Source organism: Apium graveolens, chromosome 3, assembly GCF_009905375.1.
Source record: "Apium graveolens cultivar Ventura chromosome 3, ASM990537v1, whole genome shotgun sequence".
Classification (NCBI taxonomy): Eukaryota; Viridiplantae; Streptophyta; class Magnoliopsida; order Apiales; family Apiaceae; genus Apium; species Apium graveolens.
In genome coordinates this window covers 110791796-110863884 of record NC_133649.1, presented here as the reverse complement: position 1 = coordinate 110863884, position 72089 = coordinate 110791796, and the positions used below count along the sequence as shown (strand labels likewise).

The following is a 72089-nucleotide window of genomic DNA, read 5'->3' as shown; positions in this document are numbered from 1 at the left end:
TTAATGCAAAGTAAATATGAAATGAGCATGATGGGAGAGCTAACTTACTTTCTTGGTTTACAAGTTAAACAAGTTAGTGGTGGAATTTTCATTAGTCAAACTAAATATATTTATGATATTTTAAAGAAGTTTGACTTAATGGATTGTTCACCTGCAAAAACTCTCATGGCCACTGCCACTAAGCTTGAATTAAACAAGGCTGAAAAGTCTGTGGATATTACAAGTTATAGAGGCATGGTTGGCTCACTGTTATATTTAAGTGCTAGTAGACCTGATATAATGTTTTCTACATGTCTCTGTGCTAGATTTCAAGCTGACCCTAAAGAATCTCACTTAGTGGCCATTAAAAGAATTTTCAGATATCTCAAGGGGACTCCAAATCTAGGAATTTGGTACCCTAGAGAGTCTGGTTTTGATCTAATTGGCTACTCAGATGCAGATTATGCAGGTTGCAAAATAGACAGGAAAAGCACAACAGGCACCTGTCAATTTCTAGGGAACAAGCTTGTATCATGGTTCAGCAAGAAGCAGAATTCTGTTTCCACATCAACAACTGAAGCTGAGTACATTGCTGCTGGTAGTTGCTGTGCACAGATACTATGGATGAGGAATCAACTATTTGACTATGGTCCGACTGTTGACAAAATTCTAATATTCTATGACAACACAAGTGCCATTGCCATTACTGAAAATCCAGTGTAGCACTCAAGAACCAAGCACATTGATATCAAGTACCACTTCATTAGGGAACATGTGATGAAAGGTACAGTGGAACTTCATTTTGTTCCAAGTGAAAAACAGATTGTAGACATATTTACCAAGCCACTTGATGAATCAACATTCACAAGATTAGTAAGTGAGTTAGGTATGCTTAATTATTCATAAACTATGTCATCTATATAATATGTCTTGAAGCCTGAAATGAAATTTGCTGCAAGAACAAAGTTGGCTTTAATTATGACTTATCCTATCAACGGATATTCTCTATCCATTGAAAGCCAAAATTGTTCTATCAACGGATGTTCATTATCCGTTGAAAGACAAATACATTTCTGGTAATTTTATCCTTCAACGGATAAAATGGTGATTGTTCATCAACGGATAACTATTTCCCTTATCCGTTGAAGTGTCACGTCAGTTACTAAGTGAGTCTCAGCCGTTGATTCTTTTACTCGACCGTTGATACAGATATACAGTGTTGTATGTAATTGTATTTAAGGTAGTTTTCAGAATTTCTACAGTTTTATTTATTCTCGAACGGCTGTAACTTACTTAAAATTATCATTCAATCATTTTATTTACGTTTTAATTCAAGAAAGTATAAAAGCCCAATTGAACTCTTATTCTCACTTTACGCTTTCTTGCAATTTTTATTCTCTTTCTCTCTAAATTCTCAAGTTTTTCTCTGCAACCTCTACTCACAACAATGGCACCAGTAGTCAAAATTATGTCTCAAACAGGATTTGTTTATGAAAAGAATAATTTCATAGCCTTGGTTGAAAAGAATGAAGCCCATTCTGATTATCACAAGATGATAGACTTCATCAAAAACTGCAAACTAAGCTATGCAATGCTGGAAGCCCCAACCATCTACTGTGAGGTGATTGAGGAGATTTGGACAACTGCAGAGTTCAACTCCACAGATATGACTATTGCCTTCTCTCTCAAAGGTAAGGACTATTGCATTAATTGTGATGATATACAATCTTGCTTTAAGTTGCCTGAGAATAATGCCATGACACCACACACTGATAAAGATGTCTCTGCTATGCTAGATTCCATAGGTTATGCTTTTGATTCTGCTAGTTTAGGAAGTATTAGAAGGAAAGGCCTTAGGAAAGAATGGAGTTTTCTTGGAGATGCCTTTATTAAGGTTTTCTCTGGGAAGATTAGCAATTTTGATGCTATCACTTCATCTCTTGTGAATATGCTCTATATGCTAGTTTCTGATAGGTACTTTAATTTTAGCAACTGTGTTATGCTAGAATTAGGTTCCAGATTAGGTAGCATAGCTAATAGACCACATAACATCTACTATGCTAGATTCTTTATGTTATTGGCTAACCATGTTGCTGAAGGTTTGGTTATATCCAATGAGAATAAGGGTCCTTGCAGACCTTTTGAGAATGAACCTCAACAGCCAGGTGCCATTAGTATACTTGCCAATCATGAATGCACCACAGGTAAGTGAGGTAAATATTTCTATAACTCCTACTATTTCCAACCCCAATGTTTCTTTGCTTTCTAGTGTGGCTATGGAACCTGTATCTTTGTCCAAACAGGCTCCTACCAAAGCCACCAAATCTAAAGTTTCCAAAGTCAAGTCAAAGAAACCTACCTCTGTTGTTTCTCAAAAGACAACAGTTGTAACAACTACCATAAACCCTGAAGGGAGTGAACAGGGTGTGAGTGGTGAGGGGAGGGGTGAACATCAAAAAGCCCCCCAGGATAAGGTGGGAGAGGTGAGTGGTACCCAAACCAGCCAAGCCACAGTCTCTCAAAAGACTGTGGTGGTTCAAAAGGAATCCAGCACATCCCTAGTTGCATCCTCCCAAAAGGATGTAACTATTGAAAATAGTCCCCAACCAGGGACACAGAACAAAAGAGGGAGGGACACTGAAGCCACACATTCACCATTTAAAGCCTTTTCAAGGAAGAAGAAGGCCAAAACCCTAGTTTCCACACAAGGGACACACACAGCACAGATACATCCACCAGTATCTGTGTCTTCTCAAATTCAGCTTGATGTGATTCCAGCAAATGTGGAATCACAGCCCCATTCTCTCAATATAGAAACACACCATTCATCAAACTCTCCAACACCCTCTCTGGATGTGGATATGATATTCACATCAATTCCTGATTCTCCCTCATTAAAACTCAGGGAGGAGCCCCACTCAAAACCTGATGATCATCATCTTTAAGATGATTTGTTGGATCATCAGCCAATTCTTTCAGATGTAGTTGAAGAATCTGTGTTACCTCACTTAAAATCAATCCACACAGATTCAACAATTATGTCACTTTCTATATCTACATCTTTTCCTTCCTCAACGAATATCTCTCATCCGTTGACAAGTGGTTGTTCTTCAACGGATAAGCTTAACAGCAGTTATCCGTTGATACCATCAGTTTCTACTTCAACGGATACTCCCTATCCGTTGATGGTCTCTACACACTTAACAGAAACAATTCCAACTGTAGAGGACATGACAACTGTACAATCACTTTTAGGTTTGAGGGAAGGGAGTGATCTTTTGAGTGAGAGGCTGGGTTGCTCCCAGGCAAAAGGAGAGGTTGAGAGTCACCAAATGCATGCTATTTCTTCCAGCACGGCAACAATGAGTGAGAGGAGTGCCACCTTAGAAGGTGAAGGTGAGGGTGTGAGGGTGTGTGTGAGCCAGAGGGAGCCCCTGATGCAAGAATAGAGAGAAATTGAGAGAAAGGCAGGTACAGAAGCTATAAGGGTGGATCCAGCCATTGCTAGTGAGTTAATGAAAGTGGATGATGCAGACAAGGGAAGACAATTTCAGCAACTTTACAAAGCTGTCATTGATAACATTTCCTTGGATGCTGACACTTTTACTCACCCTGTTTCAGCCTATCAATTATTGGCTGCACAGGGCAATGTGGAGGCAGAACAGACACTACACATTGTACACACTTCAGAATCTCTTCTCAGAGACAAAGCTGCTGTCAACAGGCTGCCTTCTCAAGCTGGTGAGCCATCTGAAGAATTTGGAGTAAATTCTAATGATGATGACTCTAATTCTTTGAATGAGAGCATGAACTTAGGGGGAGTAGCAGGCCCAAGTTCTGTTCCTGATCTTCCTGCATGGGCATGGGCAAAACCATCAACACCAGGAGAGTTTGGTGTCACTTTGGTCAGACAAGTCATGACAATTCAGCAGGCCCTTCAGGAGACTCAGGATGCTGGTACCAAGGCAATTCTTCAAGCTCATCTGGAATCTCTGCATCTCTTGCAGTTGCAGCACTACCAGCAAAATCTAAGTGTGGATGAGCTCAAGCTGGACATTGCTGATCTGAAATCCTACAATGCTGAGAAATTGGATTCACTTATACCCTATGGTACTATGCAAGATTTGTTGGGGAGACTGAGGAAAGCATCTGATGCTGACAAGAGGCTGGCCAGATTGGAAGATAGGGTTCAAATCATTGAAGACTCTATGGTCACCATCCTTCAGAATCAACAAACTCAAACAAATCTACTCATGCAGCTGGCACAAGCACAAGGCTTGACCCCTACCCTTGATGATAACAAAAAGGGGGAGAATAAAGGGGAAGGGGAAGGAGAGCCATCTACAGAAGGAGAGCCATCTACAAAAGGAGAGCCATCTACAACAGTTCAAATTTCTCAAGTGCTAGTTCCTGTCATCACAACTTCTCCAACTATTCAAGTCAAAGGAAAGCTAGATGGAATTGATCTAATCCAGATAGCAACAGCTGAATTGCAAGTCAAAGAGCAAAGGAAGAAGATTGATGAAAAGATGCAACTAATATTTGGTTCTACAACTTCTCAATCACAATCTGTGAAGCATAGCACAAAAATGGAATCAATTATTGTGGAACTCAAGCCAGTAGGGAGGCATAAGGATAGAGAAAATTCTTCCAAAGATTTGCAACCTATGGTTCTCAAGCCCAACAACAGATCCAATAAGGACTCTACAAAGAATCCTCTAAAAGAGGTGGATTTTCCTCTTCCAAAAGCTGATGAGGACAAGCTTTTAGGTAGAAGTATTGCATATCTCAAAGAGACCATGGATGAGGCTGTAAGGAGAAACATGGCTATTATCTTCAGAGAGGGAAAGAGCATATGTGTGATGCAAGGACATCCCAAATTCTCAATAGCCAAGAGGGAAGAAACCAAAAGGTTGAAGGAAGAAGCCAAACAGCTAAAGGCTGACAAAAGAGCACAAGCAAAGCTTGAAAAACAGCTAAAGTCAAGTCAGGCTGAAGAACAGAAAGAAATTGAAGACAAAGGTGAAGATGAAGCTATGAGGGACATGGTTGGTACTGAGATGGAGGAAAGAAGTAAGGAAGAATGGCAGAAAGGGAAAAGAAAGAAGTTCAATGCAAAGAGAAAGAAGGTAGATAAGACTGAAGAAACCCAATCAATATCCAAACCACTACCCTCTATTCCTGAACCAATTGTACCTGACCCCTTCATGAACATTCATGGTGAAACAATCATTCCCAAGGAGGAACCAATTGATTGGGACACCATCAAATTTCCCACCTTCCTAACCTCTTCTCCACCATCAAAGAAGCAGAAAAGAAGAATCAAATCAACACCCTCTAAAGCCTCAATCAAATTCACACAGAAGCCTAAGCCTAAACCTCAAACCTCTAAAGATGATTATGTTCACATCTGTGACATAAAAGAATTTTCAGACATTGAACTCTATCTGGATGAGCTGGAGGAAGTAAGGGGAATAGCTGCCTACAGACAGCTACCAGAAAGACTAGTGTTCAAATACAAAGGAGCTGGGGAAAGAACATGGCCTCTTCACAGAATTCTGAATGAAGGCTACTCTACCTTGATTAGAGTCTACTCATCCATATAAAGGGATTCTGGCTTTACCAGGACTGCCAAGACTGAGATTCTCAACAAGATTACCAACATAAGGAAAACTTGGAGGGAGCCCAATGCTTTGCCTAGAACTTTACTCATTCAAGAAAGAGGAATTACAATTCACAAATCACCTCATTGGTTGATGGAGTTCAGAGACAATAAATGAGTCAGAAGATTTTTCAGAATTGAAGATCAGCTAAAGATTGCAAGTAATGAAACTCTCAAGGATATGCAATCTAAGTTAGATATCAATGAAGAAGATGAAGCTGAATTCTACAGACAACTTCAACTTCAAATAGAGGAGAATGACAGGAGGCTAGGAAAGAAAACCAGGGATCAAAGGAAAAGAAAGTAATTTGCTCAGGCTAAAGGAGCACCCTTAGACACAATGTAATTCTTCAATTCCATCTCAGCATATACATTTTTGTAGCACTTTTGAATTTCTATTTTGTTACAGTTTATATATTTGTTAAGTGTTTTGTTATCATCAAGCTAAACCCAAAATTATGCCTACAGTTCTAGTAGACATAAATAGGGGGAGATTGTTAGGAATATGTGTATTAGTTTGATGATAAGTTAAGCAAAACACTTAAGTAGAAATCTAGTGTTTGTAGCCTCAACGGATAAGACCATCTTGGCTATCCGTTGAAGGAGTAGCTTTACTTAGCAATAAGTTTAGTATTGTAGCACATTTCACTCTCTGGTTTCAAGCTGTAATTCTTAGATGTTGTTAGGAAATAATCAGTCATGTTGACTACTAATGGATGTACAAATAGGAGGGCTAATTGTAAATATTTCATGCCTTGTAATTTTGTATAAGTGAAGAAGTGTCAACGGATATTGAAGACCTTCAACGGATAAGAAACAAAGCTTCAACGGATGTTTCTATTGCTTCAACGGATAATATCCATCAACGGATAAGTGCTTCAACGGATAAAGACTTCAACTGATAATATCCATCAACGGATAAGTGCTTCAACGGATAAAGACTTCAACTGATAATGCATCAACGGATAAAGCTTCAACGGATAAAGCCTCAACGGATAAGGCATCAACGGATGAAAGCTTCAACGGATGCTTAGTTCATTAGCAGTTGATAGTGACAATTCACAAGCTAACAGAGGCACATGGGTTGACAGAGACATACTGGAATGTGGAAGCCTCTAGGAGGAATCAAGAAAATGCAGCATTTCCATTCTGATGCAAACAAGGAAGTATTCAAAGATTTACAGATTATCCTAGATTGCACTGGATAGAGAAATGAAGAAGAAACATGTGAAGAATCTTTTCAATTGTATTTTACAGTTTGTCTTCACTTGTAACTTGGTGATATATAAACCAAGTAGCAGCTAGTAATTAGATATGAATTTTCCTGAGCTGTTTAGAAATATCAAAAGAAAAAATCATCTAGTTTGTACTAGGAAGCAGTTGTGATTTAATTCTTTGAATCATAGATTTTCTGAAATAACACATCTCTGGTGGAACAACAAATCCACCAGAAAAGTTTTTAAGTTCTTTGTGCTCACTACATTTGTGTTTGAATATATATCTGTCTGCATCAGCTTCAAGCAATTCACACACATTTGATCACTCAAACACTTAGCCTTAGAAACTGCTCAAAACTTGAAAAAGTTTTGAGATTTACATTCAACCCCCCTTCTGTAAATCTCATTGTTAGTCCACTGGGAATAACAGTTTGCAAGTTGAGAGAATTCCTATTTTCTGTGATAACACAAGTGCAATTTCCATCATTGAAAATCCAGCGCAACATTCAAGGACAAAGTACATAGATATCAAGTACCATTTCATAAGGGAATATGTAATAAATGGTACTGTGGAACTACATTTTGTTCCAAGTGAGAAGCAACTTGCAGATATCTTTACCAAGCCACTGGATGAATCTACCTTTTCGAGGTTGGTAAGTGAGTTAGGTATGCTTAATTACTCTTAAATTTATCTGAGTTATTTTGCAAGTTGAAATGCAGCCAGACAGTTAATTGATTTTTCTATCCTGGATGAAATTTTTAGCTAAGTCAAAATTTACATCTCGACGGATGACCCTTATCCATCGAGTTTGGTCATCCGTCGACACACCATTTGCTAATAAAAATCAATCACTTTTCTGGAATATCTTATGTATCGACGGATAACAGTTTATCCTCATCCGTTGAATTGTCTTAATCTGAGCCGTTAATTCCCCGTACATTATCCATCGAGTATACTTACAGTTTGTAAGCATTACACGACGGATAATGGGTGGAATTTTTTACAGTTTATTTTTAAACGGCTATTTTAGGCAATTTCTATTGGTTAATTTATTTTACTTTATTATTTTTATCAGTTATTTTTGAGATAGTATAAAAGCTTATTTCATTGCAATTATTTTCTTTTATCATTCTCAAATTCAACTGCTCTAATTTCAAATCTCTCTCAAGCACCTACTCTACTTCTCCTCAAGCTTTTATTCTCTAAACCATGGCACATGTAGTAAAGATTATGTCTCAAACTGGGTTCATTTATGAGAAGAACAATTTCACTGCATTGGTCAATAAGGGTATTCAGCAATCAGAGGACTACCATAAGATGATGGACTTTGTGAAGAATTGCAAGCTCAATTATGCCATACTGGAATCACCCACAATCTTCTGTGAAGTTGTTGAAGAGATGTGGACCACTGCTATCTACAACTCTACTGACAAGACCATCACTCTAACCATCAAAGGTAATGAATTATGTATCAATAGTGATGTGATAAAAGCATGTTTCAAAATTCCTGATAACAATGTGACTTCACCACACAATGACACTGATATTATCAATATGCTTAATTCCATGCATTATGCACTTCCTACTTCTAAACTGAGTGATATTAGGAGAATGGGTCTTAGGAAGGAGTGGAGCTTCATGTGTGATGTTGTTACTAAGGTTTTCTCTGGAAAAATCATTAATTTTGATTCAGTGAATATTTTCATGCTTAACATGCTATACATGCTAGTTACAGATAAATTTTACAATTTCAGTGACCTTGTCCTATTTGATTTAGGTTTTAAATTGGGTGAGTTAGCTAAAAGAGGTAAAAATGTGTATTATGCTAGATTTTTCATGTTATTGGCTAACCACCTCTGTGAAGAGATTGTGCTTGAGAACCCTAACAACAAACTGGATTGTTGGGTTCAAGAGAGAAGACTCATTGCAGATTTGAATAGGGTTAATCATCACAAGGATGTGCCAATGTTCTACTTTCTTGTAACGCAGGCACCTCAGATAAGTGAGGTAAGTTCATCCATCCCTACAACTATTCCAACCACCATTATTTCTTTGAATTCAGGAGTAGCTATGGCAACTGTGCCAATGACCAAACAGTTGCCTACAAAAGCCTCCAAACCTACTACTATTTCCAAAACCAAATCAAAGAAAACCCCCTCTGGTATCTCTCAAAAGATACCAGTTGAAAAATCCACCAAAACCAAAGAGGGGAGTGTGAAGGAGGGTAAGTTAGGTGAGGGAAGGGGTGAACATCAAAGAAACCCCAAGAATAAGGTTGGAGAGTTGAGTGAATCCCAGCCTAGTCACACTGTAGTTTCCCAACAAAATGTAGTGCTCAAAAAGGACAAAAGTTCACTTCTAGCTGCATCCTCCCAAAAGGATGTGGTTATTGAACAAAGCTCTCAGCCAAGAGCACATGCCAAAAGGGTTAGGGACACAAGCTCACCCCAAACTTATACAAGAAAGAAGAAATCTAAAACCTCTGGGGATGCACAGGGCACACACACAGTGCAAACTGGTGCTAAAGACACAGTCCCTGCACTCTCTCAAATTCAGTTTGATGTGGCTCCAATAAATGTGGAGTCACAGCCAAAATCTCTAATTATAGAAGCACCTCATACACCATACTCACCAACAAACTCTCTGGATGTGGATATGATACACACATCAATTCCTGATTCCCCTTCTTTAACTCGGTTGGGGAAGCCAAAATCTAGTACAAGTGAGCATCATCTTTTAGATGATTTGTTGGTTCACTTGCCAATTCTTTCAGAAACTATTGTGACATCTGTGCCCCAAATATCTTCAATCAGCACAGAATCAACAATAGTTTCTCTTCCCAACTCATTCATTTCTACTCTCTCGACAGATATTGCTCATCCGTCGAGTAGTGATTGTATCCCGACGGATAAGCCTAATAGCAGTTATCCGTCGGATAGCATTACCACTCACTCGATGGATATCACTCATCCGTCGAGTATCTCTGCACAACTTCAAACTTCAATTATTTCAAGTGCAGAAGATTTAGTGGTTGTACAGTCACTCTTAGGACTGCTAGAGGAGAGTGTCTTGAGTGAGAGGCTGGGTTGCTCCCAGGCAAAAGGAGAGGAAATGAGTGAAAATCAGCAATCCATTTATTCAGGATTGGCAAAAGGGAGTGAGAGGAGTCCCACCTTAGTAGGTGAAGGTGAGGGTGTAAGGGTGGGGAGCCAGGGTGAGACCCTGATGCAACAAAAGAGAGAATATGAGAGAAAAGCAGGTACGGAGGGTATAAGGGTGGATCCAGCCATTGCTCATGAGTTAATGATTGTGGATGATGCTAAAAAGGAAAGACAATTTCAGCAACATTACAAAGCTGTAATTGATAACATTTCCTTGAATGCTGACACTTTTACTCATTCTGTGTCAGCCTATCAATTATTGGCTGCTCAGGGCAATGAGGAGGCAGAAAAGACTTTGAATCTGGTACATACTTCAGAATTTCTACAAAGGGATAAAGTTGCTGTCAATTTAATGCCTCCTACAGCTGGTGAGCCATCTGAGGAATTTGGAGTAAATTCTAATGATGATGACTCTATTTCATTTGATGGAAACATGAACTTAGGGGGAGATGAAGGCCCAAGTTCTATTCCAGATTTACCTGAATGGGCCTTGACAAAGGAGTCCACACTAGGACAATTTAATGTATCCTTGGTCAAACAAATCATGTCTATCCAGAAGGCCATTCAGAGGAGCTCAAATGCTGGTACCAAGGCTATTCTTCAAGCTCACCTAGATTCTCTACATCTCATGAAGCTACAGCAGTTAAGACAGAATCTGAGTGTGGATGAACTCAAAAAAGATATAGCTGACTTGAAGACCTACAATTCTGTGAAGCTGGATTCAGTCATGCCATATGGTACCATGCAGGATCTATTAATGAGACTGAAAAGAGAATCAGATGCTGAAAAGAAGCTGGCCAAGTTGGAAGACAGAGTTCAAGTTATTGAAAATTCTGTGGCCACCATTATTCAAAATCAACAGTCTCAGACCAATCTTCTAATGCAACTGGCTAAAGCACAAGGCCTGACTCCTCAACTTGATGATAATAAAAAGGGGGAGAAAGGACCAAGTGAGGGGGAGAAGCTTCAGATACAAATCACTAAGGTAATTGTGCCGTCAATTACTGTCTCAAAGCCACCAGTTGCAGATGGTATAGATCTGATTCAGGCAGCAGCAGCAAACTTGAAAGTTGCTGAGAAAGAAAAGTTGAGTTTGATCAACTGGGAGAAGATTGATGAGGAGATACAGAAGAAGTTCTAACTTGTCAAGGAGCCAGTTAAGTCAGCCATCCATCACTCTCAAGTCAAGCAAATCAGTGTGAATGAGATGAGCATGAACTATCTGGAAAGAGGACAATCTTCCTGCATCAAGTTTCCAAAGGCTGAAATGATTCTTAAACCAAGGGCAAACTATTCAAAATCATCCCTGAAGAACCCCTTGGATACTGTGTATGAGACACCCAAGCCTGATGAGAAGAAACTTCTGTCAAGATCAATTATTTTCTACAAAGATCCAACTGATTCAGCTTCAAAAAGGAGAATTGCTAAGATATTCAGAAATAGAAAGGAAATTTGTGTGGTAGATGGACATCCTCAATTTGCTCAAGCAAAGAGAGAAGAAAAAGCCAGATTGAAGCAGGAAAAAAAGCAAGCTATTCTAGATGCAAAGAAGGCTAAATAAAAGAAAGAGCAGATTGCTATCTTAGCCAAGCTACAGGCTGTGAGTTCATCCCAACAAATTCCCTCTCAACCATCTGAAGCTACTGAATCAAGGGAGCAAGTTGAAGAACATAAGAAATCTCCAAGGAAGAAAAAATTGGCTAAAAGAACAAAAAGGAAACTGGATATTGTTGACAAGGAATTGGGAGATCAATTTCCTAAGGAACCCACACCAGCTACAACTCAAGCATCAAAGCCCTCTGTAGTATTTGAAGATATAAGGGTGGTGGATCCCTATAGGAATATTCATGGTGAACCTATTGTGCCCAAGGATGAGCCAATAGAATGGGATAACATACCAATTCCTGACTTCAGTCTATCAATCCTTAGCAAGCCAAAAAGGACAAAGTCAAGGGCAGTCAAGAAAGTGAAGCTGTCACCCCTCAAATCCAAATCTGTAGTCAAAGCTCAGCCCAAAGTCAACAAGGGAGACTACTTGTACTTGTGTCACATCAAAGAATTTTTTGATCTAAACCTCTATCTGGATGAACTAGATGAAGTGAGGGGAATTGATGCATACAGAAACCTACCTGAAAGGTTAGTGTTCAAGTACAAAGGAGGAAGGGAGATACATTGGTCACTTCACAGGATTCTTCAAGAGAGCCAAGCTGTACTGATTAAAGTTTATTCATCCTTCAAGAAGAACTTTGGGTTCAATGTCACTGCAAGAAGACTAGTATTGAAGAAGATTGAAGAACTAAGGAGTGTTAGAGCTAAAGATGCACTCCCAAATACTCTTATCATCCCATACACAGGGAGAAGAGTGCATCTAAGGCCCTACTGGCTGATGGAGTTCATGGATGACAAAGGTGTGAGAAGATTCTTCAGATTAGAAGACCAACTGAGCATCTCCAGCAATGAGACTCTCTTGGAAATGCAAGAAAAGCTAAATCTCTCAGAATCTGATGAACTGGAATTCCACAGGCAGCTCCAAAATCATATTGATGAAAACAACAGAAAGCTTGGAAGAAGATCCAGACCTTCAAGGAACTAGAAAAATCTGCTCAGGCTAGAGGAGCATCTTGAAATGACTGTGAGCCAAACTTTGTACATTTTGATTAATTGAAGCACTTTCAGTATATTCTACTTTTCTTTAAAGCTGTATGTTTAGGATGTTTTGTTATCATCAAGTATCTCTTAATTTATGGCTACAATTCCAGTAGACATAAACTGGGGGAGATTGTTGTGCATATGTTGTGTACTTGATGATTTCACAAACAAAACACCTAAGTAGATTTTACTTAGTGAAATAATGTAGCACTCGACGGATAAGAATTTTAGTCCCGACGGATAAATCTATAGTCCCGACGGATAATGATTTATTATCCATCGAGTGAGTAGCTTATGTAATAATGAGTCTGTAGCACATTTCTGCATACACCTTTGTATATAGTCTGTAGTAGCATATAAGTCATGTTGACTTTAACTACATATGCAGAATAGGTTGATTAATTGTACATAGATGATGTCTTGTAATTCTGCATAAATGAATTGAAGTCAAGTGTCAAAATAGTTACCGACGGATGATTAACAAAGCCATCGACGGATGATCAAATGGCTATCAACGGATGTTTTTATAGCAATCGACAGATGATCAATGAAGCCATCAACGGATGTTCATAAAGTCGACGGATGATCATGTACCCAACGGATAAAGAATTCAAACATCAGTTGATAGTGACAAGTGGTCACATGCGTCGGGATGTATGCAAATGGAATGAGGAAGCCTATTAACTGGGTAATAGAGAACAAAATAGCAAAGCATAAAAACTGATAGTTTTTATAATGATTCTATCTTTTGACTTTGTAATCTTGGTAATATATAAACCAAGAAGTTGCAAATAGAAACTAAGATCTGAGATACAAAAAGTGAGAAACATTTGTAAGCAGTATTATTAGCATTTCTCTATATTCTCAGTAGTTAAAATTTGTAAGCAGCTGTGAGCATTCTTGCACACAGAGTTCTCTCGATATAATATATATCTCTGGTGGAATTGTTTAAATCCACCAGAAAGTTTTTAAAGACTCTTATTTTTAATTACTTATGTTTTGATTCACTTAAGTTTTTATTCCGCATTGTGCTAATCAAAACACTTATATTTGTATTCGAGTTTGAACATTTTTATTTTAAGAAAAAGGTTCAAGAATTTCATTCAACCCCCCTTCTGTAATTCTTGCTATATTGTTAAGGGACTAACAGGAGCCTCCAAAGCCGTGAAACGCCGCCAACGGCGGTGGTTTCCGGTGAGCTTGAAACCCGAATCCGGCGAGTGCGATTCAGCATCAAAACAGAGCCGTTTGATTCGATTCAACCCTCCATTCCATTCAAAATCACACCAGCAATTCAACCATATCATTATCCAATCCTAACAATATCTATATCAAATTCTCCGGCCAAAATCAAATATTTTCCGACCAAATTCACAAATAACCATTTCGTAAATATCTCAAAATAAAGCTTATCACTTGTATAATCTAACCCCTATCATTATATTAATCTCAAATTCTTGTAAGTTCAAAAACGAATTAAAATCAAAATAGTATAAACTTAAATATAAGAACTAGCACTTAGAACCTTACTTTGATGAGTTGAATAGCATAAATCAATTGTAAAGAAGTATATGAAACTATACCAAGTATCAAATTCAACCCAGAACCCCACAATCAAAAACCCCCAATTTCAGTACATAACCCTAAAATATGAAATGAAAATCGAGGCAACAAAACATGAAATTGATGATATGAATAGATTGTAGAGATCAAGAGGATCATTTTGATTACTCACATGAAGGATTTGAGCAACAGAATCAGTGTCAAATCTGAGGTTGAATTCTCTGATTGTTCTTCACCAACACTAATTATTTTTGATTTTCTGATTTTTTTTATAATAATTAACTAATTAATTAACAGTAAATCAACTATTTATATTTACCAAAATGATACCCCTAAATAAAATTAAGGGTCCAATTACACATCTAATAAAAATATTTGGCCCCAATTTTTATAATTTTTGGGTATTAATTATGAATTTTTAAATATCCAATAAATATAAAATATATACCAAAAATTCCCAAAAATTGTGAATAATGCAAAAATGCAAAGAAAATTGATGTTTGATAATTTCATGATCATATAAAAATAAAAATGTGATTTTTGTGGGGTTTTTGATTCCCGAAAGGGTCCGACAAAGTCATTTTTCGTGAAAGAGGTAAATTTGTAAAACGTCTAGATGTTTAGAATAACGATGTGGTATAGGCCATTTTTGGCAAAATAGGGCTAATGATTTTGTTTGAAATACGGGCTTTTAAAACACTGGTTGAGCTGTACAGATTTTAATATAAAACCTATAACTTATATTAAAACACTCAATAAATACTCGAAACACATTCCGATCAAAACAGAAAACACATAGCATATAACAGTTAGGGTTTACGACTCAACACATTTAATCACATATAATAAATATAAATTATTTTTATTAGAATATAATACAAGCGTAATTTTTCGGTCGTTACAACCTACGTAGATTTATAATTCGAAATGCCATCTTTCTGAAAAAAAAATTCTTAATTTCCGTAGATTTCTATTCAAGTTGGTCAAAATTGTACAGGGACCCAGGAAATGTTAATTTTGCCTAAACTAAAAGCTATGTTACTATTGGGCTGCATTTTTAATCCATATCATGGTTGGGCCTACATAACCCGTAGAATTGTTGTTTCACATTTTGGCATATACTTGAGGCTTTAATAATATTAGTTTATAGTCCGTGCTATGTACACGATAATCTCAAAAATTATTTAATAAAATAAATAAATAAATTATAATTCAAATTGAATAATATGATTATGAAAGATTAAATTATCTATATAATAAGTGTATTGCATTTACATATTATGATAAATTTATTTAAGAATTACTTTCGTTACATATGTTATTTTTATGTTATATATTTTATGAGATTATTTCTATAAATAGATATATTAAAATTTAAACTTTACTTCAAATTTGTATTAAAAACTTATCATAAGGAACACAATTCATATTTAAAATTATATTGCAAAGTTTCTATAATTAAAATGGGTCATTATAAGTACATGGATCTTTTATAAACTTAATATGGATACCAAAACTAAAAATGGATAGTACACTGGGTCAAATTAAAGTTAAAAATTATATTCGAATAGTAAATAAGAAAAGGTTATTCAGCCATTTATTATATATAAATATAAATAAAAAGACTAATGTCAAGTAGTTAAGGTTTAGCAGACATATAATGTTATTTTTTTAATAACCAAAAAGCTTAAAAACTTGCAAAGAGAAACTTGAAAAATAATTACAAATCCTCCGTCGTTTGTTTCAGACCAACAAGAGAGCTCTATCTATATCAAACGAATTTGCGGTAAGCACAAACACACACACCTTTACATATACATACATACACACATATGTGTGATTCTATAAATTCACACATACTGCTTTAACACAACTTCTAGGGTTTAAATTGACGCCATTTATTATAATTCTAGGGTTCAATTGCTGTTTTATGAACTTGCTGTATATATGTTTTAGGGTTTATTGATGTTAATGAATCGTGAGAATTAAGTTATTACAGCTCAGATTGAATATGTAATGTAACTAATAACATTTGATAGCTTGTAGTTTTGGGTTACAATGGATGCCAATAGGAAGGCGTATCGCGATAAAATGAATGCGAGAAAGCAGGAGAAGCGAATTAATTCGCCTCTCGTAAGGTAATTCTTTTTCCTGCCGGGGTCGTTTTTTGTCAATTTTATGAAATTGGATAAGTTATTGCGATATACAGTTTTTTAGGTTTTGAATTTAATTTGGGCTAAATGTATGTGTGAATGTACTACATTCTGGTGTTTTATTGGTTTGGTATTTTTTGTGTAGGTATAATGAAAATGATCAGCCTGTTTGTCGGGTTTGTGATGTTGTGTTGAAATCTGAATCTAATTGGCGTGCACATGAGGTTTCTAGTAGGCATCGTGAGGTAATAATATATGATTCCGCATGCTAACAGAACATTTAAAATCACAGTCAATCTACATTTGGAAGTGGAAGATAACTAAATATATTGGTTGTTTGTACTTATAAAGCTATCTTCAGTGATGGGAGAGATCGTCGGTGGAAGATGAGTGAAGAACTTGTGTGAGTGTAGGTCACAAAGTTGAATTTAAAAGATAACTAATGGTTAACCTGAATTTGTCCATAAAGTACCTGGATATAGCCTTACTATCTAGTTTAATGCACAAGAGCTTGCTTGCTCAAGCACACACATATGTTGACCCAAATTTAGGCTTTAGAATCTGAAATTTAATCACGAAACCAGTTTTTGCATGCATGAAAGGCTCACATTATATCGTAGACTTGCACAGTACTAGGATGTTCACAAGTTGGTTGATTTGCTGTAATATAGTCCTCTAGCTTTTAGTTATACAATATAGATACATGCATATAATTTTTATAAACTAATTAATTGTACCATCATATGTTGGTGGCCTCTTTTTGAGTCATATATGCTTATGTGGTTGCCTCATTTCATGTTCTAAACAACACATAAGTTTTCTTTTTGCCTTTTTGTATGCCTGTATATTTGGAACTTTGGACATGATTTTTTAAGATATCAACGGAAGTGTCTAGTGGTGGCCTATATTGTAATGAGTAACGACATTGCTCTGGTAGTTGAGATGATGATGAAGCAATAGGTGGGTTCAGAGTTAGAGCATGTGTTAGAAACCACAAGACTGAATATCCGTGGCACAACTTCTCTGGGATAGAATAAATAATGGGAGCACAGGGCTAATAACGTGTTTTAAAAAAATGTTCAAAAATTTTACTTTTTCAAAAACTTTATTATATTTTTTCTCAAATTCCGGGGTCTTCATGGACATAGCCATCTACTCCTGGAAGTCGGGGTAAGGTATGCGTATGTCTAACCTTTGGCAGATCCTACTTTTGGACAGGACACTGAGTATTTTTGGTTCAGTTGTGTTTTAAAGTTTTTGTATATTGAGGTGATAATTTGTAATATTTTGTGTGAACTATGATCTATTTAAAGTGTCTCTAGCAATAATATTGGTTGGATAGTTTCTGTTTTCCTAAGAGAACACCATCAGATTACAGTCAGTAGGTTATTATTGTGTTGCTAAACAAGACTTACTGTTCAACAGGCAGTGAACAATGTTAGAGCTAGAGCAGCTGCAAATATACAGCCTAGCAATGTAAAGCAAAAGTCATCTGCAGAGTTGATAAAGCTAAATGATAAGTCTGAAGAAGCCTTAGTGTCACATGATGATAAGCGTGAAACCTCTACGGTATTGCAAAAATCTCGTCAAGCATCTCAACTGCCTTCAGATTTTTTCGATAATCATGATTCAAAGAGGCCAAAAGAAGGTAAAAACTTCAAACTGAAGATATTGTTGGTTTTCATTGTTGCTTTATCTGGTTACTTGTACACATTTATTATTATGAAGATAATATTTATGAACTCAATTCTTTTTCATGAAAAATAAAGGGAGAATTGGAGAGAATTTGGGGAACAGACCTATGAACTTTGAACATGTTGATTTTGGAGGGAGAAAGATATTGAGATTGACTGAAACCTGTTACATCCTTGTATTTGTTCTGCCTATCAAATTATTTCATCCTAGTAATATAATTTATAGACAATTAGGGGAAAAAAGGAAAAGACATGCAAGTCCTCTAGGCTCACACTAACTTCTTCCCCTTTAACAAACCCAATTTTGTTTTTGAAATGACATATCTAATAGCAATTTAAGTACTATTTTAATGCCACTGGTTTGACATTGATTTCCCATCAATTTCCCGTCTGTATTCATGGTATAATCTTTTCATTGGTGGTTTTGCGAATCCTAGTGTATGTTGGCCAAGATAGTAAAACTTGCGAAATTTTTGCTGTGCAACCAATATTGTAAATTGTTAAAATTAGAGAAAGTTGATCTTACTCGGCTCTAGGTTGTGATTTCCATAAACTTATGCTTTTACTTTGGTCTATATGTAGCCACTGTCGTTGCTTAAGATCTAGCTTTATCTTTTTACTCCAATTTAAATATACGTCGGCTATTCATTTATATTGGCGAGCTCTTTCACTAGAGTTGACCATTAGAAATTAAGATATCTTTAGCAACGAACTAGACTTCAGCTCTTTCTTGGAAGCATCGGTATGTAATTTATAATATATGATGAAGTAGCTGATAAGCTGGAAAGATCACCTTGATTGCTCCTATCCAAAATATTTTGTCAGTCAAAGAACGGAGTTGATTAATACTCCATGCAATTAGCTCTCGAGGATAACTCCATTCCAGAAAAAGAAAATTTTAAACCACACCAAAGGTAACCAGCATGTCCCACCCGTTCACGAATAGGGTCCGGAAATGACAAAGTGTACAAATGCTTTACCCCTGCTTTAAGGAGGAGAGAGATAGTTTCTGTGAAGATTAGGTTGGAGAAGTTCTTAGTAGGCTTCCTTTTTGTCTATATCATTATGAATTAGGCTGACGAATTCATATTATTTTTTCTTTAATCAAGCATGGGTTCGAGTTTTTGCTCAACCAGTGGCACATAGAGTTTCCTCGATGTCTTTCTAGGCAATTGAACCATGTAGCTTGCGAGTTCCTTATTTGTAGTTTGCATTGTGCAAGCCTACCCTTTGTATAACCATGCTGCTGCATTCAGTTTCATGCAAAGACCGCCTTTCATTTTTTCAGTTTAAGGTACGATGAAAATCTTATCATTAAACATCATACTCCCTCCATTTCCTTTTTAAGTGTCGTTTTTTGACCATGCACACTTGTTAAGGATTGTAGTTCATAGGCTTTTTTAGCATTAATGTAGTTTTATTTTCCATCTTTATACTTCATCTACCCTTACTACTATTAATATTAATACTTGGAGGATGGTATACATTTAACACTAAATAAGGTTATTTAGGTGAAAATTTAATGTAGCTGTCTTGAAAATATAAAAATGACACTTAAATCGAACTTCAAAGTTAATCAAAAATGACGCTTAAAATGAAATGGAGAGAGTATCTGCTTTCAAACTAGTTCCCATCATTCATTCATTTGTTTTGTCCTTGTATAGGTAAGCAAGTCCTATAATAACGTGTATCTGTACATGGGCGAGAGGCTTTTCTGGGTACTTACAAGATTCTCCTGCAGCTAATTAAATTAAAGTATGCAGCGTAGGAGTTAAATCTGCAATGTAATTGAAAACCTATCATTTAGTCGAGGCATAGTAAAAGCTATGACAAGTTTGCTGTATGGTAATTTACTTAAATAACTGCAAATTCTCCCACTCACGGTTATCACGTCGGAAAGTCGAGTTGAGTCGATAGAGGTCCAGCTTGTCGACTAGTCACTAGTCGCTGATTAGTCGACAAAATAATAGTAATTAATTAAAAAATATATAGTAATATATATCTTATATATGCGGTTTCCCACAACAAAGGTCTAACGTTTCCATACTTATATGCATATCAAAATAGATATATTAATTATTTTTCCCATTCCATGTACACACAAAGATACGCCGACTATACATATATATAGACTGATTGTCCTGCATTTATATTCAGTTTTAATCAATCAATACATCCATAAATACACATGCTGAGATTAGCATGTTGATTTTTGCTGACAGAGAATAGGTTTTTAATATTTTTTGATTCTTTTTCATTTTAAATTTTGATTGGATTTTGCAATAGTGAACCGGCTAGTCGATAAGTCACCTAAGTCACCGACTAGTGGAGAAGTCGACCGATTAGTTGATAATTCGCAAGTTGACCGCTCCAGTCGACTTCCTCAAACCGACTATTCTCGACTAGTCGAGCACCGTGACAACAATGGTCTGTCCCACTGTTTTTATTTTTTTGGTTTACAATGTGCATCTAATGTTGTGGTAGGTTTGAATTGTCAATTCTCCATATACCTAAGATTCTGTTGTTCTTTGTAGATCCTATAGTACATCCATCACCTAAATTTTTAGTATGTATTGTACTTCTACTGATCTAATTTATGACTTGTGTGATTGTATTTAATCTAGGAACTGAACAGATGGAGTCTACAGTGGCAAGAGGTAATTCTGTGCAGCCCCAGAGGGAGAATGCAAATACAAAACTCAGTGTATCAGAAAATCGGCAGGTTAAAAGATCCCTTCCTGAAGGTTTCTTTGACAACAAAGATGCTGATCAACGTGCACGTGGTATTACACCTGTAAAGCTAGATATCAAGTAAGTTCTTGGATTGATCTTAAAGCTCTTATAAACCATTTGTTATGTAAGCTCTGAAGAAGTAACTGTTAACATTCTGTTTATAATCACCTTTGTTGTGAGGACAAGTGCTTCAAACTAAATTACTTATTACCGTGTCTCGTACACTCAGACCTCCTCCCTTCTATTTAAAACAATTTTTTGTCGGAACTCGGAAATGGATTGACCATGAAAGACTTTAATAAATATTTTACATCTGCAGAAGCCTGAAGAACCAAGGCTAAGGTGTTCTGTTGTACTTAATCTTAAAATTTGTTCAAGGTAAAGGTCTCCATGCTTTAGCAAATGGTCGATACTTGATCAAACTTCTATTCATAAATCTGTTGGATGTGAATGGAACTTCGTATAAAATTTCTTGCACGTCGTGGATTTAGAACTACAATACGTAGTGGAACGAGTTAATGACCGGGTCTATGCGGTTTATTAATCTATTGAAGTTTTTCTCTAGATTCAAAATGAGTACAATTCTTTTGTTGGAACGGAGAATGTAGTACAAGCCTTAAGCTACATACATGATATTACCTAACAGATGCTCAGCAAGTCCAGACTCCAGGGTGATGCTTAAAATTAAATTATATATTAATAAAAAAAAGTAGGTAATAGGTTAGAGATTGTATAAGGTATTTTTAAAAGGACAGTCCTTCCCTAAATGTAGTAGAAGACATAGAGTATAGTTCCAGTCTTACTTTAAATTAATTTCTAAATTTGGTTGGATAAATTAAAGATAATTAAGAAAAATGCAACTAGTATTGAGATGTAAGGTTAGTTTATACGGCCCACTTATAGTAGAAATTCTTGTACTCAGCTTAACAGTTACTGTTCTTGAGGTTGTTTTCTCCTCCTTAATGTTGACGGGATTAATTCTGTATTCAGCTAAGAGCTGTGTGCTCTATGTCTTCAGGTTTTTGCAATGTTAGGCCCAGCATTGATAGTTTTTATTGGTTGCAAATTTATAGCTTGGACGGACATCAGTCAGGGAGTTGGGGATTAGCTATAAGAACCACAGTCATAACGATAACCAACATCAGATAGATGCAAAAGACTTGACTGTATTTTGTTCCTGGGTTACGGGATGGATGGTTTACACGCGTCTTATATTCAGAAAATTAATGTAATGCATAATAATAATTCATGGCTATTTTTTAATACCTAATTTATATGAAAGACTGGGGACCATGATAAGATTTTTTTTAATCAATGATGAAGCAGATGAAAAATTAACCATACCTCTCTCTCTCTCTCTCACACACACACACACACATGCAGACATCCCTTGTTTTTATAATTATATAAATCTCTTCTCTAAACACTATTTTCTGACAAAATCATGATCAGGGATGAGTACAAGGAATTTGAAAAGTTGATTCAAGAAGACTTGCAGCAAGTTGACAACCGCTTGGAAGAAGAGGAGGTCAGGACTAATTATAACTATCGTCCTTACTGAGTTTTACATCATAAAGACTAATTGAGCTCATAAGATGGCTAAACTTGTTTTAAATTGTTCTTTGCAGTATGATGCAGCTGACACGATAGAAGTGGCCGAGTCTGTCGAACAACGGTAAGTGTTCAATGCTCTGATTGTAATAGTCTTTTGTTATAGGTATACTATTTGCCCAGTATCCATATTCAGTATTTTCTCATTGTTTTAATTTCCCTTTTTATTGTGAGCACAGGGTTTATAGGGAGAGGGTGGAGATTTTGAAGAGAAAGAAAATGGAGCTTAAAGCTGCCAAGTCTACCATGCATAGTAGAAGTTCTCAACTTGTTAACAAGGATTCTAGTGACCAAGATTCATCTAGTGATGATGACAGTGATGATGCCGTTGATTGGAGAGCTAAGCACCTGTGATGAGTTTGCATTGGCTGGTATACTTTCTCTAGTTCGCTCGTTTAGTGTAGCTATTAAAAATACCTTCTCATTGAGACGTCAAGTAGATCAAATATGAGAACCCTCCCACAAACACTATATTTTGTGCGTGCAAGCTCTCATGTGCTTCATTGCAGCCATTCAATGAATCGTGAAGGCCAAAGGTAATATTTGTCTCAAACAACACAAAGAACACGAAGGCTGCTTTCTTAGTACTGTTAGATTGAATATCTTACATGATTAAGTAATAATGCTATAAGTATTTTTTTGGTGGTTGGAGCTTTGATTTTGCTGAGACTTGTGGGCCAAATGAATGCAGAATGAGACCCATTCATTCCCTTGCATGTTTCTGTACCATTGTGCTATAAAATGGAATGAGTTTTAATGCCCCAAAGTCGACTTGTTTCAGCAATTTAACTTTGTAATATTTGTCAGGTTATCTTGAACAAGCAATTTAACTAGATCCATTCACTAAAGCTGTAAAGCAGAAGCTCTGCGTATAATAACCTTTCGTACTACTCCCCACACATGGCTGCTCAAGTTTTTATAGACATGTTACTGTGTTTGAACGAACTTAGCCTTCATAAGGAAATTGTTTCCATTTAATATATGCTAGTATCAATATAGACCTGTCACTATTATGAAACTAATATTGGTTAAAATAATCTGAAACGACTACTCAAGCCCCCTCTTGGTTCAAGCCCCCTGTTGGTTGGTGTGAATGTGATGTTTTTTTTGTGCGACAGAAATAAGGATTTTGCTTTCTTTATTTGATTCTTTTCTTAATCTTTGTGTTGATATATTAGTCTAGTTAAGCAATCATCTGAACGTATTTTTTTTTTCTTTTTTGATGGACGCCTTACAAGTTGCATTTGAAAGTGAAATCGTTAATTTACCAGATGAGAAGGGTCTTAGGAAAGAATAAAATAGTTTAGATGGAGATTTTACATTTGTAATTCAATTAATAGTTTCAATAGCTTGAAAAATATAATATGAGGTCATTTTATGTGTTACATTCAAATGAGCAGAAGCTGGTAGTCAGAAACAAAGTATGACTGCTCAGTTAGAATATAATCTTTTATTTATAGCACAAGTTTAGCTATCTGTACAGGGATCAGTTTCCGTACTCGGCATTGCATCAAAAATCAAAGTGCATATCTAACTCCATACGATCAAAATGCATACAAATACAAGGCTAGTGCAACCATTGATCTGTGGTCGTAGATCAGTATATCAGATATGTATCTGTGGCAGCACTGGTATGTTTTACATATGGTGATCATGGTATTTTAATGTGTTGAAGCTGCTGAAAATGCCTTTGTGCTGCAACCAAATTAGTGGCATCATATTTAGAAGTCCCAGTGTGAACATCTTGTGAGGTGGAAGTTTGGTCATCGAAATCCAAATTATCATCAGGAGCAGAGAGGAGAAGAAAGAAAGTATCCAAAACACAGCCCAGAAGAGGAACAGATGCATAATACTTTACTTTAGCTTTCCGTAGAGACATAGCTACTAAGAATTAATGAAGTGCTGCTCACTATTACCAAAAAACAGAAGAGATAAGTTATTAGAAGTGTTGGGAGGATAGGTAGAATTTATAAGCTACAAACTACGCTATATTTCGTAATTGCCAAGCAAAGTTTGATTGGTTGCTGAATCTAAGCTTGTGAATTGAATTGACACTTGGACTTTTCAGTGGATTGAAGTTTGCGGGACAAGAAAATGTGTGGAAAAATTAAGGATCAACTAGACAACTACCCACTATATGGACATGGACCAAGTGCAAGTTTCTAAGCAATTTCTTGATGATCAAGCCGGACAGAATTGATATTTTTAAAAGTGATGAATGTCCTTTTTTAATGGTTGTTTTCCAAGTAAAATTTACGATCAGGAGATTAACAAAATTGAATAATTTATGACGAAGCTCCACATGTTATAAATAAAAGTTATTTTAATTGATGCAAACAATACCCAAGTAATAATTTAAACGTGATTAGCTAGCCAATTTCAAATAGTTCACGATCTTGTTGTCCAGGTTCAGGATTTCGATTTCGATAAACTGAATTGTAATTATAAGACATATAAATCTAATCGGTAAAAAAATAATTTGAAAACTCGGATTACAGAACACAAATTGTTTTAGATGTTGCTAAATAAAAAGTTTTAAGAATAGCTAGAGAATGAAAGTGTATACATTCGCATATTTCATGTCTAGAATTACAAAAGTCATATTCTATATTCTTTTGTTTTGACGAACTCGACACTCCGTTCTTAGAGGTAAGTTGATAAATTAGAATCATTTTTTTTGAAATGATTAAAATTTAGGAACAAATAAATCTTTTAAATTCTTAATATTAATAGTAAAATAGTTATTTGAAACATTGTAATCACACATTTTAAATAGCAAAAAATTGAAAAAACAATATAAATGATATATTTGAAATGTAATATAACATACAAAATAGGATTTGAAAATATTAATTTAGATAGGATTTAAACGATTTACGGGTAATTAACAGGCCATGGGCCAATTTCCTAATCATGATTTGAGGTTGGAACTGGAAGTTAGTCGTGTAGTATATACAACAAAGAAATTTAATACTGGTCTCGTCCTTGGCAAAAATTAAAAAGGAAAAGATAAAAAAAGTAAACACTCCAATTGAAAAACATTAACAAGGAGGAAGCCTCCAGAAATTATAAAAGAACGGAAGATTTTCGGGGATGTTTAATTATGTGGCGGCTCAAAAAAGCATACACACAACTGAAAGTTTACAAGTAACCTTCAAAGCTCCGAGCTTAGATACACACCAAACAGTTGTAAGTGATTGAATTGCCTCAAGAAAGTTATTTGTTTAATCATTATATACACACACTGTTGATATTTGTTAGTTAGTTCTGCATCCACTTATATCGTGTAATAAGCCCTCTTTCTTTAAGGCATCATTTATGTATTGTTTACAGCAAATGCCAAGTACTGGTGGTGATATTGAGAATGAGGAGTCTTGGAAAATCCTTCACATTCCGGATAAGCCACCTGTTCCACCACTTTTGCAACCCACAGGTAAACTTGGGCATGACTTGTAATTTATATCTACTACTTTTCTCTTCTGTGTCTTCTGTGTATTAACTTAACTGTCCAATTTATTGTCATAATGCCTTTTTATTTGTATTGCTACAGTTAATGTCTATGCTTCAGTAATTAATCCCAAACATGCTAACACGCTTATAAGGTACGTGTACATAATTTTGGTCCTTACTGGTTTTGTTTGCTTGCTCTAATCATATCACAAATATAGTAACATTTCAAAGATCAATTTTTCAACTATTACCACTTTTAAGATAAATAGGATGATTTCTCTCATGCTATCAGTTCTTACTAAAGTCTGTTTTGAATGTGAACCATTGAAAATGAGATAATACTTCACCTGCATTAAAAAAAATAACAGAAATTCTTACTAAGTCTAATTTTAATGTATGTTATTTAAAATGAGCTTTTAAAGGATGACAAATGAAATCGCTTATTATTATTATTAGTTTATTTTGAATAGAAACTGTTTTCTATGCCCATATTTGACATTGCTGCCAACTAGCACTGTAATAGTTATATTTACTTGGAAAGCATGCTTATTCTTTTTAAATTTGGATTGTTATAACTTAACATGTGAAACAAATTGAATGTTCTTAGGAAGTTGAATAAGATTTCTCTGCTAGAAGATCTTCGTCATGTGAAGCGTATACGTAAGAGGTGTGTTGAAGGTCTGTACTTAAACCCAGATACGAACATATATAGTATCATATGCCTGCTTTCTTGTGGGTTTATTGTAGAGATATATCAAAGTTAGAATCTGTTATGCTTTAGGAGATCAATGTGCCGACTGATTTAGGAACTTTTCACTTTTAATCTGAGTACTAATGGAGCTTGCTTTCTTATGATTGTCAAATGATAAATTATTTTGACCTTCTAAAAAAATGATAAAACAGATTAAATAAGGAGGATTTAGAAGCTACATTTTTAAATTTTTTTAATATAATAAATGTCTTTTATCACGCATATCTTTCTTATCTTTAGGAACACAATGATAACAATAAGCATTTTCTACAGGAAACGTGCAGTTATTGATGATACTATGTCCGGCTTCTCATGATAGTGGCCAGTTGGAAGACATACCCAGTGATATAGCCGAGCTTATAGAATCATACCAATTGAGTACATTTATCACAAAAGTAGGTCACCTTAAATTCTATAAATTTTTTATTGTTATATTTTAGAGATGAAACTGTTATTGTAATTACCTGTCCAATTCTTTTTCCAAAGTATTGTGATCCTTTAGATTACTAAAACGGTTTGTTCCTATAAATATCAATTTTATTCCTTCTTTAGTTTTTGTTTTTCAATAGAATGTATTCTTTGGTTCCGGTACATATTAACTATTGACTAGTTTTATTACTGTAAATTGTGTTTCCTACTGTCTTCTTTACTTCTGTGAGTTCTCAGGACTTCTTCTAGTCTCTTACAGTTTTACTTGTTTTTATATTAATGTAATTATCCTACACCACACGTGGGAATCGATTTGGTTGAGGCCTTGAGAATAGGTGTAGTTATACATTCTTTTTTCAAGAGTTATTGATGTACTTGTTGCAGACTTTTCCTCCTGTTGTCTGATTGTAAAATATTGCATCTCCATGACCTTGAGAATCAAGTTTTCCTATCTATCCACTTTTCTAATATGTATTCCACATTTCTAATATTATATCGTATCAGTAGTTTATTCTGGTATTTAGTGGTGTTTTTTTTGTCAGGCATAGCTTGATAATTTTTCTAGTAATTATTCCTTATTTATATTGTATCAGCAGTTTATTCTTTTAATTATTGGTAATTTATTTGTTTCTGCCATAACTTATTAGGTATCTAAATACCCAGCTACATCAAAAGAAGAATGGGAAGAACAGTGCAAGCTATGGCCGACTTCATATCATCCACCAACCTAGTACGTGTTCTATCATAGTAGCTAAATAATTCTGTATAGTGTTTATTGAACTTGCTAATTTTCCTTATAAATCACAAGTATCACTTTAGCTGAGTCATCAAAATTTCTCTGGGCCGTTAAGTTTCTGGCACCTTGTTGATATAAGCTAGAATTTTTGTTGGAATCATCATTCATTTTTAAATTTCTAAAGAACTAGACTACAATTCTCTTTGAAGATATACCTGATGTTTTAGTTTCTATCAAGAGGATTTTGTTATAGTACTTTAATCACATTGGTAATCTTATTTTTTTTTCCTGTTGAAGATATAAAAAAATACAGGTGGGTGGCACATAATTAAATAGATTTGTTTAACAGGGTATTTGATATAGGGCACGGTCTAGAAATCGGTTGAAACAGGGGATTAAAGCCTATTTTCGCAGGGAATTGGTAGAATCACAAATAAATTCTCTAATTTATCCAATTAAAAATATCAGTTCATAATGATCTTATTCTCTTTCAATTTACAACTGTTTCTATGAAAATCTTATTACTTGGAAGCCAAGTAAATTCCTAATGAGAAGAAATCTAATCCTTGTCTATGTGTAATTTCCATCATTACTCTTGTACCATGGTAGATTAAAGAAATTAAATTTCTTCTATTATTGTACGATTATGACCTAGAAAATTCCTAAAAATACTTATATAATAATTAACTATTGTATAGATAACAATTAAGTATATACTAAAATAAAAACATTAAATAACCATTAATTAGTTTTTTGCTTTCTTTCCCTGCATGAGTATTATATAAAATTTTATCTGTTCAACTGGACAGTAGTGCCAATTAGGTTCTGCAACTTTAACTCTCAAACCTTTAATTATGAAAGCTTTTTTGTTATTCAAGAAACCGGGCATTGGTTTGGATTTAAATAGAGTTAGTTCTAATCTGACTTACTTGTTACTTACTCTTTGTACTGTTTTGAGTTGATTAAAAGGATGGCTGGTTTGCACAATAAATCAGTAATGAAGATATCATTTGTTGTCTTGTGGGTATTTGTTTCACTTTTGTTTTTTATACCCAATTTCTTGTTTGTAATCATGTTTTACACATCTTTGACTAGTACAGTTAGATTTGCAAAATACTGGCTTGCACTGAGAAGTGTATTAATTTAAACTTTAAAATCAGTTGAATTGACTTTAAACTTTTAAATGGGTCATTTGTTGTCTAAATCTTAGCCTGGTTGATTGCTATGTCTAAGTTTTGTTTATTTACACAGCAATATAGACGGCATTACTGGATTTAGTGAAGAAAATTCACAATCAATTTTGGAGTTCATGAAATTTGCTGTTGATTTAGCAAAATCTTTTGATGGTCAGGTAAATATCTACATTTATTGCGAATGTTACCTGCATAACAGATTCTTAGGTGCCTTGCAATTAGCTGGATTCTGTTCTTTATCAAAAGAGGTTTCCTTGTCATTTCTGTACTCTTAATAATGAATAAATGGATAAATAAGAGTTTGCATACTTGATAATGAACAAATGGATAATAGGAAAAGTTCCCTTGTAGTTTGTATATCAGGGTCAGAGATGATCAGACAAAAACAAGTATTTCTGTTATTACAGAGTTGCAATTTACACACAAGTCTACTTTATCAATATCATAGCAGTTCCCTTTTCCCTGCAGACTATATTAAAATGTCTATGTCCATATAGTATGAATCATTCGTGAAAACAATTGACTGAGGTCCTTGCACAGGTATCTAAGAGTCAGTTTATGTTCAAACTGAGAGCTAGACCCTTGATAAATTTAAAGCTAGCAATTCATAGCTTACCATGTTTAAGTTATTATCATCATTTGCAAGTGGACAGTTTATTCTTTCTTACATGTAATTTGCTTCTGCCTTGCAGATTGTAAATGCTGCTGTTATTGTAAATCCAACATCTAACCAAGTGGTGGCAAGATCATGTGATCAGGTTTTCTCTCAGAGCAATACTTCAACAAGGAATAGTATTGGAGCAGGGTACCTAGAACCATGCGAAACCACATCTTCTCCTTCCATCATAAGTGGACTTCAATCCAATACAAGTTCAACTTCAAACTTCTCCTTTAATACACAGAAGAGGACATATAGTGATGTTTCTTGTTTACATCCTTGGCAGTGGGCTGAGCAACAGTCTCAAGCAAGTTGTTTTCGCCACCCTTTTCACCATGCTGCTATGGTTGCTATTGAGAATTCTGCTTCCAGAGATAGATATCTCTTCCCTACTAGTGAACACGTAGGTGATAAATGCTGTCAAGCTGATTTTGTGGATTCCCCTTTAACAGTTTCTCCCTCGAAAAGGCAAAAGACCAATACAAATGTAAGCTCTATTGTGTACTCTCTCATAGTAACTATTGATGTGCTTTAGGCAGTATCAAAATTGGATCCTTTTAGAACACAGGGAGTCGACTATTATGCATCAATCTGGCTGAAAATTGGTTCTTTGTTGAACAACATCAATTTTTTTTAAGAGTTATTTGCAAAATGCATCCCCCTGGTTTGGCCCAAATGCGTTTTTTACCTATACTTTATATAACCGCACTTTGTATCCCCAACTATTTTTGGCGCGACAAATTGCACCCTTTTCGTTAAATTTGTTAAAATTCTCAGTGGTATTTTAGGAAATTAAAATATTTAATTATAATTATATTATTATTTAAGCTTTTTGACCCTCTAAATGATACTTTTCAAAAAAATTTAAAGAACGGAAGTTGTAGAGAATGAAAAAATCTTTTCAAAATAATAACATTAAAAAATTATCAAAAATTTTACGAAGCCAAAATTAAATTAAATCTATACTTAATGAATTTATTAAAAAGAATTATAAAAAAGAATATTTCAGTTTTGAACCTTTTTATTTCAGGAAGATCTTTTCATTCCCTACAACTTTCATTCTTTAATTTTTTTCAGAATGTATCGTTTGGAGGGTTAAAAACCTTAATTAAACTTTTAAAAATAATTAAATATTTTAATTTCCTAAAATACCCCTGAGAATTTTAAAAAAATTAACAAAAAGGGTGCAATTTGCCGCGCCAAAAATAGTTAGGGATGCAAAGTGCAGTTATATAAAGTATAGGTAAAAAACGTATTTGGGCCAAACCAGGGGGCTGCATTTTGCAAATAACTCTTTTTTTAAATATAATGGATATTAGAAAATTTCCTATGCTGCCATAAGAGGCCATGTAAGAAAAGTAAACTCATATATCTAACCCTGATAATTATATTCTGGTTTTTATTATGCAATAAAATATTTTTCTCGCATCAGTTTTGAGAGTTAAGGAAGTATATTATGGTTAGAGAACGTTAGTTGCCTTTTTTGAGTAGAGGAATATAGTTAATTTTTAGAGTAAATTGCACTTTGCACTCTACTATTATGTTTCAAAAACAAATTTGTACCAGAATTTTGGAAAATTCAGTTTGCACCCCTATACTTCAACTTTGGGATTCATTATGCACCCCTTTCCAGAATTTTGTTGAATGGGATAGGGGCAAAACCGGAAATTCAGCAAAAATATTAAGTAAATTAATTTCATATCTTTTTAAAATAATGTTAAAAATTGAATTAAATTGTAAGTTTTTAATTTTTTAAATGATAATAGTAATTTGAGTTTTGATTTCATTTATATTATTAATTCTAGTATTTTGTAATTCTACAAAAAATATTTTAACAATTAATTTTGATTATATAACTAAATTTAATTAAGTAGAGTAATAAAATTTTTGAAATTGATATTAAAAAAATGATAATCGAATGTAAAATTAATAGTGTTATTTGAAAATTAAAAATTTATTATTTTATAGTTGCTATAAAATAATATACAATTTTTAATAATATTTGAACAAGCTAAATTTTATTTTGATTAAGTATATTGTTGAATTTCCGGTTTTACCCCTACCCAATTCAACAAAATTCTGAAAAGGGGTGCATAATGAATCCCAAAGTTGAAGTATGAGGGTGCAAACTGAATTTCTTAAAGTTCTGGTACAAATTTGTTTTTGAAATATAGTAGTAGGGTGTAAAGTGCAATTAACCCTAATTTTTATATAATTCTATAATCTAATAGTCAGAAAAGGTAAAAAACAATTTAAGATTAAAATTGAGTATATTTGTCTGATTATTTTGTCCCATGGGACAATTAGATAGGAGCAAAGGAAGTAATAGTAGTGTTGCATCTAACTTTATGCACTTTCTAATTAAAAATTGAGTGCAGTCACTGGAGCACATGAAGTTATTTTTCATGTTTACCAGTTTAATGTACAATCCATTAACAAAGGCTCACCCTCTGAAGGTGACTTTTCAGGTGGAGGATTCTGGAATGCAAAATGGTGAAACTAATGCATGCGGCTCCACTCCAGAAAGACCCTACTTATGCACTGGTTATGACATATACCTTGTATGGGAACCGTGCATAATGTAAGTTCTCTGATAATCTTTTATCTACTTTATTACGAACAGGGATGTGGTTGAGTGCGTGTCTAGTAATTCGACCAAGTATTTACTGAAGGGAAGGCTTATCTATGCTGTAGGCTGCATGTTACACTAACCTTCCCAATTCTATTACACACCTTCATTCTCGAGGGTTTCTCAATAATTTCATGTTCCAAATGTATGATTATATATTTATATGAGCATGTATTTTGAGTGGCCAAAGTATATAAAGCTTTCTAGGCAACGTGACATACTGTATCTTTGTAGCCATTTTGAATACCTTAGTGGTATCATGATATCATCAATAACGATAATTTTAAGTTCTGTTTGTAGCTGCAGCTGTGTTTCCCTTCCTAGTTCTCTTTTAATAATTATCGGAATTCTGATTCTTTGTAGTTTTATCTGATAGGTGTGCCATGGCACTTGTTCATCAACGGATTAAGCGTATATTTTACGCTTTTCCTAATCCCAATGCTGGGGCACTAGGAAGTTTGCACAGATTGCAAGGAGAGAAAAGCTTAAATCACCACTATGCTGTTTTCAGAGTCTTTTTACCAGAAGCTATATTGGATAGAGGTGATGTTACCACTGCAACTTCTAGAACTGATCAGAACAATACACAAGTTTGATTGGAGGTATGAAATAGCAATTTAATTGTGCCCTATTTATATTAACTCCGAAACACTTCCATTCTACTGTGGTATTTAAATGGAAAAAGTTCATTGCCTACAGCTGTGTTGGTCCATTGCTGTGTTATTATCAGCGATAATGTGGCTATATATGCTGGTCTCACATTAATTCTGCGCCCTTGGCAGGGATACTGTTCAAATAACCTCCATATTGTGAGAAGGACGTTTACTTGTGTAAAGGGATGATTTCCCCTCGACAGCTGCTGAAAACCACGGGAAACATTGTGGAACAGATAATGCAGATGAGCAGAAGGGAAACTTAGTCAATCACTTAAGTTTCTTTATATTTCATGAAAAAAATATCTGGTGGATGTCAACCAGGAAAAAGGTGTATGCCACGGGGCAGGTAAACAGAGATATCAGCCACAGGTTCATTTATATGTTATGGACTTGTGATTGTTTCCAAATGACATGCACAATGCTGGAAGTGGTCAAGTTAGGATTGCAATAAACAATACTTGAACATAATAAAAATGGTTGAACAAGATATAGAAGCTGTCTTCTCTCTTTATCCTTGGCCCTCGGGCATGGACACATTCATCTATACTTGACAAATAAACACAAGTTCCCATAGAGCGATCAGTAAGGTTATTTGCTGCTTAAATCGGTCTTGGTAAATGTATTAGATCGTGATGAAAATGATACCAGAACGTTTAAACGAAAATGTTTTATCAAATTTACCAAGTACAGCCACAAATCAGTAACCAAATTACAAACAGTGGCAGATATTTATACTCAATAATAACTGGAATAATCCCCAATTCATGGTGGATCCTTTTTAGAAAGAGACGAAACTGAAGCTCTAGTTTATTAGAATCCAAAATTTTAAAATCCATCTTTGATTAGTCTATATGTAGACTTGCGGTGCTCTTCCACTGTCTCATCTCATTGCCAAAGTATGCTTCTTAACTTCACTTTACCCTGATGCTGAGGGAGTCTCTATCAGGCAGTCTGTAGGAAATCAGGTGCCGAATGACTGGAAGTAGATGTTCCTGTAAACACGAGTTAAAATTCAACGTACTCTTGCGAAAACCCTTACCCGTATGCCAAATTAATGTGGTAATATTTTGAAGAAGACGAAGCAGTGCCTGCTCAACAAGACCCACATCCGCGATTCTAAAAAATATATTACGTTCTTCCATCAAGAAACCCGAAGTCCTTTTTTTTCCCCATTGTTTGAAGGAAAAAAACCATGTGGGAAAGTAGAGCTTTCTCCAAGCAGAACACAGGCAGCCTCTCAATTTCACCATCACCGCCACTATAAACGTACAAAACCCGATCATCCTGCCTGACTGACCCCGTTGAGATTACAATTTAACCCAACCAGCAAGTTACAACTCTAAAATCTTCTTTAAAATGTCAAATGCCAATTACGCAACACACCACAACTTCTCATTGACTCGAATATTTGCTGTCACTTGCAAAATTTCTCTAAGCAGATTACCCGAATATTACAAATCTAAAAACTGAAAAATCTTACACTTGCAAAATGGTATTGCCTTGTGAAAATAGAGTTGGTAAATCTTTAAGCTAATTTTTTGGGTACATGAATCTGATAAAGAAACTTCAAATTTCATGTGTCAAAAACTGCAAAGTATTAATGGAAGTAAAGGAGGAGAGACCAAAAAGAATGAACTGCAAAGTATTAATGGAAGTAAAGGAGGAGAGACCAAAAAGAATACCAAACTTGATCCTCCATTTGGTCTTGCGGCTTCTCATGTTACACTAATCAAGTAGAAACATCAAATAAACCAAAACTTTACAGGGTACATGAAGTACATATCTCATGTGTCTCAGCCTCGCATTTGTATGAATTTTACTTAATAAAGTGCTTTTATATTGTGAATCTATCATTCTTTTGTGGTCCTTACTCGCTGACCTGTTGTTTTATTATCTACGGTGAGAATTTTATTACGCTTTGGTGACAAAATTTCTTGAGCTACAAATTTTTTCTCGTCTACTCGTGTAAATGTATACTCGATTAAGTAAAGTTTAAACTCTTTTTAATCGACATTATGACCTAATCTTTTGAATTAAATTGAAAAGTTTTGTATTCATCAATTTACTAAAAAATTTCGTACCTTAAGATTGTGAAAATCTAAAATGTTCATATTAAATTTTTTGGCCCCAGGATATTGAGGCCTATTTGGGTTGTGTTGTATATAACCTATTGATGGTAGGGGTTACTTTTCGGCTTCTGAATATCGGTTAACTGAATTTACCAGAGTATTAATTCTCGACATTTTGTATACGAGCATCTTCAAACAGGGCTTATTGCTATTGATATTATGTTCTGTTCATGTTCAGTCCTGTTAGAGTATCCCCAGTTAGTTACATAAAGTGGCCCATTTTGTGGGGTTTGCTGTCTTGGCCAAGGACCTGTTTGGGTGCAAATATATACTCTTAATCAGTATCTCATACTATATGACAAAAATACCCCCACAATTAAAATAAAATACTGTACATAAACTAGGTCACCTTTGTAAATAACTCGATCACCAGGGCATTAAAGTAAACACAAATCTCATAATCCCTCTAAATTAAGCGGGTGATTAATCTAATTAACAAATATTTGAAATCTTTTTAACAAACTTTCCCTCCTCTCTCTACACTTTACACGCACACAATTACACACACACAAACACATATATAAATAGCTGAAGAGCTTCAATTCTTGAGGGCAGAAAAATCAAGAATCATAAAAAAAATGTCAAATTCGAAGCAAATACTGGAGAGCTTGAAGAAAAGAAAAAGAATGCCAAAGCTGTACAATTTCCACACATTTGCAGACCCGGGTTGCCCAATTACTCTTACGGGTCCTTTTCGCGATGATATTCGACAATTTCTTCAGCAATGTGCTCAACTTGAGGACTACAACATTGATGGAATGCCAATTTGGTGTACTTTTCTTGTTCATGAAACTAAAGGCCTTGTAATTCCTCTTTACACCATTGAAGAAACTGCCAAGAACTCTTTCCAACCCTACTGTGATCAATGTCGATGTACAGGTAATCCTTGCCCCCCCCCAATTTTTTTGTTGATTTTCGCAGTTGGGTATTTTTGTTCTTGACCTAGGGTTTCTGTTTTTGGGGTGAATTTGTGAAATGAAGGCTGTAATTCTACGCTCTCTCTCTCTCTCTCTCTCTCTCTCTCTCTCTCTCTCTCTCTCTCCCCCTCCCTCCCTCCCCCTCCCTCCCTCTCTCTCTCCCTCCCCCTCTCTGTATGTTTACATTTTTTTCGATGTTGGACTCATGATTTTGTAGCTTAAATTCCCAAGATTATGCTTCTCATATTCATTATTTCTTGAAGATTTCAGTTGATTATGTTGATTCTTGACATGGGTTTTCAGTTTTTGGGTTAAATTAGTGAAATTAAGGTATTGCTTGTAATGTGTGTGCTTTGTATTAGTGTTTTAATGGCTACTAGGTTGGAGTCACCGTTGTTTTATTTCTTTAATTTCTTAGTTGGTTATATTGATTTCTGATATGAGTTTTTAGTTTTGGTGTCGAAATGTGAAATTAAGAGTTTAAGTGTAATACGCGCCATTTGGGGTTTTACTTTCTTTTGGTAGGAATCGCCATATTTTATCTCAATTCTCATGTTCCAGGAATTTTGATTCTCAACATTATTTTTCTCAGTTGGGTATACTGATTCTTGATTAGAGTTCTTAGTTTTGGGGTCGAAATGTGAAATTAAGAGATTAATTGTAACACACGCGACATTTTGTGTTTTACTTTTTTTTAGGTAGGAATCACTATATTTTATCTCAATTCTCATGTTCCAGGAATTCAGGTTCTCAACATTATTTTTCTCAGTTGGTTATACTGATTCTTGATTAGAGTTCTTAGTTTTGGGTTGAGTTGAGAAATGGATATGGGTTGTTAGTTCTGGGTTGAGGTTGAGAAGTTAAGCCTTCACTTGTAATGTGTGTGTGTGTTTCTTTGTTCTGCTGTATTTTTGGCTGCAATGACCATTTTGTTTCTCTGGTTTTCTGCTTCTCAAAGTCATTATTTCTATTATTTCTCAGTTGGGTATTTTGATATTGAATCGGGATTTTAGTTTTTGGGTTAAATTTGAGATATGGACGGTGTAATGGTAATTCTTATGTTGTTTAGGTTGGAGTCACCATTTTGTGACAAAAAGAAAGTACCACATGATTATCCCAGTTGACGATGAGTGGACGAAGCCACTGAATGATGGGATTTTTGATGTGCACACTCATCTTTTACATGGGCTGATTCATTGTAACGGCTTCGGCCATCTTCTTTGTATCAATGGGATGGAAGGTGGATCTAAGTTTTTGTATGGTAAAGAGATAATGGATCTTTGGGACAGAATATGCACCAATCTTCACACTCGGTAACTCCGGTTCTTGGAATTTATCAAATTTATTATAAACTCTGTTTGTTGATATGCCTGAATACTTTTGTTCTTTACCTTTTCAGTAAAATTACTGTGGAGGATGTGTCTGTGAAAAGGGGGATGGATCTTCGGTTGCTTCATGGTATTGCGTACGGAAGGCCATGGTTTGGCAGATGGGGATATAAATTTTGCCAAGGGAGTTTTGGAGTAACTGGTGAAAAGTATGAAAGGGCTATCGAGCTTCTTAGTTCTCTTGGACTTGATCAGATCATACAAGACTTTTGTTCTTCTGAACTATATAGTGATATCAAGCGGATCATTTCCTATTACAGGGACACTAGTGAGTCTGAATTGATCACAATCAGGGATCTGTTTCACTTCATGCTTTCTCTCAAGTCCCGGGGTTTGCCTGCAAGAAGATCACCCACTAATGCTGTACTATCAATTTGTTCAAGATCCTCAGCAAGAAAGAGTGTGCAGAATAAGAATGTCAGCAAAAGGAAAAGTGGAAGGTTCAAGAACTTTACCACTCTGGCTTCCAATTTAGACAGCAGGTGGCCAATGAAAAGAATGCAGTATGTTGCTGAAGTTGTTGTTAATGCACTTAGGGAAAAGAAAGCAGTAAATGGGGGACATAATTGTGGAATGAGTAGGCAAGAAGTTCGGGATGCTGCTCGTATGCGAATTGGAGATACCGGTTTGATTGATTACATGTTAAAATCGATGAACAATGTCATTGTTGGTAGGTACATTGTTTGTCGAGATGTGAACCCACAAACTCGTGTGTTGGAGTACACTATTGAAGAGGTTGGTCAGAATGTGGCTGCTGTTCAGGTTGATCAAGAATTGGATCTGGTTGTGCTTCCACAGGATCAGCCACAGACTGTGGTTCCTGGGATTGATGTTTACTCTGATATCGCATACTTGTACAACAACGTGCTTTTGGAATATCAGAACTCTGAATGGGTTGAGTTAGCCGTTGAAAGAGTCATTGATAGTAAACAGTTTGTCAAAGAGTGGCTTTTTATAGATGAGCCTGATCAGCTACTGAGGTTTGTTTGTAGGGTGATCCCTAGTTTGAGTGATATGGAAACTGAATTTACAAGGGGATATCCACCGGGAGAGCACATTGCAGTGCCTTTGCATTTAACAGTGGGTGAGTTAAAAGAAGTGGCACAGCATGCAATGAGGGATACTTATTATATCATGGAGAGGATCGTGGTAACTGAAATTAGTGGACTGGAGGGCGTGGAAGATGGAGAGGTGTTATTTGGCACAGTCGAATCGGGGTCTGAACTATGCTTTAGGGCTGTTGAAATGGATTTTGATTCTGAATTGAAGTATGAAGGCGGGGCAGATAATTGGACTGTTAATTGCAAATGTGGAGCAAGGGATGATGATGGGGAGAGGATGGTGGCTTGTGATATTTGTGAGGTTTGGCAGCATACTCGCTGCATTGGCATCGATGATTGCAATACCATGCCGCCTTTGTTTGTGTGTGATAGCTGTTGTGCTTCCCTTGCTCCTCCAAGAACCATCCAGCCGAGCTTTGAATATGACTTTGAGTCTCTTGAGGCTTGTTATAACTGCTGAAGAGGTGGTTTGGGGAGTGCTAACTAATAGATTAATTGCAGCTCTCTGCTCAGTTACTGTACATGTTCACTGTTTAGATTACATGACATTCTGCTGTTTTTGTTCTCTGGTAGGAATCAGAGATAAGATAGAATTCTTCTGACTATGTGTTGTATATGATCTTGTAACCATTCAGTTCTTCCTAGATACCCCCAATCTGTAAAATCTGACAATAGATTCTCAGTAAGTAATCTGGAGACGTTGAAAAGAAACTAAGCAATGGATGTGTGTATTGCTGCTACTGCTGAGGCTGCAAGTGTTGAGTACCAACTAGATGTATCCAACTGTTTTTCTCCTTTCCCACAGAATTACCACGATATTCTTTTACTCGTGTTTACTTTCTAAAAATATGGATGTAGTCACTGGATTCTTTCTGTAAATCCTACATCTTAGATCTATGCAAACTCTGCTGAATTCGTCTAGAGTCGTTGATGAATAACTAGAAAACTTGTCCAAATATCTACTATAAAAGAGATGCAAATTTATGTGGTTGGTTCGAGCAAGATGACTTACACCATACGCTAAGATGAACATAAAACTGCTGCAAAATAAGATCTGTCAATATATGTATATACTTGCAAATTTGAACAATATTGCAACTCTGTACCAGTATAGGTAAGAATTAAGATGCAAGTATCCTTTCCACTAAGATGCAACTCTGTAACTATGATTTTATTGTATGTATATTATGATCTCCTATTACATATTACATTAATCAATATGACTTCTTGAGATACCTCAAATCAGCCGACGATTCAAAACAATTCAGCTTCTTTCGATTTTGATTCATCCATTTTAACAATTCAGTAGCCATCACCTTTGTCTTCTCTCCACACCCCATTTGCAAAGCAACCAATACCTTTTGAAATCCTCCCACTTCCAGTGCTTCAACCAAAGCATCTCCATAACCATTTTCACACAATTTCCACAAAATTGACACTGAAAACTCTGTTGCAGCTGCAGACACCCGTAAAATCTTTTTAACAATCAGTGGCACTGTTAATGCATTTTTCCGAGCCTCTTCTCTCCCTTCATATGTACTACAAATACTATCCAGAACTCCTAAAGCCTTCTGACACAGGCTTTTCTCAGAATCTACAAGAATTTCTAGAAGTAAAGAGACTAGGCCCATTTTCAAAAATCTAGATGTACTAATTTCACTTGTTTTGGGGAGGGTAATAATATGATACATTACCATTAGAGAATTCGCCTTTGCTGATGCAGGGCAAATGGGCTCTTTTAGTAGACAGAATAATGATTCAAGAACATCTTGATCAACCTCTAACAATGAAATAGCCCTTTGTTGATCCAAAGAAAGCAAATCTTTAATAGCTAAAACTGCGTTTTGTTTGGTGGAGAGATTTTTGCTTCTCAAAAACCATGCCATGCAACGTAGAGATGAAGGTGATACAAGCTTACATTGGCTCTCTAAGCCAAGCGGAAACATCCAAATCAATGTAGATAATATTTCTTCCAATAAACCTTGGTGTTTCTCAATTGAAACATTAGCAAGAGCATCGAATGAAGATGATAACACGAAGCCAAATCCATTTTCTATAATTATTACTTTGTTTCTTTCATTCTCTTTAGCCCATGCATTGATCTTTCTGACCAATTCTTTGCACTTGTCTACATCCCCGTTATTGACTGCAACATTAATTTTCAAAGAAACATCTGAAATATCATACGACGTTAAAACGACTTTTGGGGTTGGAATTCTTTGAATGCCATAAGATTTCTTGTCCACTGACCAATCTTCGATCATCTTTCGGATGGAATGGTTTGGTATAAGTTCAAAGGTTTCCAAGACTTGATTGGTAACAGGGCAGGTTTCATTGCCTGATTCAATCCATTTTTCGATACTTTCTCTGTCGTAGGTAATTCCAGTTGACAGTGTAACAGGATCTTTCATCAAGTCAAGAGACACAGGGCACCTGAAATGTGAAGGAATTGTGAGTTCCACGACGGAACTCGACTCCGGTAGACCAATTTTTCTGGCACTGCTGGCCTTCCTTCTTCTAAATGAAAAGGTCATTCTTAGAGTTTGCGCGTATGTGTGGTAGAACAGAAAGCTGAAGTTTAGTTAGCTTGGTATTAAGAGGAATGTATATATGTTATTATATTGTGGAATGTAGAAAAAATTTGATTATATGTACTCGTCGTAGTGCTCGTCTAATTCTAGTACGCGTGCAACAAAGGGAGAAAAGAGAAGAAAAGGAAATATTCAAAAACCAAAGGGAGGGAAAGGGATACATATATTTGAATATTGACTACAGAAGATTTCAAAATTTCATGATGAAATCAGTCCGGCAAAGTTCATTTTTTCGATTTGACTGGTTGAAAAAAGTCAAGGTCAGCATATGCATGCACTCCGTGTTATTGTAATACGGGCATTTTCAACGTTTTCATCCAAATTTATCCAAATTTTTGACAAATTACTTCTACATATAATAATATATATATATATATATATATTATATTAAGCAATTTTATCTTAAATTTATCGTTTAATCATTATTAACAATTTATATAATATTTCATAAATTAATCGCTGCTCAAAATAATATTAACAATTTATATAACATTTCATAAATTTATCGTTCGAGAAAATGAAGATGAAGGTCAAGGATCTCAAAATAATAATATTTTGATTATCTCAAAAGGAAACATAAATAATTTGTCTGACTAAATCAAAATTTTATGTTTTCTAGTATCGTTTTCGAGTCATTTTGTGTGTTGTAATTTCTTTTATGCATTTTATTTACTTTTTATTTTATGCAATGTACTTCTATTTAAATTTTAATGAAATTATATTTTCTCGTTATTTTAAGTTTTATATTAAAATTAATTTTGTTAACTTTAAATTATATTATGTTATTAATTATATAATTAAAAAAAATCAAAAATTAATTTAAAATCTCATAAATTATAAATAATAAAACCATTATTTTATATTAAACCAAATTTGGATCGGTGAATATGGGTGATCCAAACAGTACTGATCCAAATTTGGATCACCCTGAAGGAGAATTTAGATAATCTCCTCCCTTTAGATTACTGATGGAGGAGAATTTAAGATAATCTCTCCAAATTTGGATTTTTGGATCACTGTTGGAGATGCTGCGATGATCAGTTTTCTAATTTATATACTTGCACAATTAAGTATTTTCATCCTTTTCAATTTATAACTAAACTAGTAAATAAAGCCGCGCTTGGCGGCTTTTATTTTTTTTTATAAATTTTGATATGATTTAATATTATAATTTAAATAAAATAAATTTGAGCCGCCCCGTCAAATATAATATTGATAAAAAACTATTTGCTACAAATATATAACATTGTCTAGCTACTTCGATTATTCTTGTCTAACATAAAATCGAAAATCCAATTTTATATAAATATAAATGTGTTTCTAGTTCGAACATGATGACAGCTAAACTCTTGCATCTCTTCCTTATTAAATAATAATATATTTTTTAAGATCCAAACTATTATCCTTTGGTTATACGATATTTTTAAACTACAATTTGTTAAAAAATGATCTGAACCTCTCTTGTTTATAAATAATGTTACATTTTCTTTAAAATATGAACTATTCTCTTTTATAAATTACGATACATGTTAATTTTACTTGAATACATAAAATGAAAAGAGCGATTCAAGACTTGTACATGAATTTCAGCTTGTACATGGTATTTGTAAGCCACTAACTCTAATATATTCACCTACCTACAACTTTTCACACATCAAGATCTTCTCTATTCGATATTTTTTTATAAATTCAGATATGAATTAAAATTACGATTTAGATAAGAATTAATTTATGCCGCCCTCCCATCAAAAACAATAATGATCAGAAATTGTTTGCGTCGAATATATAACCTTCTCTTATTCGAATATCCTTGTTTAGTGTAAAATCAAAAACCAAATTCTATATAAATATGAATGTGTTTTCTATTTTTAATAGGATGCCACCTATAATCCCGCATCTCATTCTTATTAAATAATAATACATTTTTGCTTTATAAACCCAAACTAATCTCCTCTAATTATACTGGTATTTTTAGACTTATAATTTGTTAAAAAAATAATCTGAACCCTTTTGTTTATGAATAATGATACATTTACTTTAAAATCCTCTTCTCCTTTATATAGTATAACTAGTCGACAAAACCGCGCTACGCTGCAGCCCTTTTTTTTTAAAACATTTAATAGGAAGATTATTTAAGAAAAACATGAAAAATAATTTTAAAAAAATTTCGTAAGTATTGTCAATTTTGAGTCACGCTTTGTTAGAACTGAAGGATTTTTAACACATAAACGCAACAAAAACGTAAATTTAAATCTTAAAAAAAAAACCGAAACCCTCTGCATGATCCATGCGAAAAATAATATTTAATACGTAGTTCAGTATGTTTATCTTAAGAAGTTTTACGTTAATGGAAAGATGGAGGTCTTTAATAGCGATCCAAGAACGATGAACGAAAATCCCTAACAGCTGCTCCTCAAGTGTGAAGCACTCCACCGGTATCCACCAAGAGTACAATGTGATGGAAGAGGAAGAGGTTGAGAGAATTAGTTGCCTCCATCTTGTTCTACTTTAGAATTAGGGTTAATTATTTGGGTTGAGGTAAATAGGGTTTATAATAGTATATTTATAGGCAAAATTTTCAGCTGAAAATTTTCCATAAAATATTATTATTATTAACCCTTTAATTGATTATTCTTATTAACCAATCAACTAATAATTAAAATACCTTTTAATCATTAATCCCTTTTCTAAACACTTTAGAAAAATAATTCTCTCACTTGATTTAATTTTCAAAATTAAATTCTTAATTAATAATATTAAGAATTAATTAAATCTCATTTAATCAATTATTAAATCTGCTAATTAATTATTTATTTCACAAATAAATAATTACCAGCCATTATTAATTAATTTCTCCACCATTAAATCATTCTCTTTTATGGTGTGACCCTGTAGGTTCAATATTAAGCCGATAGTAGAAATAAATAATTATAAAACTATTTTATCATTATTTATATAAATTCTCTAATTCATTAAATATGATTAAATAATAAATTAATCATATTTATTCTACATCGTGAGGGATACTTCTCAGCATATCGCGACAATCCGGATAATACGAATTCACTGCTTAGAATACCAAGAACCTATTCAGTGAGTAGTTACCGTACAATCAATTCCTTCTACCCTGCAATGTCACGATTAAATACAAGGCATGGAACTTGTATCAAGCCTATCTTATTTAATCATTTGCTTTCACATTCACTATGCTTAGTTCTATTTAATGTAAATTAGAAACTCCTTTCTAATTTCATTCACTCTGGCCAGAGACTCCTGAACTAGCATTAGTGGATCAGCATTGAACATTCTCTTCCTTCACTGGAAGGGGTAGATCCTTTATTGATCATACACTATCTTCGTGTACAAATTCCTATACCCAGTAGAGCCCTTATAATTGTCCCTGGAGACTAAGAACTAAACCAAAGCATAGTTCAGTGTACACAAGATGACTATGATGACCTCAAGTCTAAGGATACTTGTACAACTATCACTATGTGAACAACTGCTGACACGTGACTGAACTCCATCAGTTGTTCAGCTGTGTGAGTCATGTTCAGTGAACTTATTCTATAATAAGCACCTACATACTAGCTATAGTGTCACAACACAAATGTCTATGAGAACAGACATCCTTCATAATGAAGCAAGTATAGTATGTACCGATCTTTTCGGATTACTAATCACCAGTTAGTAATCCTACGACCAGGAAATATTTAAGTTTAGAGTTATCATCTTTTAGGTCTCATTATTATGATCTCATCATAATCCATAAAAAGTTTTACTCTAAACTATGGTATATCTTATTTAAACACTTAAATAGATAAAGCCCACAATAAAACCAAAACAAGTCTTTTATTAATATCAATGAAATCAAAACATATTACATAAAAGTTATTCCTAAATCATCATACATGATTGGACTTAGGACACATCTCTTTCAATCTCCCAATTGTACCAAAGCCAATCACTCTGGTATCTAATACCCATCTTATTTTTATGACGATCAAAGTGACTTTGAGAAGTGGCTTTGTGAGTGGGTCTGCTATGTTGTTATGTGTGTCAACTCTCTTGACGTCTCCTTTTTCAATACAATACAAGAAATGTTACCGCGCTCCCACTAACCTTTTTGTAGACACATGGTTCATCTATGTTTTTGATAAAACCAAACTCTTTGATTGTCTCATCAAAACGGATGTTCCATCTACGAGAAGCTTACTTTAAACCATATATGGTTCGCAGCAGCTTACAAATTAGGTGTTCATTTCCCTTGGAAAGAAAACCCTCTGGTTGTGTCATATACACTTCCTCTTCAAGTTTCCCATTGAGGAAGGCCGTTTTCACGTCCATTTGCCAGATCTCATAGTCGTAGTAAGCAGCAATCGCAAGCAAAATCCGAATTGATTTTAATAGGGCTACATGCAAAAAAGTTTCATCAAAGTCAATCCCTTGCCTTTGTCTGAATCCTTTTGCCACAAGCCTGGCCTTATAGGTCTCCACCTGCCCATCTGCTCCAATCTTTCTTTTGTATACCCACTTGCACCCAATAGGCTTAACAGCTTCAGGCGCCTCAACCAGAGTCCATACTTGGTTGGTATACATAGATTCCATTTCGGATTTCATGGCACTATGCCATTTCTCTGAGTCAACACTACTAATAGCCTCATTATAGGTAACAGGGTCGTCATCATCAATGATTGACAACTCATTGTCATTCTCAATGACAAGGCCATAATACCTCTCAGGTTGGCGAGACACTCTCCCTGACCTACGAATGGGCTGTTCCACAGAAGGTTGTTCAGTCTGAACAGGTGTTTCCACTTGATCCATAATAGTTTGTGCTTCTTGAACTTCATCAAGTTCAATTTTGCTCCCACTGTTTCCTTCAAGGATAAACTGCTTTTCCAAGAAGGTAGCATGTTTGGAGACAAACACCCGATGATCGGTGTAAAAGTAATACCCTAAAGTCTCTTTAGGATATCCCACAAAATTACATTTTACAGATCGAGATTCCAGCTTATCTGGGTCAACTTTCTTGACATAAGCTGGACATCCCCAAATCTTAATGTGTTTAAGACTCGGTTTCCTTTCTTTCCATATCTCATATGGAGTTTGAGGAACAGATTTGGAAGGTACCTTATTCAGTAAATATGCTGAGGTTTCCAATGCATAACCCCACATGAATACTGGAAGATTCGCATAGCTCATCATGGACCGAACCATGTCTAACAAAGTTCGATTTCTCCTTTCAGATACCCCATTCAACTGTGGAGTATATGGAGGAGTCCACTGGGAGACTATACCATTTTCTTTGAGATAAGCTAGAAACTCTCCATTCAAGTATTCACCACCTCGATCTGATCAAAGAGTTATAATACTATGTTTGGTTTATTTCTCCACTTCATACTTATATTCTTTGAACTTTTCAAAGGCTTCAGACTTGTGTTTCATCAAATACACATATCTGAATCTCGATCGATCATCTATGAAAGCAATGAAGTATGGAAATCCACCCATGGCTTGTGTAGACATTGGTCCACATACATCTGTGTGTACCAATCCTAGCAAATCTGCAGCCCTCTCTCCATGTCCACTAAATGGAGATTTGGTCATTTTACCCAATAGACAAGACTCGCATGTAGGATATGATTCAAAATCAAAGGGGTCAAGTAACCCTTCCTTATGCAATGTCCGCAGTCTATTTTCACTAATATGACCAAGTCCGTAGTGCCACAAGAAAGTGAGATTTTCATCATCCCTTTTTCTTTTATTAGTATGTTCAATTTGTAGTAAATTATGCTCTACGTCATATACATACAGACCATTATTTAAAATACCACTTCCATAAAGAACGTTATCTCTAAGAATTGAACATTTATTATTCTGAATAACAAACGAAAATCCAGCCAAGTCTAACATGGAATAGAAATAATATTCCTCACAATCGAGGGAACAAAATACCAATTATTTAGAACAATAGTCTTGCCCGTAGGCATATGTAAATGAAATGATCCTACAGCTTCAGCAGCAACTCTTGCTCCATTTCCCATCCGTAGAATCACCTCCTCTTCTTCAAGAGTCCTACTTCTCCTTAGTCCCTGCAACGAATTGCAAATATGAGAACCACATGCGGTATCTAATACCCAAGTAGAAATTTGACTTAGTGACATATTAACTTCGATCATGAACATACCTGAATCAGAAGCGGTAGTCTCACTACCCTTCTTCTTCTTCAATTCTGCAAGGTAAACCTTGCAGTTCCTCTTCCAGTGCCCCACCTTGTTACAGTGAATGCAAACAGCTTTGCTCTTGGGGTCTTCAGCTTTTGGTGGAACCGGCTTTTTCTCACATACTTTGTTCATCTTGGAAGGGTTCTTCTTCCTTTTCTTAGGATTGGAACCTTCACCAATTAGAAGAACATAACTCTTCTTAGGGGGAAAATTCGATTCCGCAGTCTTCAACATGTTGTGGAGTTCAGGCAGGCTGACATCCAGCTTATTCATGTGAAAGTTCACAACAAACTGCGAGAACGAACTCGGAAGTGATTGCAAGACCAAATCTTGGCTCAGCTCCCCATCCATGGCAAAACCAAGTTGTCCAAGACGTTCAATCAAATTGATCATCTTAAGTACATGGTCATTCATAGATGATCCCTCAGACATCCTACAACCGAACAATTCCTTCGATATGTCATATCGAGCTGTCCTCCCTGCCACATCATACAACTCTTGTAGATGCATAAGGATAGTGTGAGCATCCATATGCTCATGTTGCTTCTACAGCTCAATGTTTATGGAAGCTAGCATGATGCATTGAGCAACATTTGCATCATCTATCCACTTACGATACACAACATGTTCATTATTATGTGCATCGCTAGCAGGTTCAGTAGGCTTAGGTGAGTCAAGCACATATTCCAGCTTCTCAACCCTGAGAACAATTCTCAAGTTTCAAAGCCAGTCAGCAAAATTAGGACCAGTCAACTTGTGAGCATCTAGTATACTCCGGAGTGATAGTGCAGAAGACATAACGAATATAGTAAATCTGTAAATGATGAACACATAACAACACTTAGCAAATAATCAATTTCATTTCAAGACACTATATGAATCGGGTCTTTATTCATAAGTGGCTCCCACTAGTTTATCTAATTTATACAACCCCTAAGTGAAAATTAAGCATTCATAATGCTAGTGGGAATAGGGATCCTACATTCCATCACACAACCTCGGCTGTAGCACGAAATGTCATGTGATGTTCAATAGGCAGACAACTCTTGTCAATTACATCTTATGTTATTCCCTAATAAAACTTTAGCCTCTTGAATAATTGAGTCACGGCTGTAGCACGACAAACTCAATATTCTAAGTCAAGTCTAACCCAACATTTCGTACAATTGAATCAGTCTCCAACGACCCACGGCTATAGCACGTAACGACCTTTAGATTCTAATTCAATGTACATATCTCTATGTAATAGACAAGTATTTCTTATTTCGAAATCAAAGCCCTCGGCTGTAGCACGAAACGACAATGATTTAAAAATAAGAACCACTTTCTACCATGTTGGAAGGCTATGACCGACACAAGCCCATTGTGTCATTGGCCAATTACTACTTGATATTATCTAATTTTAGAGGGAATATATTATGTTACAATCATAATCATATTATAAAGAGATTCTTCCTTTTAAATGAAATATTTTAAATCAATAATCGATAATCAGATGATTCCCATATCGGGGGGAGCATTGTCAAGAGGCGTCACTTAATACCCCTTTCTTACCGATAGAAATATGCTTTTGACAGAATCATCCTTTCTCTCAATATTGAAAATTCATATTTAGTTACGTGTTTCATAAACACAAGAATCTCATGATTGTATTCATAATATTATTGTTAAGGCAAGAAACGATTCCTATTCTAGATTTTCTAGAGCACGCCTTATATTGATTTAAGTTCACCTAAATCTATCATCGCATGGTAAACATAGGCATATATCTCATATATAAAATTAAATAAACAAGTAAATGTAAAGTGCAATAAAGTAAATGTGTTTGGTTATGGACCCATCCTATGTGATCTTTATCAAGCTCATGATAAAGATCAAGGTCAATCTAATATGGTGATGGAAATAAATACAACTACTTATTACATAAGTCTTCTTCTTTGTTTAGACTTCTTGTATGCCTCGTCTTCTTCTTTGTATCACCTCCATTGGATAGCCTTCTTAAGTCTTCAATTACATTACATAGATTGAAAGTAAAACTAATCTCATGAACTTACAAGAATAACTCGAGTTACATTTGAGATTTATGATTACAAAGATTGACGACATGCAAGTCGTATTTAAAACCAAAACCAAAACCATTACACTAAGGTCGAAAGGCCATAACCATCCACCATGCTCATACAACACATAAAAGCATGTTAAAACACATACTCTGATATTAACATATCATATTATCCATGATCTAATCATAAAAAAAAATATGACAAAAATCAGAAAAATCAGAATCAAATCAGAAAAATAAGAATCACTGTTTACGGGAAGTAAACGACGTCAAACGCCTTACAGACGAGTCGTTGATAGCTTAAGCTATCAGTTTGGTTCAGACGCTCGTTTACCTATGGAATAGGGTATTCGTTTGCATAAATCGGATACCAGACCCAGATTTCAGCAAATCTGCAGCAGCCAATTCAGAATCCGTATCTAATATAATTTTCATAATTAGAACAAACATAAATCATGTATATATCAGTATATATACAGATTACATAATCATCTTATGATTATACAACTCACATGAATATCATATATTCAAAACCATACGCATATAAGCATATTATATCAACATCAAATCATGGCGAATCACGTACGTGCTTATATATCGAAAACAGTTAAACACATAAATGAATTAAAAAATTTTCGCAAGTAGCTCTGATGCCATTGAAGGGTATTTAACACATAAACGCAACGAAAACATAAATTTAAATCTTAAAAAAAAACCGAAACCCTAAGCAGGATCCATGCGAAAAATAATATTTAATTCGTAGTTCAGTATGTTTACCTTAAGAAGCTTTACGTTAATAGAAAGATGGAGGTCTTTAATAGCGATCCAAGAACGATGAACGGAAATCCCTAACAGCTGCTCCTCAAGTGTGAAGCACTCCACCAGTATCCACCAAGAGTACAATGTGATGAAGGAGGAAGAGGTTGAGAGAATTAGTTGCCTCCCTCTTGTTCTACTTTAAAATTAGGGTTAATTATTTGGGTTGAGGCAAATAGGGTTTATAATAGTATATTTATAGGCAAAATTTTGCAGCTGAAAATTTTCCATAAAATATTATTATTATTAACCCTTTAATTGATTATTCTTATTAACCAATCAACTAATAATTAAAACACCTTTTAATCATTAATCCCTTTTCTAAACACTTTAGAAAAATAATTCTTTCACTTGATTTAATTTCCAAAATTAAATTCTTAATTAATAATATTAAGAATTAATTAAATCTCATTTAATCAATTATTAAATCTGCTAATTAATTATTTATTTCACAAATAAATAATTACCAGCCATTATTAATTAATTCCTCCACCATTAAATCATTCTCTTTTATGGTGTGACCCTGTAGGTTCAATATTAAGCCGATAGTAGAAATAAATAATAATAAAACTATTTTATCATTATTTATATAAATTCTCTAATTCATTAAATATGATTAAATAATAAATTAATCATATTTATTCTACATCGTGAGGGATACTTCTCAGCATATCGCGACTATCCGGATAATACGAATTCACTGCTTAGAATACCAAGAACCTATTCAGTGAGTAGTTACCGTACAATCAATTCCTTCTACCCTGCAATGTCACGATTAAATACAAGGCATGGAACTTGTGTCAAGCCTATCTTATTTAATCATTTGCTTTCACATTCACTATGCTTAGTTCTATTTAATGTAAATTAGAAACTCCTTTCTAATTTCATTCACTCTGGCCAGAGATTCCTGAACTAGCATAAGTGGATCAGCATTGAACATTCTCTTCCTTCACTGGAAGGGGTAGATCCTTTATTGATCATACACTATCTTCGTGTACAAATTCCTATACCCAGTAGAGCCCTTATAATTGTCCCTGGAGACTAAGAACTAAACCAAAGCATAGTTCAGTGTACACAAGATGACTATGATGACCTCAAGTCTAAGGATACTTGTACAACTATCACTATGTGAACAGCTGCTGACACGTGAGTGAACTCCATCAGTTGTTCAGCTGTGTGAGTCATGTTCAGTGAACTTATTCTATAATAAGCACCTACATACTAGCTATAGTGTCACCACACAAATGTCTATGAGAACAGACATCCTTCATAATGAAGCAAGCATAATATGTACCGATCTTTGCTGATTACTAATTACCAGTTAGTAATCCTACGACCAGGAAATATTTAAGTTTAGAGTTATCATCTTTTAGGTCTCATTATTATGATCTCATTATAATCCATAAAAAGCTTTACTATAAATTATGGTATATCTTATTTAAACACTTAAATAGATAAAGCCCGCAATAAAACCAAAATAAGTCTTTTATTAATATCAATGAAACAAAATAGATTAAATAAAAGTTATTCCTAAATCATCATACATGATTGGACTTAGGACACATCTCTTTCAAGACCGACACATATTATAATATTCATAACATAACAAAGTGGATACATTTTTTTTCATGATACCAGTTTATATCACGTCTTTATAAGTCGATAATAATCGTACTAATTATGAGATTTTGTTAGGCCGACTCCTATTGTAATAAAAAAGATTAATTAGATAAATTCTAATATAAACTAATATTATAATTTAAATAAAATTTATTATGATTTAGATAAAAATTAGTTTGAGCCGCCCTCCCGTTAAATACAATTCCAATGAAATAAATCATTAAAATTTAGATAAAATTAAGTTTGTGGCGCATTCCCGTCAAACATAATACTAATGAAAAAATTATTTAAATTTAGATAAGATTTAGTCTGATCCGCCCTCCCGTCAAACAAAATACTAATACAAAATATTATAATTTAGATAAAATTTAGTTTGAGCCGTCCACCCGTCAAATATAATACTAAAAAAATTATTATAATTAAATTGAAAATATTTAAATATTAAAAAATAAACAGATGCAAATCTCTACAAATAAAAAATATTACATTGGATATCTTTAAATACACTCTAGAGCAAATGTCCCAAAACAACTTTTACGTGATTTGATTGGTTTATTCTTGTTATTATCACATTATTCTTTTACAATTTCGAATTTCAATAAGAAAATTTCAATTTTCAAGATATTTACTGAATATTAAATAGTTATAATTTTGGATTGTAAAAGATTAACTTTTGTATAGATCGATTTTCCAGTATGAATGTGAATTCAATTGCAAATTAGGTGTTGGAAAATTTTTCACGTTATCATTTTAATTTTCTTGTAAATTCAATTTGAATCAGAAAATTTTAACTTCTTCTCAATTGACTTGTAGTAAGGTTATTGAAATAAATAAATTAAAGAACATTACTCATATGCATGTTGAAAAATTTATATACTTCTGAACAAAAAAAAGAGTTTATATATTATTTTTCTTTTACTAATTAAACTCATCAAAGTTATTCAATATACATTCTTGTAAATATATAATATTTAAGAATACTTTAAATTACCAACAAAATATAAAAAACTTGAATTAACTTGATACAATGTTGGTGCAAAGCTAAAATTTATAACTCCTTCTTATAAAATAAAAATAAATATTTGATTAAAACTTGATACAATGTCCTGTTTAAAAGTTTTCGTCATCGTATATCCCTTTCTAGTATTGATTGAACCTCTATATTAATAATCGATAAAATATTAATATTAATAAAATAATATTTTTTTTCCAACTCTAATATAATAAAGACATTCTAACATAATAAATACAATATATTTTTACTTCCCTAAAATAATAAATTAATAAAATATATTTTTCTTAATTTCAAGGTTATAACTTGAAATAGGTTTAACTATATCCATTATTTACTACAAATTCAATAAAAAAAATATTTATGTAACTTCTACTAATATTTTTTTGTATCACCTTTTCTCTAACCTAAATCTAGAATTTTTCAAGAATTTCTGGATACACGCAAAAATAAAAATATAATTAACACAACAGATAATTTGTATGCCCTATTAAAAGAGAGATTTATGTTAGAATCATTACACAGTGAAGGTTTTTTCCCAATTATATTTATACTCCTTTGTACCACATGTGAGCTTTCAAGTTAGAATGCATAGTTTCCATCGCTAATATTCATTCTTTTAGTGTGAATATTGAGCCTCGGAACCTTGCTATCAACTCCTTAGTACCGTCGGCTAAAGTTTATCTCGAAGTGTTAGATATATTTGATAATGTCATGGCTAATATGTTTTATGTTTAGCTTTCAGATCTTACTGAACAGGATAAATCAGTACTTAACTGTTGATCAGTACTTATACTGGAAGTCAGGACTTAAGGATATCAGTACGTATGTTATCAGGAGATAATCATCAGAAGATAGATATCACAACTTAAGTGCTGAAGGATAATCAGATAAGGACAGTAGCTGATTAAAGGAAAGAAGATTGAGATAAACATAAGAAGAGATATGCATGAAGAAGGAATTCCGTGAAGAATGGAATACTTGGAAGAAAAGATATCTGATTGATATATTTTAGGAAGCAGAATTATATTCCATATCAATTAGCGATTATCTTGTAACTGTGTAGTATATAAACACAGACATAGGGTTTACACTATAAGTGTTATCATTATTAGAGAAGATTATTCATTGTAACCCTAGAAGCTCTCGTGATATTTGTTTATCACTGAGAGGTAAGAGTTCCATACTGTAACAGAGTTTATTGCTTCAATAAAGTTTGTTTTCTGTTACTTAAGTTCTTAAAGTTCGATTTGAGTGTACTATACACTGTATTCACCCCCTCTACAGTGTGTGTGTGACCTAACAATTGGTATCAGAGCTACTCTGTTAACACACATACAGTTAAAGATCCAAACACAATCATGTCAGACACAGAAACTCCAACTAAGCCTACCACAACTGAGGAACCACCAAAGACACAAATTCAGAGTCAGTATGAGACCATCAGAGTCCCCATACTGAGACCATCTGAATATCCCATATGGAAGGTAAGGATGACCATGTTCCTGGAAGCAACAGATCCAGAATACCTTGATAGAATCAAGGAAGGCCCTAACAAACCAACCAAGCTCGCTATTGCAGTTGCAGGTGAAGCAGCAAAGACCGTACCAAAGGAGAAGAGTGATTATACTGCTGAAGACATAGCATCAATTGCTAAGGATGCTAAGGTACGACACTTACTGTATAGTGCCATTGATAATGTAATGTCAAACAGGGTAATCAACTGCAAGACTGCTAAGGAGTTATGGGATGCTCTGGAAACAAGGTGTCAGGGAACTGACACAATTAAGAAGAACAGGAAGACAATACTCACTCAAGAGTATGAACACTTTGACTCAAAGGCTAATGAGTCATTGAATGATTTATATGATAGATTTGTCAAACTTTTGAATGATTTGTCATTGGTTGATAAAGAGTATGATCTTGAAGATTCAAACCTTAAGTTCCTGTTAGCTCTTCCTGAATGCTGGGATTTGAAGGCAACGACAATAAGAGACAACTACAATTTTGATGAAACAACTCTTGACGAAATCTATGGAATGCTCAAGACTCATGAGCTGGAGATGGAACAAAGAAGCAAGAGGAAAGGAGGAAAGTCAAGGACAGTTGCTCTTAAGGCTGAAGAAGAATTCCCCAAAGCAGCTTCCTCAAAGAAAGACAAGGGTAAAGCTCTTTTCATAAAGTCTGATACTGAGTCATCAAGTTCTAAGAGTAATGATGACTCAGATTCTGAAAGCTTGCCTGAGACTGATGCTGATGAGGAGATGATGAAGCTGTGTGCTCTTATGGTGAAAGGAATCACAAAAATTGCATACAGAAAGTTCAGGAAGGGAAAGAAGTTTTCCAGGAAAGGCATAAGTTCTGATAAGAAGAATTTCAGAAGATCTGAAGGCAGAGGAGGAAAATCTGACAGAGGAGATTACACCAATGTTAAATGCTATAACTGTGGTGAGAAAGGCCACATATCTCCTAAATGCAAGAAGGTAAAGGGTGACAAAGGCAAGGCTCTTGTCACAAAGCAGAAAAACTGGACAGACACCTCAGACTCTGAAAGTGAGGAGAACTATGCATTGATGGCAAATGCTGATAAAGAAAATGTTGAGAGCAGTTATGAAGCTGTTGAAATAAAGGTACCTCAGACTACTTATGCTTTTCATATTGATGATATTAATGAGTTGAGAAGATATCTTAAAACCATGTTTGTTAGCTATAGAGATCAAACTTTAACATGTGAAAGATTAAGTTCTGAAAATCTTGCATTTAAGAAAAGGAATGATTTCTTAGAAAAAGAGTTAGTCATGTTCCATCAAACTCAGAAGGATAGAGATGATGCTTTTTATGTTAGGAATGAAGTGCTAAAATTAAATGAATCTCTAAAAACTGAGTTAGAAAAGGAAAGAGAGATTATCAGGACTTGGACTAACTCTGGCAAAACAACTCAAAATTTGCTAAGTAGTGGAAACTGGAAAGAGGGCTTAGGTTATGGAGAAGATAAGAATGATAAAGGAACTGAAGAAATTAAGCCTGTTGTTAAGCAAAAGCCAAAGTTTAAACCTGTTAAGTTTGTAACTGTAAAGTCTGAAAATGAGAAATCAGAAGCTAAAGAGGAATTAACTTCTGACAAACTAAAACAGGAAAAGACAGCTGAAGTGAACATAGGCTTAATGTCAAAGAAGCAGCTTAAACATAAGTTGAAAGATGTTAAGAATGCAAACAAGGTAAAATCACCTAGGAAAAATAGGAATGGAAAGGAAGGTGTGAATAAAAGCAATGATTATAAACCTGTTCCTGATGCTCCTAAGAAAACATGTCATAACCGTGGAAGTTCTAACCATCTGGCTTCTTTTTGCAGGAAGAATAAGAATATTAACTCCTTACCTTTAAAATCAGGAGTTAAGAGTCAGTCTGTTAGATACAAACCACAAAATCCTTGTTTTCATTGTGGTAGTTTATGGCATTCCATTTATACTTGTAAGGAATATCATAGTTTGTACTATGATTATTATCAAATAAAACCTTCTTTGAAGAAAGTTTCCATTGTTCCTTCTAGTGTAAATTCTGATTCAAAGTCTGATAGTGTAAGTTCTGATAAGAAAAATGTTAACATAAACTCTGATGCTAAATCCGCTGCAAATGTTAACAAACTTAATAAGGCCAAAGGATCCAACCAAGTCTGGGTCCTTAAAACTAATAATTAGTGGTCTTTATGATTGCAGGGCAACAGGAAAAATATTCTAGTTCTGGACAGTGGATGTTCAGGACATATGACTGGAAATAAGGCCCTGCTATCAGACTTTATGGAGAAAGCTGGCCCAAGTGTTTCTTATGGAGATGGCAACATTGGAAAAACATTGGGATATGGCAATATCAATCTTGGAAATGTCATAATTAAACAAGTAGCTCTGGTCTCAGGACTTAAACACAACCTACTGAGTATAAGTCAAATCTGTGACAGAGGTTATCATGTTGATTTCTTTGAAGAACACTGTGAAATTGTGAGTAAATCTAAAGGCAAAGTTGTTCTGAAAGGATACAGGCGTGGTAACATTTATGAAGCTAAGCTTTCAACAAGTACTGATGGTTCTGCAATTTGTCTGATGAGTAGAGCATCAATTGAAGAAAGCTGGAATTGGCATAAGAAATTCTCTCATTTAAATTTCAACAATATAAATGAACTGGTCAAGAAAGATCTTGTGAGAGGATTTCCAAACACAGTATTTGCTCCTGATGGTCTTTGTGATTCATGTCAGAAAGCCAAACAAAGAAAATCTTCATTCAAGAGCAAGACTGAATCATCAATTCTTGAGCCTTATCATCTTATACATGTTGATCTATTTGGTCCAGTAAATGTCATGTCTATTGCAAAGAAGAAGTATGCGTTGGTCATAGTGGATGAGTTCACCAGATACACATGGGTGTATTTCTTGCACACAAAAAGTGAAACTGCATCTATCTTGATTGATCATGTCAAACAGCTGGATACAATGGTCAAAGATTCTGTGAAAATTTTAAGGAGTGATAATGGCACTGAGTTCAAGAATTTGATAATGGAAGAGTTCTGCAAAAGCCATGGAATAAAGCATGAATTTTCTGCTCCTGGAACTCCACAGCAAAATGGAGTTGTTGAAAGGAAGAATAGAACTCTCATTGAAGCTGCACGTACAATGCTTGAAGAAGCAAAGCTTCCAACCTATTTCTGGGCTGAAGCTGTGCAGACTGCTTGTTTTACTCAAAATACAACACTCATTAACAAGCATGGAAAAACACCATATGAGATGGTGAAGAAAAAGAAGCCAAATCTGAAATATTTTCATGTATTTGGATGCAAGTGTTTTGTTCTCAAGACTCATCCTGAACAGCTATCAAAGTTTGATCTAAAAGCTGATGAAGGAATCTTTGTTGGATATCCACTTTCCACAAAAGCCTTCAGAGTCTATAATTTGAGAACAAAAGTGGTCATGGAATCTATCAATATCTCTTTTGATGACAAGAAGATTACTGGTCTTGAAGATTTCATTGACCATGATCAGCTGAGATTTGAAAATGAAGACTCAAATTCTGATACTGAAAATCCAGACAGTCTAAGTCCTGATACTGTAAACTCTGATGGATTAAACTCTGATGTTATTGAAACTATGGTGACTACGTCAAAGGAAGATGCACCTATGCAGGGGGAGCATACTCAAGATCCTACCACATCTCAAGAAACATCAGAACATGCATCTGGCTCTTCAAGTTCTGATTCGTCAAGTTCTGATAAGCCAAGTTCTGATAGTGCTGAAAATCTAAATACTGAAGAATCCAACTCAGAGAGCATAGTTTCAGGGGGAGCATCAGAAAATGAAAATGAAGATAGCATGGATCATGGGGGAGCATCCAGTTCTAGAGAAAACCTTCCATCTGCAAGGAAGTGGACAAAATCACATAAACCTGATTTGATAATTGGAAATCCTGATGCAGGTGTCAGAACTAGAACAGGTACTTCAAATGAATGTCTTTACAATTCTTTTCTCTCTCAGACTGAGCCAAAGAAAGTGGAAGAAGCTCTTCAAGATGCTGATTGGGTGCAAGCAATGCAGGAAGAGTTGAATGAATTTGAAAGAAACAAAGTCTGGACCCTAGTGCCAAGACCAAAGAATAGATCTATTGTTGGTACAAAGTGGGTATTCAGAAACAAAACTGACAATGATGGCATAATTATAAGGAATAAGGCAAGGCTGGTTGCAAAAGGATATTCTCAACAGGAGGGAATTGATTATGATGAAACATTTGCACCAGTTGCTAGGTTAGAAGCCATAAGGATATTCTTGGCTTATGCTGCTCACAAAAAGTTTACTGTCTTTCAAATGGATGTGAAAAGTGTTTTTCTCAATGGAGAATTGGAGGAAGAGGTATATGTTGAACAACCTCCAGGTTTTGTAGATACCAAACATCCAGATTATGTCTACAGACTTGATAAAGCACTTTATGGACTTAAGCAAGCTCCTAGAGCATGGTATGAGACTTTAGCTCAGTTTCTTCTGGAAAGTGGATTCAACAGAGGGACAATAGACAAAACACTGTTCTACCTCCACCATGGAAAGGACTTACTTCTGGTCCAGATTTATGTTGATGATATCATTTTTGGATCTACAAATGACAAACTTTGTAAGAAGTTTGCCAAACTAATGCAGTCAAGATATCAGATGAGTATGATGGGGGAACTTAGCTATTTTCTGGGCCTTCAAGTCAAGCAGAATGAGGAAGACACTTTTATTTGTCAAACCAAGTACACCAGAAACTTGCTGAAGAAATTTGGAATGCAAGATTGTTCAAGTGCATCCACTCCAATGGCCACTGCTACAAAACTGGATAAGGATACCGGTAAACCAGTAGATATTACTGACTACAGAGGTATGATTGGCTCTCTACTCTATCTAACTGCTAGTAGACCTGATATCATGTATGCTACCTGTCTTTGTGCAAGATTTCAAGCAGATCCAAGAGAACCTCACTTAACAGCTGTAAAAGGAATCTTTAAGTATCTTAAAGGAACAGCTGCTCTGGGATTATGGTATCCTAGAGAATCAGATTTTAAACTAATAGGTTACTCAGATACAGATTTTGCAGGGTGCAAAATTGACAGGAAAAGCACAAGTGGAAGCTTCCAATTTCTTGGAGGCAGATTGGTTTCTTGGTACAGCAAAAAACAAAAGTCAATTTCCACATCAACTGCAAAAGCAGAGTATATTGCTGCAGGAAGCTGTTGTGCACAGATTCTTTGGATGAAGAATCAGTTACTGGATTATGGGTTAACATATTTCAAAATCCCTATTTACTGTGATAATCAAAGTACTATTGCTATGACAGGTAATCCAGTTCAACACTCTATGACAAAGCACATCAGCATCAGGTACCACTTCATCAGGGAACATGTGGATGAAGGTACAGTGGAATTGCATTTTGTTCCCACAGATCAACAACTGGCAGATATCTTCACAAAACCACTGTGTGAAGCTACTTTTACAAGATTGGTAAATGAACTTAGAATGGTTTCAGGTTCTTTCTCTAAATCTGCTTAGACTTGTTCTGTGTTATCAGACTTTATGCTCAGTATTTACAGAATTAATCTCATTGTATATTCTGTGCTTAATTGATAAATGTCTTTAAGTACTGACTGTTGTCTGATATATGTTTCTAAACTCTGATAAGTGATATGTCCGTTCTAGTACCTATTCAATCCTATGAGGATAACTGTGCTAGATACTGACCTAGTAGTCTTCAATAAACAAATGATTCCATGTAAGAAGTAATTATTTCAGTGGAAATCTTATGACACTAGCAAATTCTGATAATTGAGCTTAGTTAAGTTTACTTTGTATATCTTATTACTAAGTCACAAGTTAGAATAATGCTACTCATCTGTTAAGTTCTGATACTAGTAAAACTGCTGAATGTACTAAGTGCTGATAAACCTCACTTATAAAAAGAAAAAGCAAAAAGATCAAAGAATAAAATCAGGTACTCCTTTGAGATCTAGAGTAAAAATGTGGAAGGGACGACCCAAGTGCATTGCTGGTATTAAGTAAATATGCATTAGAAAAGCAAAATATTTTCTTGGTGACTTTTCACACTCTATGATTACTGAAGAAATACTCTGATAATAGCATAAATTCTGATAAACAGTCATGACTCACTTACACTGAGAAGCCACTGTAAAATAGAATTTCAAAAGATGCCTAAAATTAGCACAAAACAGTTGAGGTGGACTCAAGCATGAACTCATTCATCAGTAGGTTTCAGGACAATGACAGCTCTTTAGCAAAATTTTAGTTATGCCTTATTTCTAAGATGTACTGAAGTAACTCAGACTTTACTCTTTGTCTGTTATTTAGCTTAATGCACACACTAATCACTCCATCTGAATGATGAAAATTTCTGTGGTGGTCTATGTTATTTTAGATAAACAGTCATTGTGTCATTATTGCACAAATTCTGAGGACAAGTTATAGTTACATGTTCTAATGATTAAATTCTGAAGTCTATAACTCAGAACTTGTATGAGTATTTACTAAGATGGGCATTCCTTTTTCGAGTTAAGAAATTATGTTCTGATGACTGTTAAGTTCTGATATAAGTCTAAGTTATGATATTACAGTCTAATGTTTTACTTGACTTATCTGTGAATAAAATTTAATAATAGTTTCAGTTAATAATTGAATAAGTTGAAGTGGAAGATTAATAGTGACTATGATTAGGATTAATGGTATTCGTACTTGAACAATCCACTGTTTCTTGTGTCTTGTGCGGTTTAAACCATGATTCCTCTTTCCAATGAATGTTATTCTTTTTCAACGTCTAGGGAGACGAGGTAGAATTAATTCTACCTGTCAGCATTAAATTTCTTTGCGTCTCCTGGCATTCTCTTGTCTATATAAGCAACCACTTCACATCAGTCTTTCCATCATATTCTTCTCACACACTTATCCTCCTTTTTCTTTCAAAAACACATTGGTCAGATACAACATGTTTTTGAACTACCAAACCTTCAATATGGAGCTAAGTTGTGCCGAGTGGCAGCAAGAATGGCATGTCACAGCCATTCCTGAGGAGATATGGGACTCTGTCCCACAGGAGGTACTGACACGCCTCCTGTTCTTCTATATGGACTACCATCGCCATCTGGAGCGATTGGAGGAGGAAAGGCTGGAAGCTCTCCGCCAACAAGAGCGAATCATCAGACTCGCCATTATGTTTGTCGAGAGTAGGAAGAAGAAGATGACTTAATCTCGTTTTCTTCCTATTTTTCTTCATCATCAGCTTTGTCAGGCTTCTTAGCTAGGACTAAAGCTGTTGATGTTAGGTTTAGAAGCTTAGGGAAAATCTTGTATAAGTATTGATGTAATTTCTATTTCATAAATGTATTGTCTTGATATATTAATGAAAATTGTTTTTACTTCAAGATTTTGTCTCTGAGTTATATTATCTTGTGTTGATAAATCCTGATTGATATTTTGATGACCATATAACTTTTGTTTTATATTAAGTTCTGATTCATTTTTAGCACTTACATATCTAATTTATCTTGGTCATTTTCATGTGATGTATTTTCAGAATTTCAATGATGCAGTGAAAAATAATTCAATCAGTGCTAACAGTTTAAATTTTGAATTAAAACTGTTTCTCTTGATAAATGGAACGGTTTCTCCTTGAAACTAGGCAACTGGGTAAGTAATGATTCCTGTTTTCTCGAGCCCAGTAACTGTCCGTTATTACTGCATGTCTGACAGGTGTCCAACGGTAACATTTTTGTTCAGAGTATAAGTACAACAGAGAGAAGATTTCTTTAATCTTTTATTTTCTTTATATTTTATCTCTCTCCTTTCTTTTACTCTCTTTCTCTTTCTTTCTCACATTGGTTTTTCATACAGACATTATCTCAAACACCTAACAGGCATACTTGAATCTCAATATTTTTTCCATGGCACCAAAGGATTTAATCATTGATGGAGCTAAGTTTGTTCCAAACAACTATGCTGCACTTCTTGATCATGCTGAAGCTCCATCTGAATTACATTTTGTGTAAGATCTTCTTGCACACAATGAGATTGGGTACGCATTAACACAGCCTGAAGTCTTTTCGAGTCAACAAGTTCTGACGTTTTGGGAACAAATGTTCGAATTTTGATGCTATCCCAATTCTGAGTCAGCACATAGGGTATGCTCTTATTCATCAAACTCATTTTGATTTTGCAATTGGAATAATTGGCTTTATTGGGGATAGGATGACAGAGAATAGAAATATTGTCTATTTTGCTAGACTCTGTCAACTTCTATATACTTTTTGTACTGATGAACCTCAATTAGTCAGTTCCTCAACCCCACCTTTTAGAGTTACAAAACGATATTTCAATGATCTGGTAAATGCTGATACTAAGAAAAAAGTGGTTAGACCATTACAGATTCCTCAGTCTATAAAACAGATCCTAGTAAATGCTGATCCTGATACTTATAGATCTGTTTACTTTGATGTCCAACCAACCACAAACACCCAAAATCCATCAACCTCAGCACCTACCACTCATTATACTCAACCTACCCTCAGGACTTATCTCAAATCCTATCTCTCCACTTCACAGACAGCTCAACCTTCATCTTCAGCACCTACTGTGAAGCCTTCATCTTCCAATCCAAAGAGGACAAAGAATGTTCCTCAAACATCTCAAAAGAGAAGGAGGATTGTATTGAGAGATGAATCCGATTCTGAGGAACAGGTTTCTTCTAGAGAACCTGTTGTTTCTGAAGCTGAGAAAGAGGTTTCTCAGAAGGATTCTGAAATTGGGGGTTCTAGGCTTCTCAAGAGGCTTAGACGAATGATAGTTCCTGAAACTCCCAAGGAATCCAAATCAACAAGGAAGTACAAGAAAGAGAGGGCACAAAGGCCAGTTTCAGATGATGAAGAGGAAGCAGCTAAGGAAGGGGATCAGGAATCTTTGATCTCACAAGGCAAGGAATTTGCTCCAGTCACTTCTTCTCCATCAACTCCATCTCTGGAAGCTATATCTGAAAAGGCTAACTCACCATCTGTGTCTCTTGTTGATCCAGGCACAAGTGCTGAAATTGATATTCAGAACCTGGTTGTGCCTGAAATACTTTTCTTAGAAGCTCCAACAACAAATAATCCTTTCACAACACCTGTTACTGATGCTGTTCAAACTCCAGAGTTATCAACAACACCTTCTTTGCATCAAGATGCTGATGATCAGACTTTAGGTGAGCATCAGGATTTGGCTGTTGATCAGAACTTAGTATCAGATCAGCAATTAGAGGATGCTGAAGCCTCCATTGCTACTCACACTGTTGTCTTATCAGAAGATACTGACTCTTTAAGTTCTGATGCTGCAAATGCTGGAGATACTGGTGAAGCTGCTCCAATTGTAGATGCTGATGAAGCAGGTCCTTCAGGACATACTCCTCAACCGACTCTTCCTAAGTCTGAACTGGTAAAGGAGTTTGTTATCAGGGATGCACCAGTACCTTGGAGTGAAACTCCTGCAGGTCAGGAGTGGACTAAGGAATGGAACTCAGTTTCATGTGTTCCAAATGCATTACATCTTGCTAAGCACTAGACTAAAGCTGATGAAATGTTAAATTCTGATGATTTTAAAACCCAGCTTAGAGTCACTGCATTGAGTACTAAACATCTACAAGGTCTTCATTCAACTACTCATGCAGAGCTATACAAGATTCAGGAGAACTTTATCAAACAAGAACAAGTTTGGAAAATTGATAAGAAAAAGTTCTTTCAACCTACCATTGACAGGATTGCTTATATTGAGAAAACTCAAGAGAAACAACAAGCTCAGATTGATGACATTCTGATAAATCAAGCTTCTCAGCAATCTCAACTTACTGAAATCCAATCCTCAGTGGAATTACTTATCTCTCTTTTACTACCTGCTGATGCCAAAAAGGGGGAGAAGGTAATTAAGTCCAAATGCAAAACTAACAAGACACTGCAAGGAAAGGATGATGGAAATGATGATCAAGGATACTCTGGAATGGGTAGCGGTCATAGTCAAGGTAGAAGGTTTACATCAAGACAAGCTAGTCACAGGACAAGTTCTGATACTGGGAAAAGAATAAGTTCTGCTGCTGGTAAAAGGATAAGTTCTGATGAACTTCTAGATCTTGATGAAGAAATGTCAAGACAGTTATTTATTCAAGAAAATCCAGGAATGGACTTGGAAAGTTTAAAGGAAGAAGAAGCCAGACTTAAATCAGAGAAAGTCACATCTAAATCTGAAGCTTCTGGTAAAAAGTCACTTCCAAAACTTAAAGGCATTGTGATTAAAGAAAGGACATATACTGAAGCAACATTGGCTAGATCACAACCACAGATAGATCCAAGATCCAAGGGTAAAGAAAAGGTTGGTGAACCTATCAAGGTTTATGTACCTCCTGAGGAAGAAGAAATTGCTGATGAAAAAGATGATCTTGCTCTGACTTCAAGAAAAGTTTTTAAAACAACCTCTGACATGGCTCAAGTTGTTCAGAGTCAAGAAATTGTAAGTTCTGATACTCAGAAGAAGCAAGTAACCTCTGACAGAGCTCAAGTTAACTTGATATCAGAAAATAGATCAAAGACACTCCTACCAGGATTCACTAAAGCAAAACAGACTCAATCTTTGAAGACTACTGCAAGTGGTTTTGAAGCAAGAGTAGTTACTGGAAAGGAAGCTAGAGATAAAACTGGATTGGGAAGTGCTGATGAAAGAAGAGTACACAACATTACCAATGATCCAACTTCCTTGAGTGAACCAGGTATTGGAGCAACTCCTGAGAGATTGAATCAACTGGAATCTGTACAGATGGTTTACCATACCTACTTGAAAGAATACATCATGTTATATTTTATGACAGATGGTAGGGTTTATCATATAAGACAAAATGCCATTCCATTGAAGTATTTTGAAGAATTGGAGCATGTACTTTTCTTACTTCAAGTGGATGACAGAATAACAGGGACTGCTGCAAACTACTTAAAAGAACAGATTCAGAGACAGAAAAGGCTTTATTCTGTTAAGTCTGACAGCATATATGTTCCAAAGTACAGAGATCACAATGGTGATATTGTTGATATGAAGCCTAATACTGCACAGATCAGAACGTATCTTGGTATTAAGGGACTTGAATTCAATCTAGAGTCTGACAAAGCTTATATTATAAGACTAGATCAGGAGTTGAGAAAAGCAAAGATCAATGATCTCAGAGCTGCAATCTTTCAAACTGGTGAAGATACTGCAGAGCTTAAAGATGTTAAAAGGAGAATGATTGATGAACTAAGATATGCTGAGAAATGTTTGTTGAAGAACTATCTCAGAACAACTGCTGACATCAGAGAGATCAGAAAATGAAGAAGCCAAGTCGAAGATCTACAACTGCTTAAATTCTGATATTTATACAGACTGAAGTTGTTATCAGAAGTTGAAATTGGTAAAAACTTTAAGGACTGTAAGTTGTAGTTATCTAGTCTAATTCTCATGCATTTGTACTTAATGTTTTTGACATCATCAAATATCTGTTAAACTTGTATATTATGTTAATTTACAAGTTGGGGGAGATTGTTAGATATATTTGATAATGTCATGGCTAATATGTTTTATGTTTAGCTTTCAGATCTTACTGAACAGGATAAATCAGTACTTAACTGTTGATCAGTACTTATACTAGAAGTTAGGACTTAAGGATATCAGTACGTATGTTATCAGGAGATAATCATCAGAAGATAGATATATAAACACAGACATAGGGTTTACACTATAAATTTTTTCATTATTAGAGAAGATTATTCATTGTAACCCTAGCAGCTCTCGTGATATTTGTTCATCACTGAGAGGTAACAGTTCCATACTGTAACAGAGTTTATTATTTCAATAAAGTTTGTTTTCTGTTACTTAAGTTCTTAAAGTTCGATTTGAGTGTACTATACACTGTATTCACCCCCTCTACAGTGTGTGTGTGACCTAACATGAAGACTTGGTGAAAGAAGGTGACTCATCACTACAAAAAAATAGGACAAAACTGACCGACTTTAATGGACGGTTTTAAACAAAAATGGTCGGTTAAAGACTTAAAACCGACGAAGTGCAGTGGTCGATTTAAGCCTGGTCGGTTATGATATATGGTCGGGTTTAACCATCATAACCAACCATAAAGTTGGTCGGTTATGTGTCTTTTCCCTGAACCAAAATGTGGGGTCACTTTGTACACGTGTCGCCACGTGTGCACACGTGGTGCCATGTCATCAACTCAAAATCAACCACCTATGGTCGGTTATGTCTATTTTTTAAATGTTGACTGAAACACATAACCGACCCTGGTCAAAATGTGCAAAATGGTCGGTTTTATTTCAGAAGCTAACTTAATTGTACATAATCGACCACTCTATAACCGACCACCCTGTCAAGAACATGGTCAGTTTTATAAAGGAGATGGTTGTTATGTCTGTAAACGGTCAGTTTTCTGGGAATTATAATGGTAAAAAATGTTGACTGAAACTCATAACCGACCGTGGTCAAAATGTGCACAATGGTCGGTTTTATTTCAGAAGCTAACTTAACTACACTTAACCGACCACTCTATAACCGACCACCCTATCAAGAATATGGCCGGTTTTACGTAGGAGATGGCCGGTTATGTCTGTAAACGGTCGGTTTTTTGTGAATTGTATTGGTAAAAGATGGTTGGTTATGTATTATGTCGGTCGGTTTTGATGTTAAATTTTTTTAAAAAAATTGCAGGTATTCTGCAGTCCCATACCAAACTAATCCAAAATAATCCAAATCAACAAAATACCAATTTTCTACACATCTAAATCAACAAAACACCAATTCTCAATTCAACACAATCAACATCAAATCAAACAAAATACTAAATCGATAAAACACTACTATATATAATGTCATAACCATAATATATCCATTCAAACAAAATACTAACTCCGACAACCGGAGCATCAAACTGCAACGTAGCTTTAAAACCAATATAATAAAGTATCGCATTACAAAAATAGCATCATCCCATAAACGACAAAGTCTTAAACTACAATCATCCCATAAACGATAAATTTAACTAATCCGGCAAAGAAATTTCGGACGATTCACCGTCTTCATTTTCCTGCCCACCATCGCCACCAACATCATCAACGTCCTCATGATCCATCACCTCATCCTCGGATGTATAATCCTTGCCATCTTCCAAAGCACGCCGATTATTTTCCTATATGCATAATTATAAACTAATTATAAAAAAGAAACAAATTATTTGCAAATGAGAAAAAATAATTAAACAACACAAATTAGTTTATACCCCAGCAATACGAGTTTTGGTTTTCTGGATGATGTCTTCAACCAAACTCCCAACAATGTGTACAATCTCACCACCAATTAGGTTGTTCCATTGCAATCTTTCACTTGGATTGGAGGATGGATCCGAGGCCTCAAGGGCGGTACGAGCAAATGTGGTTATCTCCTCATCAGATAGTTGGTGAGAAAACCGACTTGGATTAGCACGAATCTCTGTAAGCACGTTTCTCACGATGGCAAGATAAACATTGTCGGGGATGGCTTCACGTTGTCTAGGAGTGGATGAGGATGAGCCGGCTTCATTCCGGGTGGAATCTCGGTAGCGCGTAGCTAATGTAGGTAAAAGATCGGTGGCTCGAGCATTTGGGAATCCAACAACATAATTCTTCTTTGGCTTTTTACCTTAGGGGACCCTCAATGCTTCCATCCACCAATTCCATGGCTCATCTCTATCACCCGTTTATGTCACCTCCACGGGCATACGCTCAAGAATAGCGGCATATCGTTCCTACACAATTTTCAAATTTTATTGGAACAATTAAATCTTTAAAAATACAAATAAAAATGAGAATGCACACTTAATTAAATCTATAAAAATAAAAATAAAAATAAAAATGAGAATGCATGTTCCTACACAATTTTCAAGTTTTATTAGAACAATTAAATCTATTAAAATAAAAATAAAATGAGAATGCACCCTTAATTCTATTTAAAAAAAATGAGAATACATATGTACTTAAAAAAAATTTCATTACCGCAATACGCATAGCAGCCGGAGTAGTGTAGACGGGATTTTCCGAATCTGATCCAACTCTCATATGACACTTATCCCAAACCTCAAGTCTCGTCGGTTTCTTCTTGTTTTTGTTCGTCATTACCTTTCAATATAAAAATAACTTATATTAGCACGTGCTTAGTTGACATTATTAAATGAGATAAATATGTATGTGTGTGTGCGTGTGTGCATGTTTGAAAAAAATGTCATTACCTCTCGCACTTTGTTAAATGACCGAGCACCGGCACTATGCAATCTTTCAACTTGTTGCCGGTTAGCGGATCCAACCGACAACCTATGTAAGTGCCCTTCATTTGTCTCCCAATACTTTAAAAGATCCTTCCAAAAAGCAATAAACCAATAAGGCGGCTTTAAAGATTCCTTTGAAATGCCCTCTTCTCTTGCTTTTCTGTCAACTTTTTTTTAAGCTCATTCAATGTCCTTTTGATTGTTACCTTGATGTGATCTTCAACAATTTTCCGGGCTTTTGAACGGCTTTGCTTCTTAAGATGTCTATAATATTTCTAAAAATTGCAACAAAGATTAAGGATAAATGCATCATAAAATCAAGAAACAAATGCAAACAAAAAAAGGGTTTAAAACTTACTTGAAACTCTAAAACCCTTGCATTTAACCAACCCGGATTATGTTCTTCAATGTCGGTAAAAATATAACGCCCAATAGGCCACTTCTCCCGAATGATGCTTAACAAAGTCTTTTTAGCGGTATCATTTTCAATACTATATACAAACAAAGCAATGAACATAATCTCATGCACTTAAGAACACACCAATATATAGGAATAATGCAATTTAAAAACTTATTTAAGACTTACTATCCATCGGAGATATCAATGCGGTATGGCTTCAATGGCGGTTTTTCTCCATTGATGCCACTTGAATATGATCAAGGTCGCCTTCCTCGTCATTCTCGTTCCTCGTTAGGTGTCATGTGTCTAGTCGGATCACTCGGGTCCGAATCCGTCGGCTCATCATGCAAACTCAATTTTCCCATATTTTTCTTTCCTCTACCATTGCCCTTAGTGCCCTTTCCTTTGCCCTTCAACGTGCCCTTTCCACCATTATCCTTGCTAGCTTTTCCCTTTCCCTTATCTTTTTCTTTTTCAACTTCCTTCCCCTCCCCTTTCCTCGCCATCGCAAACAACACCATTGTAATCATGACCACCGCTAGCATCCAAGTAAAAAGGTCCTAAAATGAAAAATATAAGAATATATTAGCACAAATATACGAACATACAAATCGACGACAAAAATGCATATAAAATGTATGCACTAAATCAAATAAATCGACTTGCATATAAAAATGTATCCAACAATTTTACAATTTATCCAACAATTACATAAATTAAACCATACCATCAAATAAACTTAATTTCACTATTTATTCAATAAATTAAAGTTTGAAAACTCATATATTAACTTCGATTACAAACCTCGATTACGAAATCACATCACATAAAAATGCATAGGAAATTATCCAACATTTTCACAATTTATCCAACAATCACATAAATTAAACCATACCATCAAATAAACTTAATTTCACTATTTATTCAATAAATTAAAGCTTCAAAACTCATACATTAACTTCGATTACAAACCTCGATTACGAAACGAAATTACGAGAGCGTAAACATATATACAAACATATTATGAGAGCGTAAACATATATACATCACACACATACGTATATTCAACAAATTAAAGCAATAAAACTCACGTAATTAAGGTATAATTATAAATTTCGAGTACGAAATGAAATTACGTGAGCGGAAAGAGAAACCCCCTAAAGTCTACCCTAAAAACAGATTTATATTTATACATATCTCAAAAACCGACGAAAAAACCAAGATTTTTACTTATACGTATATTCAACAAACCGACCAAAACTGACGAATATTTTTCATGCAAAAACATATCAAAACTGAACTTCGATGCAAAAACGTATATTTGAACTTCGATTTGAAGTAAAAAAGTTAATTTTGAACTTCGATTCTTAATTTACCCACAAAAATAACATATATATAACCTCGAATCATACAGTCAAAAAACATATATATAAACATATATACTTACACACACACACACAATCGAGTGGAAACACTTACATTGATTGAGAGGAGATTTTGAGTGAGAAGCCCGACTTCTTCGTTGATTGTACGCTATAGTGAGATTTTGAGTTCGGAGATTTTGAGAAAATAGAGAGAAATTGAGTAGGAGAAGAAAACAGATAAAGGAAAATGAAAGGTTTTTATTTATTTATACCACGCTTAAAACTGACCGTTGGGGCGGTCGGTTATGAGGTTGGTATTTGTGCAGCATGCAAAACGACGTCATTGCTGTTAAAGGCAGGGTTTTTAATTTTTTCACAAAAAACCGCCTAAAATACTGTCGGTCGGTTTTACTAAATGTCGGTCGATTTTAAGTAACCCTAGAAACCCTAATGGTCGGTTTTACCTAACCCTAGAAACCCCTAAATTAAAAAAAACTTATAAAAACATGATTAATATTATTTAAATAGCCTTATTTTTGGTACATTTGTTCGTTTTTATTATGTCTGTCCATCCGTACGGTTCGATCTTGTGTAATTTATAATTTTAAATTTATATTTATTTATTTCACATATTTCGGTAAATTTGCTAATTTACTTATAAAAACGTATTTGTACTCGTTAAAATAATCTATTTTTTGTGTCTAAACATATTTTGACATGAAGTTAACATCCGTACGGTTTGATCGTTTAAAATTAATTTTAAAATTATGTTGTGTACATCGAATGTTAATTTCAACTTATGATGTATATATAATGGCGGCATACTCATTGAAGTGATTATGTTTCACGCTATTTAATTATAATACTATTTAAATAGCCTAATTTTTGGTACATTTGTTCGTTTGCATTATGTCTATCCATCCGTACGGTTCGATCTTCTGTAATTTATAATTTTAAATTTATATTTATTTATTTCGCATATTTGGGTAAATTTGCTAATTTAGTTATAAAAACGTATTTGTACTCATTAAAATAATCTAATTTTTTGTGTCTAAGCATATTTTGACATGAAGTTAACATCCATACGGTTTGATCATTTAAAATTAATTTAAAATTATGCTATGTACATCGAAAGTTAAGTTCAACTTATTCTGTATACCGAATGACGGCATACTCATTGAAGTGATTATGTTTCACGCTATTTAATTATAATATTATTTAAATAGCCTAATTTTTGATACATTTGTTCATTTTCATTATGTCTATCCATCTGTACGGTTCGATCTTCTGTAATTTATAATTTTAAATTTATATTTATTTATTTATTTCTCATTTTTAAGTAAATTTGCTAACTTACTTATAAAAATATATTTGTAATCGTTAAAATAATCTAAATTTTTGTGTCTAAGCATATTTTTGACATGAAGTTAACATCCGTACGGTTTGATTGTTTAAAATTTATTTCAAAATTTTCTATTGACTGACACAGATAAAACCGACCGAAGTCAAACATGCACTTTGGTCGGTTTTAAGTCAGAGGGCACATAATTTCTTTATAACCGACCGTTTGTAACCGACCGTTTGTTTAAGAAGACGGTCGGTTTTATGAAGAATATGGTCGGTTATATTTTGTGGCGGTCGGTTGTATGGGAAATATTATGCTAAAAATTGGTCGGATATTGTCCTGAAGCCGGATTTAAAAACCAT

At 34.8% G+C, this 72089-nt stretch overlaps 4 protein-coding genes across 8 annotated transcripts; 3 read left to right on the top strand and 1 right to left on the bottom strand.

The window, feature by feature from the left end:
• The first annotated feature begins 15882 nt into the window (after window positions 1-15882).
• Window positions 15883-23271, top strand: LOC141712692 (protein ABA AND ROS SENSITIVE 1). 2 transcript variants are annotated; one of them, XM_074515725.1, is made up of 8 exons: window positions 15883-16018; window positions 16272-16370; window positions 16531-16630; window positions 17811-18033; window positions 20704-20890; window positions 22265-22340; window positions 22441-22487; window positions 22603-23271. In XM_074515725.1, exons 2-8 carry the CDS (start codon window positions 16291-16293, stop codon window positions 22775-22777), a joined length of 888 nt encoding a protein of 295 aa, XP_074371826.1. In that variant the 5' UTR covers window positions 15883-16018; window positions 16272-16290; the 3' UTR covers window positions 22778-23271. The 2 variants fall into 2 exon arrangements, with proteins under 2 accessions (XP_074371826.1, XP_074371827.1); XM_074515726.1 differs by having other exon boundaries at window positions 15935-16018; window positions 16279-16370.
• Window positions 23272-25393: 2122 nt separating this feature from the next.
• Window positions 25394-33412, top strand: LOC141712691 (tRNA-specific adenosine deaminase TAD3-like). Of its 4 annotated transcripts, XM_074515723.1 has the most exons (12): window positions 25394-25612; window positions 25757-25856; window positions 25974-26025; window positions 26481-26551; window positions 26898-27019; window positions 27701-27783; window positions 29041-29140; window positions 29675-29740; window positions 29927-30127; window positions 32097-32221; window positions 32646-32871; window positions 33052-33412. In XM_074515723.1, exons 1-11 carry the CDS (start codon window positions 25517-25519, stop codon window positions 32863-32865), a joined length of 1236 nt encoding a protein of 411 aa, XP_074371824.1. In that variant the 5' UTR covers window positions 25394-25516; the 3' UTR covers window positions 32866-32871; window positions 33052-33412. The 4 variants fall into 4 exon arrangements, with proteins under 4 accessions (XP_074371824.1, XP_074371822.1, XP_074371823.1 ...); XM_074515721.1 differs by having other exon boundaries at window positions 29675-30127; XM_074515722.1 differs by having other exon boundaries at window positions 25395-25612; window positions 29675-30127; window positions 32109-32221.
• A 2075-nt stretch (window positions 33413-35487) lies between these two features.
• Window positions 35488-39323, top strand: LOC141712690 (PHD finger protein MALE MEIOCYTE DEATH 1). Its single transcript, XM_074515720.1, has 3 exons — window positions 35488-35933; window positions 37041-37284; window positions 37371-39323. The coding sequence occupies exons 1-3, from the start codon at window positions 35633-35635 to the stop codon at window positions 38878-38880; spliced, it is 2055 nt and encodes a 684-aa protein (XP_074371821.1). The 5' UTR covers window positions 35488-35632; the 3' UTR covers window positions 38881-39323.
• A 311-nt stretch (window positions 39324-39634) lies between these two features.
• On the bottom strand, window positions 39635-40954 carry LOC141714527 (U-box domain-containing protein 21-like). The gene has a single exon (XM_074518042.1). It carries the CDS (start codon window positions 40952-40954, stop codon window positions 39635-39637), a length of 1320 nt encoding a protein of 439 aa, XP_074374143.1.
• Between the last annotated feature and the right edge of the window lie 31135 nt (window positions 40955-72089).

Bases quoted from the DNA above. Each gene is read 5' to 3' on its own strand.
- LOC141712690 (XM_074515720.1), top strand. From the start codon at position 35,633: ATGTCAAATTCGAAGCAAATACTGGAGAGCTTGAAGAAAAGAAAAAGA. The intron at 35,934-37,040 runs GTAATCCTTGCC...TATGTTGTTTAG, and splicing joins TGATCAATGTCGATGTACAG to GTTGGAGTCACCATTTTGTG. The intron at 37,285-37,370 runs GTAACTCCGGTT...TTACCTTTTCAG, and splicing joins TGCACCAATCTTCACACTCG to TAAAATTACTGTGGAGGATG.
- LOC141714527 (XM_074518042.1), bottom strand. From the start codon at position 40,954: ATGACCTTTTCATTTAGAAGAAGGAAGGCCAGCAGTGCCAGAAAAATT.
- LOC141712691 (XM_074515721.1), top strand. From the start codon at position 25,517: ATGTTTAATTATGTGGCGGCTCAAAAAAGCATACACACAACTGAAAGT. The intron at 27,020-27,700 runs GTAGGTCACCTT...ATAACTTATTAG, and splicing joins TGAGTACATTTATCACAAAA to GTATCTAAATACCCAGCTAC. The intron at 32,222-32,645 runs GTAAGTTCTCTG...TTTATCTGATAG, and splicing joins GTATGGGAACCGTGCATAAT to GTGTGCCATGGCACTTGTTC.
- LOC141712692 (XM_074515725.1), top strand. From the start codon at position 16,291: ATGGATGCCAATAGGAAGGCGTATCGCGATAAAATGAATGCGAGAAAG. The intron at 16,371-16,530 runs GTAATTCTTTTT...TTTTTTGTGTAG, and splicing joins ATTAATTCGCCTCTCGTAAG to GTATAATGAAAATGATCAGC. The intron at 22,488-22,602 runs GTAAGTGTTCAA...TTGTGAGCACAG, and splicing joins GCCGAGTCTGTCGAACAACG to GGTTTATAGGGAGAGGGTGG.